The sequence below is a fragment of the Geotrypetes seraphini genome, chromosome 8 (genome assembly GCF_902459505.1).
Source record: "Geotrypetes seraphini chromosome 8, aGeoSer1.1, whole genome shotgun sequence".
Taxonomy (NCBI): Eukaryota; Metazoa; Chordata; class Amphibia; order Gymnophiona; family Dermophiidae; genus Geotrypetes; species Geotrypetes seraphini.
In genome coordinates this window covers 82,023,202-82,088,396 of record NC_047091.1, presented here as the reverse complement: position 1 = coordinate 82,088,396, position 65,195 = coordinate 82,023,202, and the positions used below count along the sequence as shown (strand labels likewise).

Sequence of the window (65,195 nt, the reverse complement as noted above, 5' to 3'; positions counted from 1 at the left end):
TTCCACCACCCCTGGGGCTAGCAATGCAAAAACAAACACGACATGTACTTTAAATGCTGCCGTGATTAGCATAGTGACCGCGGCTACGGCTGCAAGTCTCCCCTCCCCCCAGCGATCACGGCAGGAGGGCACCCAACCCCTCCTGTAGACCCCCCCAACGGCCCTCCCGACAATCGCAGCAGAAGGGTACCCAACCCCTCCTGCCGGTCCTCCCAATGGCCTCCCCTAAGATCGCCGGCAGGAGGGTACCCAACCCCTCCTGCTGGACCCCCCCCCAACGAACCCTCCCACCCCGGAACCCCCTTAGTCTTACTTTCCAAGTTGGACCGGACGGCTCCTCACACGTATGGCCAGCAGGCTTGCCTCCGTCCAAATGAGGCGGGCCCGCCCCTACCCTGCCCAACCCACAGGATCCTAGGGCCTGATTGGTCTAGGCACCTAAAGCCACTCCCGCTATAGGAGGGGCCTTAGGTGCTTGGGCCAATCAGGCCCTAGGATCCTGTGGAGTAGGCAGGGGAGGGGAGGGGCGGGCCCGCCTCATTTGGACGGAGGCAGGCCTGCTGGCCAGACGAGCGAGGATCTGTCCGGTCCAACTTGGAAAGTAAGACTAAGGGGGTTCCGGGGTGGGAGGGTTCGTTGGGGGGGGGGTCCAGCAGGAGGGGTTGGGTACCCTCCTGCCGGCGATCTTAGGGGAGGCCATTGGGAGGCAGGGGAGGGGAGGGGCGGGCCCACCTCATTTGGACGGAGGCAGGCTTGCTGGCCAGACCAGCGAGGAGCTGTCCGGTCCAACTTGGAAAGTAAGACTAAGGGGGTTCCGGGGTGGGAGGGTTCGTTGGGGGGGGTCCAGCAGGAGGGGTTGGGTACCCTCCTGCCGGCGATCTTAGGGGAGGCCATTGGGAGGACCAGCAGGAGGGGTTGGGTACCCTTCTGCTGCGATTGGCAGGAAGGGTTGATCTGACAAATGAGGAGCACGGTGAAACACAGGTAAATAGCGGTTCCTAGAAGGGGGTACATTGGCCCGCGGGGACAAACCTGTTCACCGTTTCCGCGGTCGGTGAATGGCCTTGTCCCCGTCACCGCAGCGACTGCTAGTTTTCTTCCCCGTTTTCGGCGGTGACCCGCGGCTTAAATGCGGTGGCCGCGGGTAAACCGTCACCGTGTCATTCTCTAATGAGCATCTCGGAGCAAATTTTCTAGTTTGTGCAATCTGTCCATTTTTAAAAGTGATAGTATGATTCACTTCTTTGCAGATTTTCTTAAGTTGTTCAATGTAAGTATGAAGTTCAGTAAAATTCAGCAGCTTGTGAAATGTCTCGTTCCCCATACCAAGAGGTAGTGGATGTGCAGCATATGAAATAAAGTTTGGAATATCCATAGAATCATTAGTTACCAGAGGTGTGCAGTAGTTTCTATTGTTCAGTAAATAAGTTTAAATGTACAGCAGAGCGTTCTTAGGAATGTGGATATCATGAATCCGTAGATCCAACGAACAGGAAACAATGAACAGGAAACATTGCATACAGCATGTGTGAGAAGGTAGAGAAGTCTTTGCATTCAGGGTGCAGGAAGATGAATTAGTCCAGCAGGAACCGACAGTCTCTTTAAACTGGAGAGATGCATACTTGGGATGAAATGATGTCTGCACAGGATCTGTGAATCACTGGAAACTGGTGATATTCACCCTTGGGATTAAATGATGTCTGTGTCTACAGGGAGGGATACACCGGCTTGAAAAGAGTCCAGATATCATTCAGCAGCTGTACTCCAGTGTGATTCAAATAAGAGATAGAAAACGAGAGATAAACCATGTTGCCTGTACTGAATGTAGAGAGAGAGAGATCAGGTTGCCTGTACTGAATGTGGCAACATGTGACAATATTACTTGGTATAGTTATAGCAAAAGAGAGACAATATTCAGTTACTTAAGGTTCTTAATCGGACATTCCAAAAGATATGTTTTTGTGTGCTGCATATAACTATTATGACATTTCAGAGAGACCATAATTCTGTACTGAATGTATTCGGAAATGTATACTGAATGGTTCATATCTAGTGAGCACCATAGAATAAACACTGTATAACCTTTTCTTAAACATATAACCCCTAACTAAGCTACATTTAGAATATGAAAGCTATAAGTAAAAAGATCATTGCGCAATTAGGCTAGTAAAAAGTGGAAAAAGAGCTCTAGAAATGGCCAATGTTATGTATCCTGGGGTACCTACTAAACTAAAATAGTAGACAAAACACAGACCACATGGCACAGACAAAACATAAAATACAAAGTTTTTTTAAGCGTGAAGCTATTTTTCCATCTGTCAAGTGTGCAGGGCTGAATTTAACTCTGCAAATAAACACATTGTTATAGAAAACCAAAATAAAGATGAACACATGAGTAATACAAATAATGCATATCATAACCATCTCATAATCGGAAAAGGCATAAGGCTAATATCTTTTTTGGAACGTCTTTATCTCTGCAGTGATAAAGAGGATCCTTGGAAAACACTGGAAATATCTTTGTGCCAAAACTGGTCTGGGATGGCTATGTATATATCCGAACTGCTGCTAAGAAAAAGAAAAAAAAAAAAACATTTTAAATTGGCAACATCCTAATTTCAGCTAAAACAATAGGAAGGAATTTTTTTTTTTTAATTCAGAAACGTGCCAGCTGTGCTTTAAAGTAAATCTGTAAGTGTGTAAAAGGAGAAGTGGGGTAAGTAAGGTGTCGAGCTATATATTTCTGTAGCAGGGAGCAAAGGTCAAGAATGAAAAAATCACTGGCAAGAAGTTGAAATGTCGAGCGAGCACTGCGGTGACCAATGCCATGATATTGGACAATGAATAAGGGAGAGCTAGCAGCTGGTATACAAGGTTTCCCCTCTTTGCACCAAAGTCCTTCCGAAGGGCGGCTTTGGGCACCTGCCAGATGCCAGGCATCAAGTTCAGAGGGGGTAACAAAGGACTGCTGTAGTGAGCTGGATGAGAAGAGGAAAGAAAAGATCACGACCAAGAAGGCTGACAGGACAATGGGGAATAATAATGATTTTCCCAGTTAAGGATGGTTTCTCCTCTTCCGTCCCTATTACAATAAACTCTGTTCCTGTTCAAATAATTATTTCTATTAAACTTCTTGGAGTTATTCTTGATGGAAAATTCTCGTTCCATGATCATATAAGTTCAGTAGTCAAGAAATGTTTTTACCGCCTCCGAATGATTAGATCTCTTTCTACTTTATTAGACCAAACTTCTTTAAATACTCTTATTCATTCGCTAGTCATTTCATGTCTAAACTATAGCAATGCATTATATAAAGGCATCACTAAGAAAGAAATAAAACGCCTCCAAATTATTCAAAATACTACCATTAAAATCATTTCAAAAGCTCAAAAATTTGATCATGTCACACCGCTTTTGATTAACGCCCATTGGCTTCCCATAGATCATCGAATTACTTATAAAATAATGTTACTGATACATAAAACTATAGCTTCCGGTCTAACTGATTTCATCAACAGGTTATTAATCCCCCACACACCCCATTGCACATTACGTTCTTCTTATCAAAACCTGTTATCCATTCCCTCTTTAAGACACATTGGCACCATACATACTAATATCTTTTCTGTTACGGCCCCTACCATCTGGAACTCAGCACCAAATTATATAAGAGAAATTTCATCACTTGATAAATTTAAAAGTAGCTTGAAGGCCTTTCTTTTTAAAGACGCATTTGGAGTATAATAGTCCTTTTAAGGACTATAATGGAACTTCGCTCCTTGCTTTTCTTATTCATTTTAATCTTTTCTACATAGTGCTAGATTATTTATTTTTTGTTCCCTCCCTTTTGTTTTTATCCTTCTCCCTCTCTTTTTCATTACACAAATGTATTTCTACCCTTTTTCATTTTGTTTCGGCAAGTTAATGTTCGTCTATGTGTCTGACTTTCTGTTTTAATAATTATAATTTGTTTTTTAATGTATTTTTAATGTATGTATTGTTTTTATATATTATGTAAAACCGCTCTGAACCTTGACAAGGCGGTATATCAAATTCCCAAACAAACCTGAAACCTAAAACGGAATTTTTTCTTTCCGGAAACACAGCACAAGAAACAGCAGAAGTTTCCTTCTTCGGCAAAAGGATAGCAGCCAAAGAAGGAACTCAAAACATGAGTCAAAGTCAAACTATTGTACGTTCGAGAGGGAGACAAGAAACAGTTCTTGTGTACAAGCTGCGAAGAAAAAAATCTTAAACTGAATACAGCTATCAAAATTCAGGACTGGTGACACAGAGAGATGTTAGCTGGAGGGAGAGTGTCACACACACGAGCAACATAAGCCTTACAAGTCTCATCTGTCTAGGAGGGGGGAATCCTAAGTGTCTTTATGACCCATAACAAGAACAATATAACAATGCAGAAATTTTCGCTTACCTTACCTTATAAGTGAGGTACATTAATAATATACAATAAAATCTTATACTCTATAAAATCTTATCTAAGCAATAGAAAAGAAAAAGCACATGCAAAAGACACAGGCGACAGAATGGGCAGGCGATTATATAAATCCACAATAGAGAGACTTCCCAAAAGTCTTCACTTAATTTCGTTCTTTCCGAAAGAACGGCAGCTGCTTATTTTCACGGCGGGAGCTTCCCAAAAACTCCACGCAATAGAAACAGGTTTCCCAAAAGCCTTACTTAATAAATAAAGGGTTGGAACAGGACGCCAATACCAGTGAGTATTAAAGAACAGAAAAAAATCAGAAATACTCACAAGATATTGGTGATGTCCAGTCCATCCCGGACACAAGCCCCCAACTGAAGCGAACTGGGTCCGTTTCTTGGTCCCGAAACAGCCCTGCACACACCCTGTCATCTGTCCAGATATCTGGAGGCATTCCCCTTAGAAAGATACTCAGACAGTGTCCTAAAGAGATTGCCTGTATTTTATTAGTTTACATCCATTTTTATATCTTTTTACATGGGTCAGTGATAACCAACACAGGAAAAGGGGGTTGGACAAACAAAAGGGGGGTGGGTGAGTGAGCAGGATATGTGCTTCATTGTCTAAATCTAAAGGTGTTAAAGCTTCCCTTATCTCTCTCAACCGGTACATGGCAGTGGGGGGTCGAACCTCCATTGTCTCAAACAGCTAACTTCATTAACAAGATTAAATGGCCTTTTCCCAGAAAATCAAGAGAACAAACACAAACACTGTCTGTGTTTGAGCACCTCCAGCACAGACAGAGACAGAAAACTTATGATATATGTGTCCTTTCAACCATACGTCCTGTTTTGAACGGGACCGTCCTGTTTTTAGATCCCATGTCCCGTTATCCCCATGCACAGCTTCAGGACGCCAAAATGTCCAGTTTTCAGAGACAGCTTCCCGAAGCTGTGCTTGGGGATAACGGGACAGGCAATCACTTCCCCTCTCTTCCTCCCTCCCTGCTGCGCTAAAGCCAGTCCGCCTGTCTGCCTCCCTCTCTCTATCGCCGATGCCTGCCCCCTTTGAACCGGCCCCCGCTGCAGCTTGCTACCCGCCGAAGCCTACCGCCCCTTCAACCCCCCTCCCCCGAGTCCGCTGCCACCCGCCGCAACTAAAAATAAGGAAGGTCCAGGCGCCGGTAGAGAGAAGTTCCAGGCTAGTCAATCGCCGCCTGGCTGGCCCGAAACTTCATCTCCAACGTCCGAATTGACGTCGGGAAGGTTTGTGGGCCGTGCCTGGACCTTCCTTATTTTTTAGTTGCGGTGGGGGGCGGCGGACCAGAGAGAGTGGAGTTGAAGCAGAGGTAGGCTTCTTGGTTGAGTACCTGATTGTAAAAAAAAACGCTTAGATAACCTTGATATGCGGTATATAAAATCCTAATAATAATAAACTTGATAGCAAGCCGCAGCAGGGGCCGGTTCAGGGAGGGGGGCAGGCTTCGGCGCTGGAGGGAGGCAGACAGGTAGGCTGGCTTTAGTGCAGCAGGAAGGGAGGGAGGGAGGCTGGCTGGAAGGCAGTGAGGGTGGCTGGCTGACTGGCAGGTAGTGAGGGTAGCTGGCTGGAAGCCAGTGAGGCTGGCTGGCTGTGAGGGTGGCTGTATGGCTGGCTGGAAGGCAGTGAAGGTGGGTGGGTGGGTTACTGGCTGGCTGGAAGGCAGTGAGGGTGACCAAGGTACAAAGGAGAACTGATACTGGATCTGGGTGCTCTAAGGACATAGGAAGGAGGCATTGGGGGCACTAAGAACACAGGAAGGGACACTATGGACATAGGTAGGAGGCACTGGGGGCACTAAAGACATAGGAAGGAAGGAGGGAGGGAATAGAAAGGGACAATTGTTGGGCCTGAGTGCAGAAAGAAAGAAAGGATCCACAGTCAGAAGGAAACACAACCAGAGACTCATGAAATCACCAGACAGCAAAGGTAGGAAAAATGATTTTCTTTTCAATTTAGTAATCAAAATGTGTCCGTTTTGAGAATTTATTACTGCTGTCTATATTTTGTACTATATTTGTTTATTTTTCTATAGTTACTAAGGTGACATTGCATATTTTAAAGTCATCTGCCTTGACATCTTGACATCCCAAATATAAATGATAATTAACATTTTCTCTGTGTATAGTATGCTTTGTGTTTTTTAACAATTTTATGGATACCATTATGAATTAATAAGATATTATGTGTACATGAAAAATGAATTGAAGAAATTGGGGGCGGGATTGGGGTGGTGCTAGGGCAGGATTGGGGGCAGGACTGAATATTAATAATGCAAGAAGACAGAGCGAACTACAAGAAATGAACGGATGGCTAAGGAGATGGTGCGAGGAGGAGGGATTCCACTTTGTTCGAAACTGGACGACCTTCTTGGGGAAGAACAAGCTCTACAGGAGAGATGGACTGCACCTGAGCACAGCTGGGACGAGGCAGCTGGCAAGAAACATCCAAAACGCCATAGACCTAGCTTTAAACTGAGGAGAAGGGGAAAGCCGGAAGTCGATCTGGCCTCGACACACCGGACATTGGTATCAAAAAATGATACTGAGCAAGGACATTGCAAAAGAGAGCTTGGGACCGAGTGGGATCTGATGGACAAAGGGACTGAGAGAAAATTCTTGGGCAAAGGGACTATGAGGGGCTTCTTGGACAAAGGGACTGAGGGGACACTTTTTGGTAAAAGGACCGATTGGGAACTCTGGGACAAAGGGGCTGAGAGGGACTTTTTGGACAAAGGGACTGGGAGGGAACTTTTGGACAAAAGGGCTAAGTGGAAATCTTCAGAAAAAGGGCCCACAGATGCAACAGGAGAGCCAGGGGACCATCCAAAAAAGGGGATACTGGCTGGGGGTAGAACAGACACGCCACGGGAGGTGGAGGACCGAGTAAAGGCAAGCCAGGTGGGAGCGCCGAGCCAAGGAAAGAAAACAGCAGGGCGGGCGACAAATCAGGACCTATATTGCCTCTACACAAATGCGAGGAGCCTCAGGGCCAAAATGGGAGAGCTGGAAATTATAGCCAGTCAAAAAGCCCTGGATATAATTGGAATCACAGAAACATGGTGGGCTGATGACAATAAATGGGATGTGGTCATACCAGGGTACAAACTTTACAGGAGAGACAGAACACACAAGAAGGGTGGAGGAATAGCGCTATACATAAAGGACTCCATACCCTCAACCAAAATGGAAACAACAGTAAGGTCGGAAGGCTTGGAATCAATATGGGTTAAACTACCAGGAGGATCTGGAGCAGACATCAAATTGGGCCTATACTATTGTCCGCCTGGCCAATCGGAAGAAATCGACCGGGACCTGGAGACGGAACTGCGGCAGGTATGCAAAAATGGAAGTGTGGTGGTGATGGGGGACTTCAACTACCCTGGGATAGACTGGAGTATCGGGCACTCAAGTTGCGAGAGAGAGACCAAATTCCTGGAAGCCACGAGGGACTGCTTCCTGGAACAGCTGGTCACGGAACCTACACGAGGAGTAGCCACCCTTGATCTAATCTTCGGTGGACTGGGGGGACCTGCAAAGGAAGTAGCAGTATTAGACCCACTGGGGAACAGCGATCACAATATGATCCAGTGCAGACTAGAACTGGGATCAACCAGGGTGAAAAGAACCACAACGACAGCGCTCAACTTCAGAAAAGGGAATTATGATGCAATGAGGAAAATGGTGGGGAAGAAACTCAACGGCAGCACAAGGGAGATAGAGTCCGTAGAAAGAGCCTGGTCCCTGCTCAAATGTACGGTGCACGAAGCACAGAACCTGTACGTCCCCAGGTTCAGAAAAGAGTGCAAGAAAAATCGAATTAAGAACCCAGCATGGATAACGGCTGCGGTAAAAAAAGCGATCAGTGACAAGAAAGCATCGTACAAAAAATGGAAACAGGACCAAACGCAGGCCAACCAAAAGGAACACAAGGAAAGCCAAAAGGAGTGCCACCGAGTGGTTAGGAGAGCAAAGAGGGAATATGAAGAGAGACTAGCGGGAGAGGCAAAAAATTTCAAATCATTCTTCAGGTACGTAAAGGGAAAGCAACCAGCGAGGGAAGAAGTGGGGCCCTTGGATGATGGGGATAGAAAGGGAGTATTGAGGGAGGAAAAAGAAATAGCGGACAAGTTAAACGACTTCTTTACGTCGGTCTTCACGAGGGAGGACACATCCAATATTCCGGAACCAGAGGAAATAGAAAATGGAGATCAAGATAGCAAGCTGGTCCAATTAGAGGTGAGCCAGGAGGAGGTCCTCAGGCAGATAGACAAGCTAAAGAGCGACAAGTCGCCAGGCCCGGATGGCATTCACCCAAGGGTGCTCAAGGAATTAAGGAATGAAATAGCAGAGACACTTCAGCAAATATGCAACCTATCCCTAAAAACTGGAGAGATCCCGGAGGACTGGAAAATAGCAAATGTCACGCCCATCTTCAAGAAGGGTTCAAGGGGCGACCCGGGAAACTATAGGCCGGTAAGCCTCACATCGGTCCCGGGAAAGATGATGGAGGCGCTGATCAAGGACAGCATCTGTGACCATATCGAAAAAAATGGACAGCTAAGGTCGAGCCAGCATGGGTTCTGCAAGGGTAGGTCGTGCCTCACAAACTTATTGTACTTCTTTGAGGGGGTAAATAACCAGGTGGACAAAGGTGAACCCATAGACATAATCTACCTAGACTTCCAAAAAGCCTTCGATAAGGTACCACATGAGCGGTTGCTCAAGAAGCTATGGAATCACGGGGTGCCAGGGGAGGTCCACCGATGGATCAAAAACTGGCTGGCAGACAGGAAGCAGAGGGTTGGTGTAAAGGGCCACTACTCGGACTGGCAAGGGGTCACGAGCGGGGTTCCTCAAGGGTCAGTGCTGGGACCGCTCCTGTTTAACATATTCATTGACGACCTGGAGGCGGGAACAAAATGCGAGCTCATCAAATTCGCAGATGACACCAAACTATTCAGCAAGGTTGAAACCACGGTAGACTGCGAGAATCTCCAAAGGGATCTTACGACATTGGAAGAATGGGCGAAAAAGTGGCAAATGAGCTTCAATGTAGGGAAATGCAAGGTCATGCATATAGGGAGAAGGAACCCGATGTTCACTTACAAAATGGGGGGGATCAATGCTAGGGGTCAGTAACCTTGAAAGAGACCTGGGAGTGATGGTAGACACGACACTGAAGGCGTCGGCACAATGCGCCACAGCCTCGAGGAAAGCAAATCAAATGTTAGGTATCATTAAGAAGGGTATCTCGACCAGAACGAAGGAAGTCATCCTGCCACTGTACCGGGCTATGGTGCGCCCGCACCTGGAATACTGTGTACAGTACTGGTCACCGTACCTCAAAAAGGACATGGCAATGCTTGAGGGAGTCCAGAGAAGAGCAACTAAACTGATTAAGGGTATGGAAAACCTTACATACACTGACAAACTGAAGAAGCTGGGGTTGTTCTCCCTGGAAAAGCGGAGACTCAGAGGAGATATGATAGAGACCTTCAAGATCCTGAGGGGCATCGAAAAGGTTGACAAGGATAGATTTTTCAATTTGAAAGAAACCACAAGAACAAGGGGTCACTCGATGAAATTGAAGGGGGACAGGTTTAAAACAAACGCAAGGAAATTCTTCTTCACACAGAGGGTGGTGGACAAATGGAACACCCTTCCGGAGGCCGTAATAAGAAATAGCACAGTACAGGGTTTCAAGGATGACCTGGATAGGTTCCTGGAGGACAAAGGGATTGAGGGGTACAGATAAGAGTAGTGGAAAGTTTAGAGATAAGTGTTGAGGTAGGCATAAAATTAGTCAAGGACCGCAGATCAGGCAATATGCCTGATGGGCCACCGCGTGAGCGGACCGCCGGGCTAGATGGACCTCTGGTCTGCCCCGGCGGAGGCGACTACTTATGTACTTATGTACTTATGTCACCTTATCTGTGACTGAATTTGGCCACAACAAGCTGCATGTGTACAGGTGTATGATGTCATCATAAATGTTAGTTTGGCTGCAGCTGGCTTTGCTGTATTGGCTGCTGTTAACTTTGCTGATTTAAAAAAAAAAAAAAATTCAGAAGTACAAAATGAGGAACTAATGAGTTGTCTCCTTCTGCAACTACAAACTTCATCTGTAGCAGTCATAAAAGTTTCAGTTGATTCCACTCGTTAATTCTCTGCCAAACCGCTTTCTTCTCCCACAACAGCATGGGTGGAAGAGATTATTGAAAGGTTCAAACACATAGTCATATATAGAAAAGGTGGGGGTTTATTGAAATTGGAATATGTTTATTTTATTATGTATATTATCTTATTATATTTGATGCATTATAGTTGTAATCAGTGACTTGATGTTGTATTTGATGATGTTTGCATCAATAAAACTGTTTGAATCCTAAATATACATATTTTACAAACTTTGAAAAGTACGCCTTTTCTCCTGCCATTCTGAGTGAGCGGCGGAAAGGCAATAATAGAAGGCCAGCAATCAGAATAGAAGGGTTGACATGAAAGAGAGGAACAGGGAGGAGGGCATGGATATGATTAAACACTGCAGCCTTTAGGAATATTGGGTTTTTTTTTTTAATCTTTATTGATTTTCAAACTTTGACAGTGCATTACAATTAATTGAACATAAAATACTGCATAAAACGCACTATTATTACACACATAATACATAAAACAAATAATTTTCTCCCACCTTCCTCCCAATTATCTAATATAATAAAACGGTAAGCCGCGCATGCACACTTCCTATGCGTGCGCCGGTTTTCCGTGAGTTGTAGCGACCCATAGGAAATGCGTATGTGCGTGAATCTATCTCTCTCCCTCCCCCGAGGCGGATAACACCGAACCAGTTCTGAGACCGCGCTGGAGGGTGGAGGCTAAATATTTATTCCGCTGGCCCTCTCAGCTCTTACCGCGTCTGCCAGAGAGTTGGGATATAGGACGCTGTCATGTCACCGTCTCCAAACTTCAGCACGGGACCGCAGCCACCTGCTGATCGTCTCCAGAAGCCCGCTCCGCTCCTGCAACAGCGGAAGGCCCCGTGCCCGAGTCAGCTCGCGCCGCCTTCAAAATTAAAAATAAATGGCCCCACACCACCTCTCTGCTCGCCCAGACCTCCATCAAGGAAACACAGCACTACTGGCCAAAGTTTTTTTAAAGTTTAAAGCCACTGCGGCGGCTCCTCTCATGAGGCTTCCGACGCAGGCAGTGATAGTGCAAGGAGCTGCCGCAGCGGCTTTAAACTTTAAAATAAACTTTGGCCGGTAGTGCTGTTTTTCCTTGATGGAGGTCTGCGCGAGCTCTCCCAGAGCCTGGCCCGCACCAAGACGCGCTCCTAAGGCAGTACGGCTAACGTGACGGCGCCTCTGGTCGAGATCTACGTGGCGCACCGGGTGGGCGACGGCGATACGCTGCAGGGCATCGCACTCAAGTACGGAGTTACAGTATGGCGCATTAGACCAAATACCCCACCCGGAAGCACTTCCCCCGTGGTGAGGGAGCCCTGTGGAGGTCCTAGACAGCCCACCTTCTAATTATTGACAGCGGTATTTTGAAGGGCCACAGAGGCTTCCTAGCACTCTACAAACACACCGAAGTGGCCTGTTAACAGAGAGAGATGCTGGCTTTCTCCATGGACAAGCAGTATAAGTCAGCCCCACTTTTGGTGACGTCATCTACGTCCCCAATTCGGATTTGCTCTCCCAGAGCTCAGGTGAGGCTTTGGGAGCCTCATCTGAGCATGTGCAGGTAGCCCTATATATACCTGTGCTGTCCCTCATTTAATCCAGTTTAGTTCATCCGCCCTCCCAACGGCCGGATCACAGCTCTCCACAAAAAAAAAAAAAAAAAAACGAAAAACAGAAAGAAAGAAGAAGAAGAAGACAAAGAAACCAGAAGAAAAGGGCAAATGGAAGCAGAAAAAACCACTGCAAAACCGGGATTCAAGAAGTGCCCGACATGCAAGAGGAAAATGAGCTCCACAGACCCCCACGAGGTGTGTGTCCGATGCCTAGGAGAGGCTCACCTCATGGCCGCCTGCCCTCAGTGCCTCAAGATGTCCCCGAGAGCCCGCAAAAATCGCCTGCACACGCTTCAGAACCCGGGGGAAGACAAGCAGAAGGGGAAAATAATCCCCACCAGCAGCAGGGAAAACACTATCGGCACACCCGACGCTGGAAAAGCCCCCCCGGGGAGCCCAATCGGCAGCTACAGCAAACCCTGCTTACCTGCTAACTAAAGAAACCCAGCAACAGCAGAGCAGGCTGCTTTTAAAACTCTCTGGCCTAATGAGACATTCCCCGTCGGCTGCTCCATGGCCCGGGTCGAATGCAGAGGCACAGACAGTGGCAGAAACGGCCGAGGGTTTTCTATCCCCTCCGCCTGCTTGCCCCAGTGCTCCGACAGTGCCATGCGTCGATACAGCACGGCGCCATGTTGCCTGCAGCCCAGGATCACTCTCTGCTCCGATTCCAGCTTCCGATGACGTCAGCACGTCGGGATCTGCCCCCTTAAAGGCACAGCTACACCTAAAAGCTGCACAGCCTAAAGACAGTGCTTTTTCAAGCATGAGCACTGACTCTGCCCAGCAAACCAGCCAAGATGCAAAAAACAACAATCACCAAAGCTGCAAACAGGGAAAAAGAAGGAAACGATACAGGACATCTTCATCTTCTTCCTCCACCTCCTCCTCCTCTGCCTCTTCGCCGAGACGGCACAGACACCACCACGGAGCCAGAAGCAGGGGCAGGTCCCGCCAACACAGCGCCAGTGCCCCCGACCAACCAGCCGCCACCATGGACCACCAACTATTTAATCTATTCAGCAGAATCATCTCACAACAGCTGACGGGAAGTCCAGCACAAAATGCAGAACAAGTGCGGCAACCATCACCGGCAGGGAGGCATGGAGCACAGACAGCGGCATCTCACTCACCGACCACAGGCGGCTACGCCTCCGACCAGAGTGAGTGCTACCAGCCAAGCTATGCCTCAACAAAAAGCAGCCCACATGCATCAGCAACTGGGGAGACTCCAGACACTGAGCCTGCAAATGGGACAGCACAATCTGACACTCCCGCAGAAGACCTCACCTATCCCAAGTTCCTCCAGAAGGTGGCCACCCGCCTAGCACTTGCTCCAACACCGGAGCGAGAGGGGACAAACGAAGTGCCGAGACTGCTAAAATACCTACAAGTGCAAAAGGCCACAGCGATACTACCAGCCCACAAGTTGCTACTAGATCACCGGGACGAGATCTGGAAGACCCTAATGTCAGGCACCGCTGTGTCCAAGAAACTGGACCAAAAATACCAGATCAGTGAGGCACCAGGCTTTGACAAACCACAGCTCCCTCACCATTCTATCATAGTGGAATCTGCACTCAAAAAAGCGAAGAGCAACCGCCCTCATGCCAACGATCCCCCGGGCAAGGAACACAGGACCCTGGATTCCACTGCAAAAAAGGTCTACCATGGCTCTATGCTCAATGCAAAAATTGATACCCACTTATTCCACCTGACCCTGTATAACGATGCCCTCCGGAGGAAAGTAGAGGAAACCCTGGACACTCTACACCCGGAGGGAAAAGCCTGCATAGCTTCCATACTGCAGGACATGGAAGAATGCAGAAAACATATGATAAGAGCGACCTTCGACGCATTCGAAACCTCGACCCGCACAGCTGGAGTAGCCATAGCAGCCAGACGCCTGGCATGGCTACGAGCCTCGGGACTCCGAGAGGACACCCATGAGCGTATTGCAGATGCGCCATGCTCAGGGGAGAAATTATTCGGAGACAAAGTGACGGAAGCAGTGGACAAAATGAAGGAGCATTGCACTACTCTCCAAACCCTCTCCTCAGATGGCCTGGTAAAAGCCGCAACAATAAGACGGCACATCAACCAGTATCGCCGACAGAACACCAATGGAAGGCGGTATGACAGCCAGACCAGATGGCCGCCACACAGACAGAAAGCACATCAACCCAGCGCCCCTTACCAGTAAAGGCAGCGCAAGAGGGAACGAAAACAACACAAGCCAGCCACTTCCACCGGCACGAAAGCGGGGCCCAGTTTTTGACTCATCAACAACGCCCCCCACCCCAGTAGGGGGCCGCCTCTACCTTTTCCACAAGGCCTGGGAGAGGATAACCACAGACAAATGGGTGCTGCGAATCACAAAAAATGGATACCGCATCAGATTCCGCACCCACCCACCATCCAACCCACCAAAAAGAAACTACAGGGAACCGCAGCCAGAACTCATCTCCAGAGAAATAAAAGCTCTCCTCCAAGCGAGAGCAATAGAGCCAGTACCCAGGTCACAGCACAACCAGGGATTCTACTCTCGTTATTTTCTCATCCCCAAGAAGACGGGAGGGTTCAGACTCATCCTAGACCTACGAGGCCTGAACGAGCACGTAGTCAGGGAAAAATTTTGGATGCACTCCCTAGGGACAATCCTACCATTAATTCAAAAAGACGACTGGCTGGCCTACCTGGACCTTCAAGATGCATATTCCCACATCCCTATGCATCACTCCCAAAGAAAATTTCTACGATTCAGGACCCTAAACCAGCACTTCCAATACCGGGTCCTGCCCTTCGGACTCTCATCCGCACCGAGAGTCTTTACAAAATGTGTCGCCGTAGCAGCGGCCCATCTCCGCAAGAGCGCCATATGCGTGTTCCCCTACCTGGAGACTGGCTACTGGTGGGTCCATCGGCCCAGGCAACAGCAACAGTAGTAAAGACAACGATGTCACTCCTGCAATCCCTGGGTTTCCTCGTAAACATAAAAAAATCCATAATACAACCAACACAATCAATAGAGTTTATAGGGGCAAGAATTTGCACACCCCAGAATGCAGCCTTCCTGCCCCACTCAAGGGGAACAGCAATACGAAAACTAACTCAGAGTATATCAGAGACACGTACAGTCACAGCTAGAACGATACTACGTCTCCTGGGCCATCAAGCTGCCACCATACACGTCGTCCCGCTTGCCAACCTCCTCATGCGACCCCTGCAATGGTTCCTCAGAAAAAATTGGAACCAACACACACAACCTCTGTCACACAGAGTCATAATGGACCAGAAAATCTGCAACAGCCTCGAGTGGTGGACACAGCAGCAGAATTTGTTCAAGGGCAGGCTCTTCCAGCAGCCACAACACCAACTGACACTCACCACAGATGCCTCAAAGCAGGGGTGGGGAGCCCATCTCCTCCACCTGAGAACCAAGGGCCCCTGCTAGAACTCAGGGCAATTGGGAATGCCCTACAAGCCTTTGTCCCCTGGATCTCCAACAAGACCTTACTGATTCAGACAAACAACCAGGTGGCAATGTTCTATATCAACAAGCAGGGAGGCACGGGCTCACTCACCCTCTGCAGAGAGGCCCATAAAATCTGGACATTCGCTTTAGCAATCAACACTCTCATTCAGGCCACCTACCTCCCGGGCCAGAACAACGCCCTGGCGGACAGCCTCAGCAGAAAGCTGGACCCCCACGAATGGTCCCTCTACCCGGAAGTAATCCAGGAACTCTTCCACAAGGCCTCCCAACAAGAGACCTCTTTGCAACGGAGGACAACAAAAAGTGCCCACAATTCTGCTCCAAAAGACCAGCACAATACAGCCAAACCAGAGACGCTTTTGCCATACATTGGGGAAAACACCTACTCTATGCCTTTCCCCCCATACCACTTATCCACAGAGCGCTCCAGAAGATCAGGCAAGAGGAAGCCTCAGTGATCTTCATCGCGCCCTACTGGCCGAGACAAGTGTGGTTCCCCTTCCTACATCAGCTGTCGACACAGCCGCCGATCAGCCTACCACTGCGACCGGACCTGATCACCCAGAACCAGGGACAAACTCTGCATCCCAGTCTGAAAACTCTAGCACTTACAGCATGGATGTTGAAAGGCTAATCCTGGACCCTTTCCACATGTCAACAGAGGTGACTGAGGTACTACTAGCAGCCAGACGCCCGTCCACTAGAAAATCATACAGGCTCAAGTGGAAAAGATTCCACATATGGTGTGTTTCGAAAAGAGAAGACCCATTGAACTGCCAGGTCCCAACTGTACTCCGATATCTACTTAACCTATCCAAGACGGGCCTCAGAACATCCTCCATACGGGTCCACCTGAGCGCTATATCAGCGTTCCACAGCCGCATTGAGGACAGGACCCTAGTGTCCCGCTAGTGTCCAAGTTCATGAAAGGGCTTACAAACCTGCACCCCCCGGTCCGCCGCCCGCTGTTGCTGGCTTCAGGTCTTCCTCTCTGGCCGGTCCTGTGTTCATGAGTGGAATGAGGGGCTAAAATGCAGTCCTGAAAGCATGAAATCTAAGTTGTGAATTAACATATGTAAGAAGGTGCGGTTGAGATCCCCGTGTCAAAGACAATTAGTTACAACAGATAGCTAAAAGGACACAGATTACAGCTCTGTTCTTGAAAGCGTGGGTGGCTCTTAAAAGAGCCTTTTGGTTTTGTGAACTGAAAAGTCAATGACACTCTTTAACCTCCAAAGCCGTACAGAGTGCGGCCCTGGCGTTTCAAGGCATATACCACATCCATAGCGGTTACGGTCTTTCGCTTGGCGTGCTCGGTGTAGGTGACGGCATCTCGGATGACATTCTCTAGGAAAACCTTCAGCACCCCACGAGTCTCTTCATAGATGAGGCCAGAAATACGCTTTACGCCACCTCTGCGCGCCAGGCGTCGGATTGCAGGCTTCGTGATGCCCTGGATGTTATCGCGCAGAACCTTCCTGTGCCGCTTAGCGCCTCCTTTACCCAGACCCTTTCCGCCTTTGCCACGTCCTGACATCTCGATCTAATAAAACTGAAAACACTCCAGTGACAAATCCGTTTATAAACATCCTTTAATATACAAGAGGAACCGACCTGAAGGAGAACTGAGTTTTCTCCAAACGCGGGAAAATCAAGGTACAATAAATGCCTCCATCAATCACCAACGACCATTGTTCTCGCAGAGAGAAAAGGACCAATCCCGGCAAAGGGCGGGCTTTTCATATTTAGCGGAGGACAAGGCACAGCCTATAAAAGGAGGCGAGCAAGAGAGTTGATTTCTATCGTTGTTTTTTTTTTCTATGGTATAAGAAGAAAGGAGTCGTGTGTTCGATATGGCACGTACGAAGCAGACCGCCCGTAAGTCCACCGGAGGAAAAGCTCCTCGCAAGCAGCTAGCGACCAAGGCTGCCCGCAAAAGCGCCCCAGCCACAGGGGGTGTGAAGAAACCTCATCGCTACCGACCGGGCACTGTAGCGCTTAGAGAAATCCGCCGCTATCAGAAGTCCACCGAGCTGCTTATTCGCAAGCTGCCCTTCCAACGCCTGGTGCGAGAGATCGCGCAAGATTTCAAGACCGACTTGCGCTTCCAGAGCTCGGCTGTCATGGCCCTGCAGGAGGCTAGCGAGGCTTATCTGGTGGGGCTCTTCGAGGACACCAATCTCTGCGCTATCCACGCCAAGAGAGTCACCATCATGCCCAAAGATATCCAACTGGCCCGCCGCATTCGTGGGGAGAGGGCTTAGAAAGCGTCCTTGGTCAACAGGCATTTAACCCAAAGGCTCTTTTAAGAGCCACCAACTTCCCACCTGAAAAGGGCTTAAATGAGTCTTTGTTTGTGGTGTAGTGAAGACAGCAGTTAGTGCTTGACACCTACTGCAAAAGGTTTATTCTAAACGGCTTCTAATAAAACACAATAAAATACTGCTCTCATGACTTCAGCTGTTCTCACGCATGGCTACTGGCCTGGAGCAAAGGGATGCCTTGCCCCAACGTAGTGGCCACTGGGTTAATCATATATCAAACGGGCTGAATAATGTGTGTGGGGGTAGTTTTTCTGCAGAACAAATAGGCTGAATTACTGACCCATCTTTTCTATGTACTGTACCAGAGAATATTTTCTTTGAAACCATTTGCTCTTTCATTGATGTGTGAGGTGGCTCTGAAAAGAGCCTTTGGGTTTAATAAGCGTCGCCGGTTCTCGAGCAGAGCTTCACTTTTTCTTTGCGGCTTTTGCTGCCTTGGGCTTGGCAGCCTTGGCCGGGCTTTTCTTCCCCTTCGCTTTCACCGCTTTGGCTTTAGCCGGGCTCTTCGCCGCTTTCTTGGCTTTAACCGCTTTGGCCTTTTTGGGGCTCTTGGCTGCTTTCTTGGTGGCGGTTGCCGACGGCTTCTTGGCCCTCTTCGGACTCTTTTTCACTCCGGCCCCTGCCGCCTTTTTCGCTTTCTTCACTGCCGCTTTCTTGCTTTTCGGAGGGCTCTTCTTCTTCGCCTCCGGCTGCTTCTTGTTCAGCTTGAAAGAGCCCGAAGCTCCGCTGCCCTTAGTCTGCAGCAGGCTGCCTTTACTCACCAGACTCTTGACGGCTAGCTTCACGCGACTGTTGTTCCTCTCTACATCGTAGCCGGCTGCCGCCAGAGCCTTCTTCAGGCCAGCCAAGGACACGCCGTTGCGCTCCTTTGAAGCCGAGACCGCCTGCACGATCAGCTCGGAGACGCTGGGGCCCGATGCCTTGCGCGCTTTCGCCGCTCCCGCCGGCTTCTTCGCCTTCTTCTTGGCCGCGCCTGGAGCAGGAGGCGGCGCAGCTGCTGCTGCTGGAGCGGTTTCGGCCATGCTCTGCTGTGTCGCACTCGCACCAAAGCCAAAAATTAAACCGATGAAGTTGCTTATCGGCCTAAGCCGCTCCCACTATTTATAGCAGATGCTGCCCACTGATTGGCTGCGGGCTCAGCGCCTGCCTGCTTCAGACAAAGGCTCCTCTCCCCTTGTGTTTCTGAAGCCCTCTCAATTAACTTTTTATACTCAAATAACATTCGTTTGCACAATTATTCTCGTTCGGATCAGTAAAGAAGAGTTCATAGTTTGCCCTAAACTCGGTGTTTGCTTCTCATGCATATTAATAAAGTCTAAAAGAACCCTTCCATTGCTTCTTTCGGTCTTTCCCATCTTCCAAAGAGGCGCAACTGTTTTTTATTTGTGAAAATAATATCGCTGTCAGGATCTACATGGGCAGAAATTCCCTGTAACAGTTTTGAAGGAGGTGTAAAACTGCTTTGCTCACAAATCAGCCTTTCCTCTCGGAAGATACTGATTGAGAACCCAGTTCTAAGGGGAAAGAAATAACACATTCCATTCTGCACTATTCTAAGAACCTACCACAGTTAGTCTAGTCTCTTGCGCAAAAAAACAAAAAATCTTTGGATTATAATTGATAGTCTCATTAATATATTAAAGCTGAGGTATGAAAGAGGTTTAACAAAGAACAGTTTGACAATCAGTAATTAGGAGTGCCATACTAGAATACCTGTCTATTTTGTATTGGAGAGTCCCTGACAAGTAGTGTAGTAAGGGGAGGTTTGCCCTGGGCGATGTCTTGTTGAGGGCACAAATACTCATCCCTACTGGACTCACGCTTAGAAAGTGACATCAAAGGAAGAGCTGATGTTGGCACCACTGGAGCTTGGAGGTTGCTGCTCATGCCAGGAATGTTATAGAGGTATAGGGGAAGGAAAGTGGCAGTAGGGAGTGGGGGTGCATGGTAGGCGGAGGAGGGGGGTGCCGCTGCTCTGAGCGCCTCTCACCTTTGCTCAGGGCTGGATTAAAGGGTAGGCCCAGGCCTAGGGCCCAAAATGGTCAGGGGGGCCCAGTGGCGTACCAAGGGGGGGGCGGGAGGGGCGGTCCGCCCCGGGTACCAAGCCCTGAGGGGGTGCTCCCGGTCCGGTCCAGTTCTCCCCCCTGCGCCGGGTGTTGCGTTTGGAAACAGCCTGCAGCAAGATCGCGATGCCAGAGATCTTTGCCTGCTTCGACTGTTTCCTCCGCCACGGTCCTGCCCCTCCTCTGATGTCAGAGGAGGGGCGGGACCGCGGCGGAGGAAACAGCCGAAGCAGGCAAAGATCTCTGGCATCGCGCGATCTTGTTGCAGGCTGTTTCCCCAGGGCAGTAGCGTACCAAGGGGGGCGAGGGGGCGGTCCATCCCGGGTGCCGCCTTAGGGGGGGGGTGCACAGCTGGCCCGGTCCCTATCGCGCTCCTACCCTCCCAGCGAAAGCAGCATCGGCGCCATTATCGAAAAAGGTAATGGCGCCAGACCTTGGAGCACCAAGGCAGACCGCTTCTCCCCCCTCCCAGCCGAAACCTCGCTGACCATCCTATCTCTCCTCCCCCAAGTGAACCTTTCCGACCCTCCCAGCGAAAGCAGCAAACCTCCCTCCAGTAGCGTCGGCTTTATCCTCCCTCTGCCGCATCACTGATGACGTCATCAGTAACGCGGCAGAGGGAGGAGAAAGCCGCGAAGGAGGTTTGCTGCTCTCGCTGGGAAGGTCGGAAAGGTTCACGGGGGGGGGAGATAGGAGGGTCAGCGGGGGTTCGGCTGGGAGGGGGGAGAAGCGGACTGCCTCGGTGCTCCATTACCTTCTTCGGGCAGCAGCAGCGTTTACAATTCGCTGCTGTTGCCGGCTTCAGGCCTTGTTCTCTGCCTGGTCCTGCCTACTTCCAGTTTTCATGAAGACAGGACCCGACAGAGAGGAAGGCCTGAAGCGAGCAACAGCAGTGAATTGTGAATGCTGCTGCTGCCCGATGAAGTTCAGGACATCAGGACTTCGGGGAAGGAGCAGGGAGAAATCGGCTGCTGGCTTGGGGGTGAGGGTAGGGAAAGAATCGTGGAAGTGGAGAAATCGGCACGATGGCTTTGTGCGGGCTAGGGGGAGAGAGAAAGAAAGGAAAAAATAAAGAGGGGGGGCAGGGGGAGAGAGAAAGAAAGGCAGAAATAAAGAGGGGTCAGGGGGAGAGAGAAAGAAAGGCAGAAAGAAAGAGGGGGACCAAGGGGAGAGAAAGAAAGGCAGAAATAAAGAGGGGGTCAAGGGGGAGAGAAAGAAAGGCAGAAAGAAAGAGGAGGGCCAGGGGGAGAGAGAAAGAAAGGCAGAAAGAAAGAGGGGGACCAAGGGGAGAGAAAGAAAGGCAGAAATAAAGAGGGGGGGCCAGGAGGAGAGAGAAAGAAAGGCAGAAATAAAGAGGGGAGCCAGGGGGAGAGAGAAAGAAGAAGGACCAGAAGAAGGACCAGAGACTCATGAAATCACCAGACAAAAAAGTAGGAAAAATTATTTTATTTTCAACTTAGTGATCAAAATGTGTCCGTTTTGAAAATTTATATCTGCTGTCTATATTTTGCACTATGGCCCCCTTTTACTAAACCGCAATAGAGTTTTTTAGTGCAGGGAGCCTATGAGCGTCGAGAGCAGCGTGGGGCATTCAGCGCAGCTCCCTACGCTAAAAACCGCTATCGCAGTTTAGTAAAAAGGGAGGGGGAATATTTGTCTATTTTTGTATAGTTGTTACTGAGGTGACATTGCATAAAGTCATCTGCCTTGACCTCTTTGAAAACCCGCGGAATATAAATGATAATTAACATTTTCTCTGCGTACAGCGTGCTTTGTGTTTTTAAAATTTTATTGTTGGTAGATCATTTTGACTTGGCCACAAAGGTAAGGGGGAGGGAGGGAGGGGAACTGCTGAAAGACATCTAGTAATCCTTGCAGGCTTGACTGCAGGGAATTATTTTTGTAAAATCATGTTTTGTTATGTGACTGGCATTATCTAGACTTTAATTTCTATGAATGAATAGAATGAAAATGATATAAAATTACTTGCTTGTTTTTATGTGCGTGCGCTGAAGGAAAGTGGAGAGAGAGTGGGCTGAGGATGCTGAAGGGAAATGGGGAAGAGAGTGGGGAGAAGACGCTGATTTATAAATTGACAATTGTACAGAATATTGTTTCTTTTTATACTTTAATATAAACAATTCAAGGCTTGTGTGGATGGAATCAGGTGGTTTGCGGGGATGGGGACCGAGCTTACGGGGATTAGTCCAATAAAATGGTATTTTTTAATTTCTCATTATTTGTTTTATTTTTATTTGTTAATTTATAAAGTGGTGATTGTTATGTATCAGTTTTTTCAAATTTACATCTACTGTCTTTATATTTTGCACTGTATTAGAGGACATGTGTTACTGTTTTTTGTGGTGTTGCATTGTATCCAGGGTCTGGTTTCTTGGCGGATCAGTTTAACTTTTGTCTACATATTTCTATTTTTAGTTTGTGATTATTCCATTTTGGGCGAGGGTGTATCTCTGTTCTGTGTGTTCTGAAAAAGACATAGTTTTCAGTTGGCATTGACTACAGGACCAATTGACTGTGCGGGATCTGGCTTGTTTAGTTTTACAATGTATGTGTTGGTGTTCTAGTGCTCACTGCAATGTTTAAGATGCAGCCTTTTCCTAGGTACACTCTTGTGGTGCGATATGTAGATTGGTACTAAAAATCATTTTTCATATAGATGGGGGGGGGTGTCAAAAAATGATGGGCCCCGGGTGCCACATACCCTAGGTACGCCACTGGGGGGGCCCACCAGTGCCACACTTTAGGGCCTCACCCTTGTTGGATTCGCCAGCAGCAGCTGCAGCATCGTCATCATCCCGAGCCCCCCCTCCAAACTGACTCGAACCCATCCTATCTCTCCCTCCCTCCCATTGCGAGACTCTAACCAGCACCGCAGTACCCTAAGCAGGCTGCTTGGTGGCTTTCTCCTGCCAGTGATTCCCTCTGGTGCGTCATTGTATACTTGTGTGCCTAGAGCCCCTCGAAAAAGTCATCCTGCCCTGCTTTCGCTATGTCACTGTCCCTGAGTTTATTCTTCTAAATGTTGGTTGTGCCTACTACTACTGTACTTTTATTTTTCCTTAAAAGTATCAAAGGTCAAGAAAGGGTGAAAAAAAAGAGGCTGTATCTTGACAGGAAATGATGCCTGAGTTCAAGTTCTTCTTTTTTTAATTTTTTGACAAATAACTTAGGGGTATATTTTTACTAAGCTGTATTAAGCACTAAAAAGCATGCTTACAGATAAAAACCAATAAAATAGGGCAAGCTCAGAAAACACATGGTAGTTTTTTATTTGACATGGCCTATCCACATGCTAAAGAATAGAAAATTGCTTTTGTCCTTAGGGGTGGATATTAGGTTACACAGTTCTTGTTTTGTTTTTTAATTGGCAATGTTTATTGAAAAAATAAAACCAAAATACAGTACAACAAAACACAGCCAGTCAATGTGACGACAAAATACACAGGAGTACAGTAGTTCTTCAGTGCCCCTTGCATAGATCAAACAATGAGTGGTCCCCTCCCCTCCCCTCCCCTCCCCTCACCCAAACCTCAAACTGCATGAAGTTCCCTCCAGTGGTCAAAACTGCCCCCTATTCCAGTAAATACCCCCATTTTATGATTCTTTCAAGCAGTTCGAAACTATAGTGCATACCAAGTATTCAGTTTTTAAGCAAAATAGAACAGACTGGGGAGTGTGTTTGCTTCTTTACCTCAGCAGCAGTCAATAGTAATTTACTAAATGTCTCTTCCTCCACTTCAAAGTCCGCAGGAAATAGTTGTAAAAACACCAAAGTGGGCAAATATTCAACCCGTCTGTTCAATATGGACGAGAGAAGATCTAAAATATGTATCCAAAATACACCCTCAATAGCCATTCACACATCAAAATAATACACACACAGGTATTCCTTAAGCTCAACAATCAAACACTCTTACTACTAAAGCATTCAAGCAAATCTACCCAATTTCCAGAGTCACTCAAAGTAATACACACCATTTCTCTCCTCAAAACATACCCCAACACCAAGAAGAGAAAAAAAAAAAAACTTGCAGCCACCCCTCACCGCTCTCCCTCATTGCTATCAAAAATGGAACAATGCAATGTTCAATGTCAAGAAGCAGGAATCACAATGCAGTATTAATAGCACACCCAGGGAAGGTCAGCTCATTCTCAGCCATTGCTGGGGCTAATCCCTTCTCCAGCTCCAGGTGATCTCCCACTTTGCTGTCAATGGAATCCAGCCAATTATTGCTGTACTGTAGAAGCACCCTTCGAAATGCACGGCTCATCCACGATCAATACCCTTTTTCAGCAGCAACAACTTGGCCTCAGATAGAGGGGATAATTTCCTATTGGACTCCGTTGATAGTGATCAGTATCCTGAGATTAAAGGTCCATCTATAGGTGGATGTTAGCTTTGGAGAGAGCTCAGGTCACCGCTCTGAAAGAGCGATGCTTCTGCAAAGTGCTGAACGCCAAGTCCTGGTAAAGCTCCACTCGACACTCCTGTCAGGTGACAGTCCCCAGCTCTCTAGCACGGCACACTATGTGTCTAGGGCAGTGAGGGTTGCGGGAACCCAACAAGCGATGGGCCCGCTCAATGCTCGAGGTCTTCCATATCCAAGAGGAAACGACACAGGCCAGTGACCACCTCTCTGGCATCTCCAAAAGCGCTAGTATCAGGCACCTCTCACATCTGGAAGTTATTCCTTCTAGCTCTGTTTTCCAAATCCTCCATTTTAGTGACCAATTCAAACAGTTCAGCCAGCACATTAAGAACATAAGAATTGCCGCTGCTGGGTCAGACCAGTGGTCCATCCTGCCCAGCAGTCTGCTCACGTGGCAGCCCTCAGGTCAAAGACCAGTGCTCTAAATGAGTCCAGCCTCACCTGCATACGTTCCAGTTTAGCAGGAACTTGTCCAACTTTGTCTTGAAACCCTGAAGTGTGTTTTCCCCTATAACAGACTCCAGAAAAGCGTTCCAGTTTTCCACCACTCTCTGGGTGAAGAAGAATGTCCTTATGTTTGTACAGAATCTATCCCCTTTCAACTTTAGATAGTGCCCTCTCGTTCTACCTTGGAAAAGGTGAACAGTTTGTCTTCACCTACTAAGTCTATTCCCTTCAGCATTTTGAACGTTTTGATCAAGTCCCTTTCGATCAAGTCTCAGTTTCCTCTTTTCAAGGGAGAAGAGGCCCAGTTTCTCCAATCTCTCACTTTACAGAAACTCCTCCAGCCCCTTAACCATTTTAGTCGCTCTTCTCTGGACCATTTTGAGCAGTACCATGTCCTTCTTCGTGTATGGCGAACACTGCTGAACGCAATACTCTAGGTGAGGGCACACCATGGCCCAATACAGCGACATGATAACCCTCTCTGATCTGTTCGTGATCCCCTTCTTAATCATTCCTAGCATTATGTTCTTCCTTTTTGTCTCTGCCGTGCATTGTGCAGACGGCTTCATCAACTTGTCGATCAGAACTCCCAAGTCTCTTTCCTGGGAGGTCTCTCCAAGTACTGCCCCGGACATCCTGTATTTGTGCATGAGATTTTTGTTACCGACATGTATCACTTTACACTTATCCACGTTGAACCTCATTTGCCATTGTAAGGTTTGTTAGTGGCCCCCACAATATATGGTTGGTGGGGTCACTTGAGAGGCGCCCTTATAAACGCCAGGTCCCAGGTTCAGTTCCCTCACTGAAGATTCACCAGGAAGTAGAATCAAATAGAAACACAGCCAGAGGTGTTTGCATAAAGAATATATTATAGAAATAGGCTTACAGAAAAGCAATATTTATAAGCATTACAATTAAGCATTACAATTAATGAGAGAGCAACGCAGTTTCCCTGCCTTACAGAGTTCAGAGTAAAAGAGAGACATAGAAGCCTGAAGTTCCAGGGAAAGGCAGAGAGAGAGAAAAGGGGGATGGGGTGATGGTCCAAGCTTCGTGTTCCATAGATAAAGAGAAGGATAGACAGAGAAAGAGAGAGCTCAAGAGAAACAAGAGAGGACCAGAGTGCCAAGAGCCAAGAGAGCGGGGTGATGCTGCGAGGGGGCTTTTATAGTTTGGAAACTCTTTCTAAAAACCAGAATCTATTGAGCTTCAATAGAACTTAAATCTCCCCCCTCCTTCGTAGATAGGAGAAAAATAGGCTGTAGTCATATATGTATTTCCAGTCTGTCTCTGACAATAGTTTCTGATTAACTTTAGTTATCTGTGCACCTGGACCCATTGTCCTAAGCACCCTCTTAATCAGACATTAACACATTAACACCTTTTAGCTAATCATGATTCAATCAGGGCTACTTAAAACAGTCTCCCTGCCCTCAGGGTCTATCTGCATTCACATGCAAGAGTCAGATTGATATAATTTCCCATAGGCCTTCACTGACATTAGTAATGCCAACTGAAAATGCTGAATGCTAGCTATGCTGACAGCCATGTCGATGCCCATTTCTCAAGTTTGATTATGTCACGTTGCAGATCTTCACAATCCCCCTGTGTCTTCACTACTCTGAATAACTTCGTATCGTCCGCAAATTTAATTACCTCACTCGTCGTACCAATGTCCAGATCATTTATAAAGACCCAGTGAGTATTATCCAGGGTTAGCCGTGTGTAACCCGGCAAAAAAACTGGTCACCATGGGTACAGGGACAAGGCCAATCACAGCCTCATGTAGCAGTGAATGGCCTTGTCCACGCAGTAAAGTATCTGCCATATTGCTTCCCTTCCCAGCCATCCTCGTAATAGCGACACTCGCTCTTTTGCACCGGTGGCAAAAAAAAAAACAAAATCAAACAAGCAACCCATCCAGGCATCCCTTCCTTTCACCTAGCCATCTCCCTCCGTTCTCCTCACCTTTTCAGGCGCTCTTCATAGTTTTCTCTTTCTGAGGTGTTCGGATGCGGCAACATTCTCACCAAGTCCCGTGTGAGTACCCTAAAGCTTCTGCTCTGATGCAAGCCACCCAGGCTGATAAAGAAAGTTGAGTTAGAGGAGAAGCTTTGGGGCAGTCACGCGGGTCTTGGAGAGAATTTATTTATTTATTCAATTTTCTATACCGTTCTCCCAGGGGAGCTCAGAACGGTTTACATGCATTTATTCAGGTACTCAAGCATTTTTCCCTCTCTGTCCCGGTGGGCTCACAATCTATCTCTCATACCTGGGGCAATGGGAGATTAAGTGACTTGCCCAGGGTCACAAGGAGCAGAGTGGGTTTGAACCCACAAGCTCAGGGTGCTGAGGCTGTAGCTTTAAACACTGCGCCACACTCTAGACATGTCAGAAAGAGAAAGCTATGAAGAATGCCCACGAAGGTGAGGGGAAGGGAGGAAGGTGGCCCGATCAAGAGAAGAGGTTGAGTGATGCTGAAGGGAAGTGGAGGAAGAGTGAAGATGGGTAACTGGTATCTGGCACCTCTCCCCTCAAAACATACCCCAACACTAAGAAAAGAGAAAACATACTTGCAATCCTTCACCGCTCTCCCTCATTAACAACAAAAATGTAACAATGCAACGTTCTGTGTCCAGATGCAGGAACCACAATGCCGGGGTAACAGTACTCCCATGGATGGTCAGCTCAGCCACAACTTCAGCTCCAGATGATCTCCCAATTGTTGCTGTATTGTAGGAGCACCCTTCGAAGTGCCTGACTACTAATGATCTCGATACCCTCTTTCTCAGTTACAGCTTGCCCTTAGATAGGGAAGATAATCTTATGGACTCCGTTGATAGTGATCAGTTTCCTGAAAGAAAAGGTCCATCTATAGCAGATATTAGCTTTGGAGAGAGCTCAGGTCACTGCTCTGAAAGAGTGACGCTTCTGCAAAGTGCTGAATGCCATGTCCTGGTAAAGCTCCACCCGACTCCCCCACCAGGTAACAGTCCCCAGCTCACAAGCGCAGCACAAAATGCACTTTTAAGGTGAAACTCTGGAGGCACATTACTATGTTTTGCATATCAGACAGATCAGTCCGCACTTCTTCAATACCTTGCTGTTCCCCTGTGGCAGTGTCTTTGCAGGAATTGACACAGCTTTCCACAACATCCAGGCAGCCAGTCATATCCATTAAATCTTGCTTAAGATCATGAATCAAAGCTGTTACTTGAGAGGCTACTGCTAAAATCTCGCTTTTAATCTCAGCAATCCAGGTTTGCATATCCGCTCTGGTAAGTACAGCGCTCCACTCACCTGGCTCCTCTAACATATTGCTCACGCTGTCGTCCATCCGCTGGGCCACTACCGAAAACACAGGCCCCAAATGCATGCCTAGGCCATGTGGTTGGCGAGCCAATGATTTATCCATATCAATCTTCTTTCTGGACATCATGCGTCCCAGTAAATTAATCCCTCTCTGGCACTAAGTGAAGAGACTAATAGCTGCCGCAAGTACATTTAAAGCGAGATATATAGCAGCTGAAGACAGAGCCTCTGGTTTAGGTGGCCATCTTCTCAGTCACGTCACTTCTTCCTTCAAGTGTACCCAGTTCTAACACAGGCCAACAACAGAAAAAAAAAAAAATAATAATAATAATAAATAAATAATAATATATATATATATATGAATTTATCTTTGAGATTTGTGTTTTTTTTTACCTGTTCTTGGGGTTATTTGGGTCGCTGATTCAGAAAATTGTATTGGATAGACCACATCAGCTCTAGTTTCTTTTTTTTTTTAATCAATTTTCAAATTAATTTACAAGAATTAACTCTTGTTACAGCAATACAGCTTAAACTTGAATAAAAAAAGAAGAAGCAAAATCTTTATACATTTAAAGAAACAATCAATAGCTCCTTAGACCTCAAATTAAAAGGGAGGAATTTTGATATGAGAAGAGAAACTTATTATTTATGTAGTTAATCAATCAGGAAAGGCTTAACAAACTGCTGTTCACCATATCTAGACTAAACATTTGCTGTGGCCAACTTCTTCAAATCCAAGAAAGCTCGGAGCTGTTCAGGAGAATAAAACACATATTTAACCCCTAGATATTTAACTAGACATTTACAGGGGTAGGCTAAAAGAAATGTACCTCCCAAAGAGACTATTTCAGGTATCATTACTAGAAACAATTTCCTATGTTCCTTTGTCTGTCTAGCTACATCAGGGTATATAGAAACGTTTTTCCCCATAAAACATCTGTAAAGAGCGAAAGTATAAACGGAAAATTGCATTTACATCTTATTCAAAAACTAATGAAACCAGTAATGTCCAAAAGATCAGATACATTTAGGACTCCTTCATTGTTCAAATTGACCAGTTCAAAATCCGAGTCCACCCCTAGTCGTTTTTTCCTTAAAGGTAGATAATAAATCTTGTTAACAGGTGGTATACAGTCGGGAAAATTTCAAAATTTCAACAAGATATTTTTTAAACATCTCAATACTCCAAGGGCCTTAGGAAAATTCAAAAGACGAATATTCAAATGACAATTAAAGTTTTCTAACTGTTCAACCTTACAGTTCAATTGAGTTTCATCCTTAATTAATCCAGATGATAAGTCTTGGAGTTTTTCGACTTTATCATTAGCTTGTTTTAGTTCCTTAGTAAAATCTTCTTTAGTCCCCTCTAATTTAAGTCCCAAAGAGTCAACAATACTTACTAAAGCTGCTATTTCTTGTGAGGAGTTGGCCATTGCTACATTTAGGCTAGCGAGAGCATCCCAAATGCTCTCTAATGTAACCACCGATGGTTTTCCTACAGCTCCCAGGGTCCCCTACTTCTTCGATCTGGGATTTCCCCTGCAGTATCCATTCGGCAGGGCTCCTCAGTAAGTGTCGCGATAGGAGCAGGTCGCGGTGGAGGAACAGCTACTGGGGGAAATAAAGATGTCTTCAGAGCAGTCCTCCACTTCTCCTTGTGTGGGGGATAACGCCGCCAACACCCTAGGTAACTCCACAGGATTCTGCATAGTTGTGAACTCCCGAAGTCGATCGCTGCATCGGGGAGGAAGTTTGAGTTGTCGAGGAATCCAGCCAAACTATACCCTTGCGCTTGATATGCTGCATCTGATTATCGATAGGAAAAATTAGAACGAAACGCTCTCAGATCGGTTCAGGAGCATGAGTAAGCTGCTGCCGCCATTTTGAATTCCTCCCCCAAGCTCTAGTTTCTTAGATATGGTTGAATTTAATTTTACTATGTTTCCTTCATGCTTAAAAGATATTAATTTAAACACTACATTATAATATCCTGATTTTTTTAATGAGCGGGCAGAGTGAAGAGTGGTATATGGAATATGTTCTGTATCTCAAATACTAGAGCTGCTACGAAAAAACTGGTGCCATCTCTGGGGTCAGCAGGTCAAATATATCCAGAAAATGGTCTAACATTTAAGGTACCAAAATGAGTGTTGGCCAGTAATAAGTTAGCATAGCTACATAGCTTAGGAGCTCTTACTAGCTAGAAATTAGGGGCTTCTTTAACAAAGCTGCGGTAAACGTACCAAAGCCATTCAATTCCTACAAGCTTCGGTGCATTTACCACAGCAGCATCGCCACGATGGCTTTGTAAAAGAGGCACTAGGTGTTGGCAAGGACTCATACATTAATTTCCGCATGCTAAAAGTGGAAATAAATGCATGGAGAAGAGAAAATGGGAAATGTGGCCATTTTACAGCTGTACTGAAAGTGTTCTCAGCATGCTGAAAAGTCCCACAGCAATGATAACGCAGGCCACTTTTTAACACGGCTTAGTAATAGGGCCCTTAATAAATGCTTTGCCATCAGCAGCCAGAAATATGCTGTCTCTTCCTCCCCCCCCCTCCCAATCATGTTGGATACAGTGAGAAATGCACCCTAAAGCTGGTCCTCTACTACTCCCGCAGCCAAACCCAGGGTCAGAATTGTTTTCCAAACACTCTCACAGCAATGTCTCTTAACTCTTCTCTGAGTTTAGAGCAGGAGTGTCAAAGTCCCTCCTCGAAGGCCGCAATCCAGTCGGGCTTTCAGGATTTCCCCAATGAATATGCATGAGCTTTATTAGCATAAATGAAAGCAGTACATGCATCTCATGCATATTCATTGGGGAAATACTGAAAACCCAACTCGATTGCGGCCCTTGAGGAGGGAGTTTGCCACCCCTGGTTTAGAGGGTTGCTAGAGAGAGAGAGAACAGAAATGTATTACCAAAGAATTTCTGCCTTTGACTCAAAACCCTATTCCCCACAGCCCTCTTCTTATCACCCTGGCAACAGCTTAACCATCCCCTGCTAACTGTAATCCCTACCCTAGCATCCTATAATTAATCCTAAAAAAAGAAATCTCTCTCAAAATAACAATCTGCCTAAAGGTGACTTTGTTGTGCTTCTTTCAAATACCAGCATCTTTATAAAACAATATTTCGAATAATCAGTTCAGTCATACAAACATGACGGAAGATAAAGGCCCAAATGGCCTATTCAGTGTGTCCATCGGCAACATCCATTACCCTCTGTCGCCTTCCACTTAACCAGTTCCTGATCCAGTCCATTGTTTTTGGGGCCATAGCAAGGGTACTCAGTTTATTAAATGCCTGTGTGGAGCACTGTCAAAGGCTTTACTAAAATCCAAATACACCACAATCGAAGCGGTTTTATGTACAAGTTCTGATAGAATTATGCGCAACTGTGCAGAATTTGCACAATTCTTCCAAATTGCCCCATCTCTTCCTTTTCCCCATGTGGGCCTGGTCTCATTCCCTCCTTTCGACCTCCCCCCCTCCTTCACGAGATCAAATATACCTGGAGGCCTCCCAAGGAAACAACAGTGGTGGGACCCGGCCGACAGAGGCACAAAATTATCAAAATGTTTACGCAGAATTCCGCCAGGAGAAACTTAGATAGTATAATTGCACAAATCTGCATAGCTTGGACTTCCCTCATACATTTCCACACACATTTGCCCCATATTCCTTGCCGTTACCTCACCCATACACTGAGATCATTAAATCCTTCTGCTAAACTGCTTTCTTCTCCCCCCACAGCAGCAGATGAATGAATAAATAAACAAACATTGTACAAACTTTGAAAAGTAGCCTTTTCTCTTGCCATCCTGAGTGAGCGGCAGAAAGGCAATAATAAAAGGCCAACGATCAGAGTAGAAGGGTTGACGTGAAAGAGAGCAACAGGGAGGAGAAGGAAGAGGGCACGGATATGATTAACCACTGCAGCCTTTAGGAATATTGTGGTGCTAATTGTTTACTTCTTGTCTGTATTTTTCATACTCTGGTATTTCCTTGAAAATGTTTAATGAAGGTCAGTTTGCTTTCTATTCTAAATCTCAATCTGGGATCAAATGACCTAACTTTTAGAAAGGCTATCGGTCTCACTGTTCAACAGAAAGTATTTCATATATTTAATCCCCCACCTGCCAACCCTGTAATGCTGCACCTGTTTTCAAAATCATTGCTTGCACACACTCTCTCTTTTAATATATATACTCCGATTCATGTGCGCTCTAGGAAACGATAAACCATCAATACTTTTTAAAAAAGGTAACAGAAGTCTTTAAAAGAGTGTTCAGGCCCCAGCTCTGGTTGGCAAAGTTTGAAAAGCCCGCCCTGTTAAGTGATTGGTCAGACAAGAATCTCCTGCTTAATCGCTCTTGGTATGGTGTTGTTCGTGGGAGGGAGTTTTTATTCCTAACAGTTTTCCCTGGACGGCTCAAAGCTGTCACTTATCTAATATTACCTTCTGTTCTAAAACCCCACTGATATTCCTATCCTTTTGGCTATGTAATGTTATTTTTGTCGCCTTTCTTTGACATCTTTCTACTGCTAACAGGTAAGCCACCTTGCCAAAATACTGCAGCGGTGATCATTGCCAGCCTCGATCCCAGGAGCAAGGCTAGCTTACACACCCACTTCCATATAGTACATTTAAATATTGCAGAGTTTACAATTACAAAAGAAAAATGGGTTCATTCAGCAAACTGGCTCTTTACATGATAAGAGTGGGTGGCTCTGAAAAGAGCCTTTGGGTTTCTGGTTAACGTCCTCTCAACGGGACAGCTTTATTTGCCTTTGGCCGCTTTGTGGCTCTCGGTTTTCTTGGGCAGTAGCACAGCCTGGATGTTAGGCAGGACGCCGCCCTGCGCGATGGTGACTTTCCCCAGCAGCTTATTCAGTTCTTCATCGTTGCGGATGGCCAGCTGCAAGTGCCTGGGGATGATCCGAGTCTTCTTGTTATCGCGCGCGGCATTGCCGGCCAGCTCTAAGATCTCAGCGGTCAGATACTCCAGCACCGCTGCCAGATAGACCGGGGCGCCGGCACCCACCCGCTCAGCATAGTTGCCCTTCCTCAGCAGCCTGTGCACACGCCCTACGGGAAACTGCAGCCCTGCTCGGGACGAGCGAGTCTTAGACTTGGCCCGAGCCTTTCCACCCTGTTTGCCACGACCTGACATTTTATAATTAAATTGACTTTGTGAGAATAAAAGAATCACAATCGCTTCAATCCTGGAACTTTTATACTTTCCTAAAGCTTCACTACCTCGTTTTTGATTGGATAAACCAGTTCAGCCCCGCCTATGAGGCTGATTATCGCGGTCCAATCCCGCTCTAGAAAGTAACCCGAGGATATCGCCAACACTTAGCTAGATCCAATAGCAAGGAAAGGCGCAGCAACACGAATTTGCATAAGAGTACTATAAATAAAGCCTTCGGCCGTTCTTCAGCATACTCTGTTTGCTTACTTTTGGAAAGCATTTAGGAGCTATACTGAGATGCCCGAGCCAGCCAAATCAGCTCCCGCAGCCAAGAAGGGCTCCAAGAAAGCGGTGAGCAAGACTCCGAAAAAAGATGGAGAAAACAGCGTAAGCGCCGAAGGAAGGAGAAGCTACGCTATCTATATGCTATAAAGTGCTGAAGCAGGTTCATCCCGACACCGGCATTTCCTCCAAGGCTATGGGCATCATGAACTCCTTCGTGAGTGACATCTTCGAGCGCATCGCCGGAGAAGCTTCCCGCCTCGCTCATTACAACAAGCGCTCCACCATCACTTCCAGGGAGATCCAGACCGCAGTGCGCCTCCTGCTGCCCGGTGAACTGGCCAAACACGCCGTGTCCGAGGGCACCAAGGCAGTCACCAAGTACACCAGCTCCAAGTAATTGCGGGCTTAGCTACAACTCTACAAACCAAACCCAAAGGCTCTTTTCAGAGCCACCCACGTGCTACACATAAAGAGATGGATTTCTAGTTTATACAACACTTCTCTTCAAAGTTCTGAGCGAGGTGTTTTCCTTTTCTCCTAGATGCCATGTTTCTTTTTCCCTCCCCTGTTTTTAAAATCTCTTTGTTGCTAACCCGCATATCCTAACTAAGATAGCATAAAACACCAAGGAGGGCATCCCCTCGGGAAGGGGTAAAATGCAGACCTTGCGGATCTCAACTACATATCCTTAAAAATGTTCATTTCTTCTAGGACAAGCAGGATGAGTCAGCCATATGGATGTTGTCCCAACAGCTCCCAATTTGTGGATAACCTCTCCAATAGCTCAGAGAGATTTTTTTTTTTCTCTCTCTGAGCACATGCAGTGCCCAGGCCCCACTGGGTGTGCCTGGGCACTACCCATTTCGCCCTGCTTTCCCCTTATCCCCAGTCTTTAGTTTCCGCCCGTTCCCATCAGTCGGATTTTCTACAGCTCTCCATTATCACTTTTCTACCATCGGAACTTTTCCACTTACCATCTTGAAGATGCCAGAAACATCTAAGAAATGTCTGGGATGCAGAAAAAGGATGAGTTCATTGGATCCTCATGAACTGTGTGTCCGCTGCTTGGGTCCGATGCACGAGGACCAGTGTTGCTTATATTGTGTCCGCCTGTCCCCGCACACATGCAAGCTAAGGAAAAGGGTACTGAGAGACTTCTTGAAGAGATGTGAGGCCTGATAATCTTCCTCCAGCAGCCATCCTCATCGGAATGTAGCAGCGGGGGATCCATAGCGGTAAGGAGCCTCCAGGACACACTGGTTCAGCGAATCCCCCTCTCCCCCCCCCCTGCCTGCAGGCAACCAAGCGGGGTTTGCCCTTCAGCCCGCCCGCCCCTGAAGTCTACCGGAGCACCCTCGGCTTTTTCCCAGCGGGCCCATTCCCCAGCAACGAGGGAGAAGCGAATCGGCAGAGAGCCTGGGGAGAAACAAGCCTGCACTCAGCCACGCCTCCTAGCAACGGAGGATCTCCTCCCTGAAGAGAGAACTCATCGGGGACTCCCTCCTCCCGTCATCGCTGATGTCAGCGGGTAGGGAGATCGCCGGGGCACGCCTCCCCGATTCAAGGAGGCTGCCGGCTCAACTACAGGCAGCCAGAAAATGCTGCAGAATGGGGCGCAACGCAGGGCAGCAAATTGTCACTCCCTCCACCAGCACAAATGGCATGGAGATGCCTCAAGATCCCCTGGGGGGAATCCTCTCACCACAGCCACAGCAGGGATGACAGGAGGCGCAACCATCATTTCTCTGAAGGACACAGACACAAATCCATATGAAGAAACAGCAGGTGATCATGCAGCACACTATCTCCCTCCAGCCCTTCTTCATCCTCACCACCTGCCAAGCAACGTAAAGACCGCTTGAACGGACGTCCCACCTGGAGCGTCAGACAACCATCCAGGGGGTTGACCATCAACAACTGGTCCAGCTCCTCGCTCAGCAGGGGACCCTCCAGACACCAGAGCAGCCCTGCACCCAGGTGAGCAGTGCCCAAGCTCAACAAGGGAAAGTCCAGCTGCCAGAGCCACTGACGTTGACACGGGGGACGAATCCGAAGCCATCTTCCTGAGCACCTAGAACTCGGACTGATCCCCTGCGTCATCACCAACAAAAACAACGACGAATCCTCCACCACCTGCACAAAAACCGGAGGACCTGGCCTACCCCAAGTTCATCCAGTAACTCGCTGCCCTCCTCGTGATCCACGTGGGGGGACTATTGGAACCCACGCCAGAGGATGACGGACTCCTGCAATCCCTGGACAACCCCAAGCAACCAATAGCGATCCTGGTCCACAAGAACCTCCTCGACTGCAGAGACAAGATTTGGCAGACCCCCTCCTAAGGGCGTCCCACATCTAGGAGACTGGAAGTGAAGTACCAGGTCCTTCCGGTCCCGGGGTTTGACAGACCTCAGCTGCCACACAAGTCCATTGTGGTAGCCTCAGTGCTCAAGAGACACAAGACAGCGTGACCGTCCTCCAACGCTCCGCCTGGGAAGGACCTGAAAACTCTGGATTCCATTGGGAAAAAGACCTTCGAGAGTGCGATGCTTAACGCACGGATCGCTGTGCACCAGTTCCAGATGTTGCTGTATCAAGAGACTATACAGAAAAAGATAACAGGCTCTGCAGCTCGCCTCCAAGCCGGTGTAGGACTCTCTCACCCCCTCCTCCATGATCAAGGGGAATGCAACAAGCACCTCAAGGCAGCTTTTGACATCTTAGAAACATCCAGCCACATTGGGGGAACAGCCCGGCGCTTGGCCTGGATTCGTGCCATGGCGCTTCATGAGGACCTCCACGAGCCCCTAGCAGATGCACCTTGCACAGGAGAACACCTGTTTGGTGATAAGGTCAAAGAGACAGTCGACGGCATTAAAGATGACTGCACCACCCTTCAAACCCTCGCTTCTGACAGCTTCGAATACTGTGCCCCTCCACAAAGACAGCAGAGGAATCAAGTCCTCGCAAGCCCTTCTCTGCCAACAAGCGATACTCCGCAACACCACACTGGCAGCAGTCCAGGCCCCCACGCTTACAACAATATAGCAACTCCTACGCGCACAAGCGTCGCCCAAGGGGCAATCAAAGGCAGACCGCCCCCCCCAAAAAAAAACAAAAGCAGAACCTTTGACTACTCTCCGAACCAGCATGGCCCGGTGGGAGGCAGGATCAGATTGTTTGTGAGTGCCTGGTCCAGAATCACCACCGACCAGTGGGTCCTCAACACCAAACGGGGATACCGCATCCGTTTTGACTCCCGCCCTCCAGAGAAACCGCCACAGTGGGTGGGGCACCCAACAACAGAAGACCCAGTTATCCTGCAACAAGCAGAGGACCTGCTCTCAGCAGAAGCAATAGAGGCAGTGCCACCAGAGGAGATCAACAAGAGATTTTACTCCAGGTACTTCCTCGTGCCAAAGAAGGACAAGGGCAAATGCCCAATCCTGGACCTCCAAAGCTCAAGTGCATACACAAAGAACGCTTCCGGATGCACTCCCTGGGTACAGTCTTGCCCCTGATACAACCCAATTACTGGCTAGCCTCGCTGGACCTACAGGACACCTACACCCATGTGACTATCCATCCAGCCCACAGGAAGTATCTTCACTTCATGATCTGAGAGACACTTCCAGTACAAGGCCCTACCCTTTGGACTCTCAATAGTCCCAAGAGTGTTCACAAAGTGCGTGGCTATGGCAGCAGCACATGTTCGCCTGCAGGGAGTATGCGTCCTTCCCTATCTCGACGACTGGCTGATAGTGGCCCGCTCACCAGGGGAGGCCCAGGCATCCTTGACAACCACCATAACCCTCCTCCAAAAACTGGGGTTCCTCATCAACTACAAAAAATCCCACCTGATACCCACCCAGAGGATATTGTTCATCAGGGCAGTCATCGACACCACACAGACCAAGGCCTTTCTACCGGTTTGCCGGATCAATGCCATGACATCCCTGGGCCAGCGCATCTCTGCCAGCAGCTCATTGTCAGCACGCTCCCTCCTACATCTCCTGGGCCACATGGCAGCTGTGGTCTTTGTTATCCAACACACCAAACTACACATGAGACCCCTGCAATGGCACCTCAGACGTCACAGGAACCAGCATCCCCAACCACCTAGATACACATTCACCGACCCATACATTAGACGCTTCACTGGTGAATGGCCCGAGACAATTTAGCGAAGGAGAAACCATTCAGACCACCACCTCACCAGCTGGTGGTCACCATGGATGCCTCCAAACATGGATGGGGGGGCGCCTTCTCCATCTTCGCACAGGAGACACATAGTTTGCCCAGGTGTCCTCACTCCATATCAACCTACTGGAGTTCAGGGCCATAGGGAATGCCCTTGAAACCTTCAAACAATGGGTGACAGGCAGGACAATCCTCATCCAAACAGACAACCAGGTGGCCATTTACTACATCAACCAACAGGGAGAGACAGGGTCGGCCTCGCTCTGCAAGGAAGCTTGCCACACATGGGAGTTCAATGCTCCATCCAGGCAACTTACCTCCCGGGAGAGAACGACCTGGTCGACAGCCTCAGCTGCCAGCTGGATCCCTACGAGTGGTTTCTCAACTCTTCAGTGACGAAGAAGATCTTCAGCACCTGGGACACTCCAAGCATCGACCTGTTTGCAACAGAACTAAACTCAAAATGTACGACCTTCTGCTCAAAGAGACTGACCCATTGCTGTCTCAGCCCCGACGGTCTGTCTCTGAGTTGGAACCACGGACTCTTATATGCCTACCCGCCAACACCTCTCATACCCAAACTCCTGCAGAAGATCCTTCAGGACAGAACAACAGTGATCATGATTGCCCCGTTCTGGCCCCGGCAACCATGGTTCCTGTTCCTGCAACGGATAGCGGTTCACCCACCTCTCCACCTCCCGATCAGCGCAGATCTCATAACACAACACGGGAGCTCTACCTTCCACCATGACCTACGCTCCCTAGCCCTGACTACATGGAGAGGATGAACCAACCACAAGACGTGGAGCACATTCTTATGGCAGCCAGAAAATGCTAAGGGTTGAAATGGAGAAGGTTCCGCTACTGGTGCACAGGCATGCAGCAAGACCCTTACAACTGCCCCATACCGGATATCCTGCAGTACCTACTGAGCTTATCTCAGGGGGGCCTAAAACCTACTTCCATCAAGGTCCACCTAAGTGCGATCACGACGTACCACACTGACTTAGACAACACACTGGTGTCAGGACACCCAGTAATCGCAAAATTCATGAAGGGACTGTGCAAACTGCACCCACCGGTCAGACCACCGCTGCCCGGATGGGACCTCAACTTGGTGCTGCATCAGCTCACCCTCGACCCATTCGAACCTTTGGGGGAGGCAGATCCCAGATTCCTTGCCTGGAAAACCCTCTTCCTGACCTCCATCGCGTCGGCCAGACATACCCTGGTCTATCACCCCCCCCCCCCTACACACTCCTCCATGAGGATAGGGTGGTGCTCAGAACCCACCCCCGATTCTTGCCGAAGGTGGCTTCAGCGTTCCACATCAACCAGTCTATCATCCTCCCTGCACTCTACATTCCCTCACAGGGAGGCTCACAGCCACCTCAGCGACACCTCCTAAACTGTGTGCGGGCCCTGACTACCTATATCAACAGGACGCAACAGACCAGACAAGCCTCACAAATGATCGTCTCCTACAATCAAAACAGACCAGGACTCCCGGTCACCAAATGCACGCTCTCGCGCTGGATATCTTAGTGCATCTCCTTCACCTATAGAAGAGCGCAGCCTGAACCACCGGTGGGAGCCCACGCCCAGCAGCTCAGAGCCATAGACACCACTCTGACTCATCTACACCACACACCAATAGAGGTCATCTGCAATGCTGCCACTTGGTCCTCCATGCACACCTTCACCAAGCACTACTACCTCGACATAACATTCCACACCCCGAATGCATTCGGCCGAACAGATTTGAGAGAGATTTGCATATGATGGAAGTGATAGGCATGCAAATTTGCTTCATGCATTTTCATTAGGGCTAGCCTGAAAACCCAATTGGCCTGGTGTTCCTCCAGGACAGGGTTGGGAACCACTGGTCTAGACTGAATGTTGAATATGCAAGTACAAATTTTTACATGCAAGTACGAATTGTCACTGTTGATAAGTTGGTTCCTCACCGTTCATTGATTGTTATTGACCAGTTACACTGATCTGTGAGTATTATTGTCCAGTTAACACAGCACTTTATTAAAAACCTTGCTTTGCTTGATTACCCTTTCCGGCTCGGCCTCCACAGCCAGGCAAGGGATGCACAGAGCGCTAAGGCGCAGGTCTAATTGGTACATCCCTCGGCGAGGGAGTCCCCCATATGTGGCTGACTCATCCTGCTTGTCCTAGGAGAAAGTGTAGTTACTTACCTGTAACATAGGCTCTCCTTGGACAGCAGGATAGTCAGCCACACAACTCACCCCCTTCCCATACGGCCGACCCAGGCACAGCTAGGAACATCCTGGGGATTAGGGGGAAGCAGGGGGAAATGGGTAGTGCCCAGGCATGCCCAGTGGGGCCCAGGCACTGCACGTGCTCAGAGAGAGGAAAAAAAAAGTCTCTCTGAGCTATTGGAGATCTTATCCGCAAATTGGGAGCTGTTGGGACAACACCCATATGTGACTGACTATCCTACTGTCCACGGAGAACCTACGTTACAGGTACATAACTACATTTTATTAACTGTTTCAGGATTCATGTCTGCATGCCCCTCATTCCAGCGCTGTAACTGTTCCCGTTTCTAACACTACGGATGTGTGCTGACAGTCTTATTAAGAATAATAAATTTGAGGAAACACTTCAGCTAAGGGAGGTCTGGGCATGAAAAAGTATTTTTGCCCGGTTAAACCTGGTCTTGAACCCAGATCAGCAGGGCTCAAGACAGCTACCCTAACCTCTAGGCGACTTTTGTCATGAGGTCCGTGCCACTTTTAGTCTCAGCATAGGGAGGGAGAAGCACTAGGGTCCATCACAGCCATGACATATGCTGAGACTAAAAGTGACAAAACTTGATTATTTTACAAGCTAAGAAAGTAGCCTTGAAGGGGAAGCGGACCTGACAGACCTCGCGGATCTAAAACCGCACGTCCTTAAAAATCTGAAGTCCATGTCACTTGTAGTTTCTGGCTCTGGCCTCGATGACAATTTAGCTCTGACGGAACTGTCTCAGCATAGGGAGGGAAAAGTATTAGGATCCGTCAGCACTAAAATGTCATAGAGGTCTGTCAGAGCCAGAGACTAGTGCTGGAGCGGCTCTAAAACGAATCCTTTAAGCCGGTTTCCTGGTAAAAGAAAGTGAGAGGTGGTTGTGCTTGCTATATCCCTATCCCACCCTGCCTATGGGGGTCTGCTTAAACTGTTTGTTTTTAATAAATTTAAAAATCTGAGGTTCAAGCCACTTTTAGTCTCTGGCTCTGACAGACCTCTGACATTTTAGCGCTGACGGATCCTACTACTTTTCCCTCCCTATGCTGAGACAGATCCGCCAGAGCTAAATTGTCATCTAAGTCTGTCAGAGACTAAAAGTGTCATGGACCTCAAATTTTTAAGGACATTTGGTTTTAGATCCGTGAGGTCTGTCAGGTCCGCGTTTTACCCCTTCCCTTTAATTTTTGCATTAAAGCGGTTCTCATTCAACAACAAACTAGAAATCCATCTCTTTATGTGTAGCACGTGGGTGGCTCTGAAAAGAGCCTTTGGGTTCGGTTTGTAGAGCTATAGGCTAAGCCCGCAATTACTTGGAGCTGGTGTACTTGGTGACTGCCTTGGTGCCCTCGGACACGGCGTGTTTGGCCAGTTCACCGGGCAGCAGGAGGCGCACTGCGGTCTGGATCTCCCAGGAGATGATGGTGGAGCGCTGTTGTAATGAGCGAGGCGGGAGGCTTCTCCGGCGATGCGCTCAAAGATGTCACTCACAAAGGAGTTCATGATGCCCATAGCCTTGGAGGAAATGCCAGTGTCAGGATGAACCTGCTTCAGCACTTTATAGATATAGATACCATAGCTCTCCTTCCTGCCTAGCTTGCGTTTTTTTCCCATCTTTTTTCTGAGTCTTGCTCACCGCTTTCTTGGAGCCCTTCTTGGCTGCGGGAGCTGATTTGGCCGGCTCAGGCATCTCTGTATATTTCCAAACCATTTTCAAACTGAACAACTAGAGTATGCTGAAGAACGGCTGCCGGCTTTATTTATAGTATGCTTATGCAAATTCGTGTTCCTGCGCGTCTTTCCTTGCTATTGGACCTAGCTAAGTGTTGGCGAGATCCTCGGGTTACATTTCTAGAGCGGGATTGGTCCGCGAGCCTCATAGGCGGGGCTGAACTTGTTTATCTAATCAAAAACAATGTAGTGAAGCTTTAGGAAAATATAAAAGTTCCGGAATTGAAGCGCTTGACATTGTTTTATTTTCACATATCCAGTTTGAAACAGTTTACTAACTGTAAATCTTTTTTCGTAATTTATTTAATTATTTGTCCATGCAATAAATTCTACGTAGGAATGACATCAAGGGACTTAAGGACTAGAATGCGAGAACATAAATCAAACTTGAAACATGAACGTTGCTCTGAAGTTATTGTAGAGCAGTGTTTTTCAACCTTTTTTGGGCAAAGGCACACTTGTTTCATGAAAAAAATCACGAGGCACACCACCATTAGAAAATGTTAAAAAATTTAACTCTGTGCCTATATTGACTATATATAAAGTAATTCATTTGAGTGCCACCGCCGCCATCGGGAACAGGCCTGGCGCCAAGTTCTCCCTGCTTCTCTTCCCTGCGGGGCCGACCAACTCTCGCCACCCGTCGTCAATTCTAACGTCGGAGAGGACGTTCTAGGCCAGCCAGGCAGCGATTGGCTGGCCCAGAACGTCCTCTCCGACGTCAGAATTGACGCGAGTGGCGAGAGTTGGCCGGCCCCACAGGGAAAAGCAGGGAGAACTTGGCGCCGGCCTGTTCCCGATGGCAGGCGGTGGCACTCAAGTGGCTAAAGAGCCGCAGTTTGCCGGCCTAGGGACAACACTGGAGGGTGGCCAGCTGTGCACCCCCTTGGGACGTAAACCCGGGGTGGGGCAGACCGGCCCCCCCCCACCCTGGTATGCCACTATCTGTACCTCACTCCCTCCCTATGACTAAAAATTCTCCTTTCTTCTATTCCCCGTGTACACAACCATCTCTTTCCCTCCCGTCCTCTCTCCAAAGTCCATGCCTTCTGTGTCCAAACACTCATTCCCTCCCCCACCTCAGCATCTCTTTCCCTCCCTTCCTCTCTCCCAAGTCCATTTCTTCTGTGTCCAAAAACGCATTCCCTCCCCCACCTCAGCATCTCTTTCCCTCCCTTCCTCTCTCCCAAGTCCATTTCTTCTGTGTCCAAAAACGCATTCCCTCCCCCACCTCAGCATCTCTTTCCCTCCCTTCCTCTCTCCCAAGTACATGCCTTCTGTGTCCAAAAACCCATTCCCTCCCCCACCTCAGCATCTTTTTCCCTCCCTTCCTCTCTCCCAAGTCTATGCCTTCTGTGTCCAAAAACCCATTTCCTCCCCCACCTCAGCATCTCTTTCCCTCCCTTCCTCTCTCCCAAGTTCATACCTTGTGTCCAAAACGCACTCCCTCCCCCCTTTTGTCTTCCGTGTTTGCCTCCCAGCCCATCTTTGCAACTTTCTCAGCAAAACGAAGCTCAAGCCGCGAGGCTTGTCTTCTGCTTCCTGCCTGCCCTGCCGCGCACAAATAGCCGACCGGAAGTATTTTCCGACGTCAGCGCTGACGTCGGAGGGCAGGCTTTGCTTAAGCCCTCCCTCCGACGTCAGCGCTGACATCGGGGAACGCTTGCGATCGGCTATATGTTAGCTGCAGGGCAGGCAGAAACAGAAGACGAGCCTCGCGGCTCGAGATGTATTGAACTCCGCGGGTCCCCCGTCCAGCTCTCTCCTGTCCACGTGGGGCGGACCGCCTCTCTCCCTAGACTGTGGCCTAGGACCCTGGGGGAGCCCGGGCCCCCTGTCAGCTCCGGGCCCCTGAATGCAGGACTGGTGGTACTGCCCTGATGGCGGCCCTGACCGTACGGCACACCAGGCAACATCTCGCGGCACACTAGTGTGCCGCAGAACAGCGGTTGAAAAACACTGTTGTAGAGCATTGCAAGGCATTTAAACATGTTTTCAATGATCTGCAATGACTCGTGATTGACGTAGAGCCAGTGTCATCTAGAGGAGGAGTGAATCGCCTCAGGCAACGTGAAGCAAGATGGATCTTTAGATTAAACAGTATGCACCCTTTTGGTTTAAATACCATGCAGGTTGAAACTTGTTTTTCAATGATTTTCTTATATTTCACTCAATATTAAGTCGCACATTCTCATTTTTTCAGATAAGTGTTCACTTTATATATATATATAGCTGAACAATTTAGTCCAGATCATTGCTGGCTTTAGTTTATATTGTCTTGATGACATAAGAGTACAAATTTAAAATATAAGAAAACAATAAATTAAAAAAGAACAAAGGAAATTATAGATCAAACAAACTTAAATAATAGTTTGTAGGATAGGATGGAGATTTTTTGATCGATGATTGAGATCTATCACCAGAATTTTCTTGGGGTGAATATCACGATCCCCAAAAGGTGTCACTGAGATCTTTTCCTCCATTTTGGCTTAAATTTAGTAGTAACGACATAGGGAGCCACCATTGTTGAAGCGTAGGGGCCCGATGTTCCAGCCAGAGCATCAAAAGTCTTTTTTCCTTTAAATATCGCCCATTGAAGAAAATTAAGGTAGCCCCATGGCGTGGGGGATTATAAGGAGAAAACATAAAAAAGAATCTGCACCTCCAGCTTGACACCACACTTCCAGAGAGAGGAGAGGGCCCGCAACAACAGACCCCAAAGCGCTGAACTTGAGGACATTGCCAAAACATATGTCCCAAAGTGGCCTCCCTGCATCCACACTTAGGGCAACTAGAGGACTGAGCAATCACAGCCAAATAGGCCCAGCGGGGAGATATATGTAGTCGAAGAGCAAATTTATATTGAAGCTCCCAGCAGGCGACATTGATTGTACCCTTGCGAATAGCTAGCACAAAGGACTGGAAAGTAGCCTCCAGCAGAGTAATAGAAAGATCCGATTCCCACACTGCAGCATAACTGCGATATTGAAGGGCGGGAGAAAAGTCCAAAAGTGCTCTATGATGAAATATCAAAGGGACTTTATTTTGAGTCCACAAAGTAAAAAGAAAGCCCAATTCCTCCTGAACATCTTCAGTTAGATTAGTCCAGCTTAGACTCCGGATATAGTTACGAAGTTGTAGATAAGGGAATATATTACATGGAGAAAGTGAAAACTCTCTTTGCAAGTTCAAGAAGGACAGCATCTTTCCCTCTTTGGTGAGCACATGAAAAAGATAGTGAATGGGAAACACGGTATTGTATACAGGTACTTTTCTCTGTGCAAAGTGAGCTCAGTCTAGGTTGCAACATTCCAACATGCTTTCAAGATACAGTGGTACCTTGGTTTGCGAGCATAATTTGTTCCAGAAGCATGCTCGTAATCCAAAGTGCTTGTATATCAAAGCGAGTTTCCCCATAGGAAGTAGTGGAAACTCGGATGATTTGTTCCACATCCCAAAAATAGGCCTATGTTGCATTCTATATCCCTTCTTGTGGTCCAACATTTCTCCCACTCCCTGTTTCAGCATTTCTCCCTCTTCTCCTCTCCCCAACTAGATCCAGCATTTGTACTCCCCTTTCTTTCCATCTCCACAGACCATCTTTCCCTTTTCTTATTCCATATCCATCCCTTCCTTTTTCTTTCTCACCTCCATGGTTTGCCTTTGAGCCTGCCTTAGCGGCCGTAGTCAGACAAATTGGCTCCTGCCGGCATCGCAGCATTCCCTCAGCCAAGCTCTACCCCCTTTTGCTTCCACTTCCTGTTTCCGGTGGAGCTGGATGCGGCTTGGGCAAGGCGGTGGTGGGTAGGTGCATGCTGTTCACCAGTTCCCAGGGTGGACAAGCTCATTGTTCGAGTCAACGCTCGTTTTGCGAGTTAAAGTTTGCTCGAGTGTTTTGCTCGTCTTGCAAAACACTCGCAAACTGCATTACTCGCAAACCGAGGTTTGCCTGTAAATCTATTCAAATTATAAGTGCGTGATGAAGTGTTGAGTGATGAGGAAATAACAGCGATGAAGTGTCAGGTGATGAAATGACTATATAGCGGTCACCGCAAAGGTACCATAACAGTACTCTTTATACAGCTACAACCTCACAGCTCAGTAATGAGATGCAGTGGCGTAGCAAGGGTCAGAGGAACCCCTCCTCCACCTTCATCTCTGTCCCCGCTCCTTCCTCAATCCCTCCTACTGCGTGTGCTCCCCTTACCTTCCCCATACCTCTAGTTGTTCACTGCTGCGAGTAACAACTTCAATGTGATCCTCGTGACCCTGGCGGCTCTTCTGATGTCACTTCTTATACATGCTGTAGCAACAACGTGAATAGCTATTCAATGACTGGAATCCAATGTAATAACTTCAACAATCATAAACTTCCAGCGTTGTTTATAACGAAAATTTTTTTTACCAAACCTTAAGTCAATTAGGGATGGTAAAGATCCTCAGAGGGTTAAACTACCCCTATGGTTCTTGTGAATCACTGAACCCGATCTTCATTGGATCAAATCTTCATTAATACTTTTTTCATTAATTCATTAATTCTTTTTTGATTTTTCTAATAAGGCCATGTATATATTTTTTTAGCATTTCATTTAAATAAAGTACTTAGCTTAAATAGCTTCAAGGGAGCGCCTCCACCAACATGCCCATGTTTCAGATTACTTTCGTCAGGGTTGAGGCTCCCGATTTTAAATTATCAAGCATTCAAGAAACTGCTTCTCTCCGTAGATAATCATGCTCCGTAGATAAACATGCATTTAAATGAAATGCTAAAAAAATATATACATGACTTTTAGAAGAATCAAAAAAGTACTAATGAAGATTTGATCTAATGAAGATCGGGTTCAGTGATTTGTTTCACGAGAACCATAGGGGTAATTTAACCCTATGAGGATCTTTACCATCCCTAATTGACTTAAGGTTTGGTAAAAAAATTTTCGTTATAAACAACGCTGGAAGTTTGATTGTTGAAGTTACTTCCTATACATAGCACCCAGAAGTGATGTCAGCGGGAGAGCTGATGTGGTCGTGAAGAACATGTTGAAGTTGTTGCTCACAATGGTGAACTAGAAGCACGGGGAAGGGAAGGCGCGTGTGGAGGTGTGGGAAAAGGCGGAGGGGGCAGAGAGAAAGGGTGTCGGTGCCGCCTCCAACATGGCGTACCTCATGTCTCTTGCTACCCTACTGCCAAGATGGGTGACAAGCATGATTGGGGGAGGGGCAATGGCTCTCAGCTAAGTAGAAAGACAACAGAGGGGAGATATGTATGGTAGCTAACTGCTTGCGAGGAGCTTTTCCTCCGGTGGACTTACAGGCTCTGTTTGGTACGAGTCATACTAGACACACGCTTCTCTTCTTTGCTGCGTTTCCCCCCAAAAAAAGACTAGATTAAGGGACACAGGTTTGTCAAATGGTAAAAAAATTTCCAGGCAAACTCAGGACATACGATATAGAAATTATTTTAGTTTTGGTCTGATTTGAAACAATCTCAGGACGTCTCTTCCCTTAATTGAAATGGAGTAGAATTCCAAGTGTGCGGAGCAGTGACGGAAAAGATTGAACGTCTTGTGTTTATGTATTCTAAAGAGGGTTTTGAGAATAAATGCTGAGAGTTAGATCTGAGTGATCTGGCTGGTGAATATGGAGTGAAAACTACCTATGAATTCAGGGTGGTTAGAAATACAAGTTTTAAAAGTTAAAAGTATTTTATATGTAATTCAATATGTTTTCGGGAACCAATGTGCCTTAATCAGTAACGGGGCCACGTGGTCGAATTTTCTTGCTTTTGCTATTATTTTGATTGCTGTATTCTGTATAATGTAAAATCGCCTAATTTCCTTTTGTGTAATACCTTTATATAACCCGTTGCAATAATCAAGTTTTGAACTGACGAGAATATATGAGAATGTTTATTGAGTTTGTATCTTAGATTAGAAGCTTAGCCCCCCAACCCTGCCCTGTTCCGCCTCCAGTCACAGTCCCACAAAGCCTTTTTCTTTTGATCTCTGGGCTGCGTCTGGAGGCCTACAAGCATGTGTGGATGTGTCTGACATCATCCGCACATGCTCAGAGGCCCTCCAGACGTGACTAGGAGGTTGGGGCTTTCCAAAATCCAGACAAACTACCGGGTTTTGGAAAGTCTAGAAAGAGAACATGTCCATGTTTTCCCAGCTGTCTGGTAACCCTACACATACCTCTCCCCCCACAGACTTCACCCAATCTTGCACATACCTGCCCCCAGCCTCCACACAGTCTCTCTCACAATCCCCCTCCCCTCTGCTTTCACCCAGCTACCCACTATCTACCATTGCTACTTATTCCTATCACCTCACTACACAGGCTGCCTTTGTAGAGGATACAGCATGCTTCATAGCACCTGTAATTCAGCTCTCATGTAAACTTGAGCTGTGTGGTACAAGCTGGTTTTGCAGTTTCAAGTCTGGGAAGACTCAAAGCCATAAGACTCCAGAGCTTCCTCCAACGCATTACTCAAGTGCAGAAGCAAAAAACATATCATGTGGTGCCTCAAAAAAAAAAAAAAAAGCCCCCAAACACTAAAATTGAGAGGGGAGTAGTATAATGGGTACACCTCATGTCAAAATGATTCACAGCTGTCAAAGATAAGGATTGACCAAGCAGTGGTCACTTCTGGGTTAAGCCATGCCCACTCTCTGTCCAAACCCTGCCCACACCACACCACACCACACCACACCCACTCCTGCCCTGTCCACATCACCAGAAATGCACTTTCTGATGACATCACCGGAAATGGGTGCAACTGACATACCGGAGGTGCACATTCTGATGACATAGGCAGAAATAGGGTAAATGAAGTGTCGGAAATGCACTTTTGACATTGTCAGCAGAAACAGGGTAAATGAAGCACCAGAAATGCATTTTCTGATGATGGTAGCGGAAACAGATTTAGTCGAACCCCTGGAAATGATGTGGCCAAGAAAAAAAAATGTGTCTTTATTTTAACAGCCTTTTAGTTAAGACAGGTTTTAAGAGCTAATTGTTAGAACAGTGCACAAACAGCTAAGAAAAAACAAAACAAAAAACACATAAGACATCTACAGCTGCCTTTTTTCCTGGGTTGTTTTTTGTTTTTTTTTAAAAGAGAGATCCTTCAGTAGGAAACCTTAGTTAATTTTTGTAGGAAGGGTAACACCCCGATTCTCAGGGTGACAACTGATAAGCTGGTTAATCATAAAGGTTCTTGTAGCCCCTGATAAATCCAAGGGGGGGGAGTTGTGTTTAAACCTATCTGAACATGTCACTGCCTACTGATATTGTCATGACGTATGCCTTAGCATAAAAAGTTTTCATGCTGAAAAAAACAACCCTACTATCCCTAATTAGCTCTGTTAAAAGGCAGAGTTTATAAGACATTTTTTTTTTTTTTTTTATTTAGAGCGATGTGAAGTTCAGAAGGAGCCATGGCTAAGACTTGGTTAATGTTTGTGGGGTTGTAACAGCCCTATTGTCATGGTGACAACTGATAAAGCCAGGGATCTTTAAACATGAAAAATCTATTCTAAGGCTTGGCTTTATATACCGAGTCATTATTCTAAGAAAGCTCGACACGGTTTACAATAGTTAACTTAACAGATAAAAAAACATAAGAAATAGAGGCTAAATTCAGAAAAATTAATTTTCAAAATGTTTAACAAATAAAGTGGTTTTTAAAGATTTACGAAAAAATTAAAGCGAACCAGAACTCCTTAAAAGAAGCGGAAGATCATTCCTAAGTTGAGAAAACTTAAAAATCAAAGACTGACTAAAAATCTTGGCTCCTTTAATCCCTTTTCTCGAAGGATGAGAGAGTTTAAATTGTTGGTTGCCTCTTGCAAAAGAGAATCTATATACATTTCAAGATAAAGGAATAAGAGGGGTAAAGATACCATATAGGATTTTAAAAACAACACAAGCACATTTAAATTGAACTCTAAAATAACGGGAGCCAAAAACCGTTCTGAACATGTCCTGCCCCCTGGTGTTGTCATAGTGACGTATGCCTTAGCTCTTTAACAAACAGCTGTTAGCATCTAATATAATAAAGCCCTAAGTGTGCATGCGCACTCCCACCTGCGTGCGCCCATTTTCTGTGCGCTGTAGGGACCCGCAAGTAGGAGTGCGCATGCGGAGCCTGTCAGCTGCCAAGAAGCGTCGAAGGACTGGCCAGGTAACACACCGTGACTCCCCCTCCTCCACAACCCCCCGCGGCAGAGGAAATTGGGCCAGTAGAAGAGCCGAAGCAGCGTGTTTAGTGTGCCTGGGATGCTGCTGGAGCTGCAAGGTTTGTCGGCCATGTAGCGGTGGGAAGGTCGACTGGGAGGGTCAATGGGGGTTTCTGGTGTTCCGGGTAGGGGGGAGGTTAAAAACATGCTGCTCAGGGGGATGGGAGGCAGGCAGGCAGACTGGCATGGGGGGGTCAATGAAAGGAGGATGGGAGGGAGGCAGGCAGGCTGGCATCGGAGGGGGGTGGGGGGTTTCAATGGAAGGCAGGCAGGCTGGCATGGGGGGTAGTGGTTTCCATGGAAACATGCTGCTCAGGGGGATGGGAGGCAGGCTGGCATGGGGGGGTTCAATGGAAGGAGGATGGGAGGCAGGCAGGCTGGCATCGGAGAGGGGTGGGGGGGTTTCAATAGAAGGCAGGCAGGCAGGCTGGTATCAGGAGGGTGGGGTGGTTTCCATAGAAACATGCTGCTCAGGGGGATGGGAGGCTGGCATGGGGGTGGGGGGGTTCAATGGAAGGGGGATGGGACAGACAGGCTGGCATCGGAGGTGGGGGTGGGACAAAGTCTGGAAGATAATGATGACATAAAGAGACACTGGGGGCACTAAGGACATAGAAATGGGCACTGAGGGCACTAAGGACATAGGATGCACTGAGGGCACTAAGCAGGACAGAGGCACTGGGGGCACTAAGGACACAGGAAGGAGGCACTGGGGGCACTAAGGACATAGGAAGGAGGCACTGGGGGCATTAAGGACACAGTACGCAGGCACTGGGGCACTAAGGACACAGTACAGAGGCACTGGGGGCATTAAGGACATGGGAAGAAGGCACTGGGGGCATTATGGACACAGGGAGGTAATGGGGGCACTAAGGACATAGGAAGAGGTACTAAGGACATGGGAAGGAGGCACTAAGGACACTATGGACATAGGAAGGGCCACTAAGGACATAGGAAGGAGGCACTGAGGGCACTAAAGACATAGGGAGAGACACAGACAGAAAAATGACAGACAGGCAGCGTGCAAGGAGAGAGAGAGACAAAGAAAAAAAAACCCAGACAGACATCTACTCTAGCACCCGTGTAGAGTGCTGCAGACGCTGCTGGAATCGGAAGGTTTGTCGGGACCGCGGGAAGGGAAGGGGGTAGGGGGCGGTAAGGGACTAAGGGAGCCAGCCAGACCACGGGAAGGGAAAGGGGGGGTAGGGGAAACGCTGCTGCTGCACAGGGAAATGATGTGGGAGGAGGAGGAGGGATTGCTGCTGTGGCTGCTGCACAGGGAAGTGGTAGGAGAGAAATGCTGCTGCATTGGAGGCAGGGAGACAGATAGAAAGAAAAGAAGAAAGACACAGGGGCAGGGAGAGACACAGAAGACAGACAGACAAAGGGGGCCAGGGAGAGAGACAGACAGCGGGAGGTTGAGAGAAACAAAAATAAAGACACACTGACATATATTCTAGCACCCGTTAATGTAATGGGCTAAAATACTAGTCAGAAATAGAGAATGACATGGGAAAAAAATCTGTCCCCGTCACCACCCCGTCCCCGGTTCACCGTCTCCTTCACCGCCCCGTCACCGTCACTGCCATCCCATTCACCGCCCCATCACCATCCCCGCAGCATCCATATAAGCCTCAGTACTGCGAAACACCATGAAGACAGAAGAGAGTCCTGCCACTACTACTACTACTGCACTGAGAATCTGTTTCAGTGCCTCTGCCCTGTAGTAAAAACAGAACATAAAATAAATCAATTGACTTGTCCTTCCTTGCAATGACGTGTCCCCCATGTTCACCTATAGCTCGAATCAGGTCAATTGTGCACACTAAAAATGCCCACCTGAGCACATAATCATGCAGATGCTGCATTACAATGAGGAACAGGAGGATCTGGAATGTGAGCGCAGGCAGTGATACAAAAACAGCAGACACCTGACCGATTGCAGCATTCCGCCATCTCCCTCCCTCCACCTCACCTAAGATGTAGAGTATGCCGGCTTTCTTTTTCGCCCAGTCACACGCGCGGCTGCTCATTTGTTCAATATTCTCCTTTGACGCAACTGGAAACAGGAAGTTATAGGAGAGGAGAAGATTGATCAACTCGAGCAGTCACGCGTGCGGCTGGGCGAAAAAGAAAGCCGGCATACTCGTGTTTTTCAACCTTTTTACACCCGTGGACCGGCAGAAATAAAATAATTATTTTGTGGACCGGCAAACTACTAGGACTAAAATTTAAAAACCCCGTTTCCGCCCTATCTCCGCGAGCTCGGTCATCTCAGTAACTATAGAAAAATAGACAAATATAGTGCAAAATATAGATAGCAGATATAAATTCTCAAAACTGTCTGGTGATTGATTTCATGAGTCTTTAGTTGCGTTTCCTTCTGTCTGTGTATCCTTGCTTTCATTTCTTTCTTTCTGCACTCAGGCCCAAAAATTGTCCCTTTCTATTCCCTCCCTCTTTCCTTCCTATGTCTTTAGTGCCACCAGTGCTTCCTTCCCTTGTCCTTAGTGCCCCTTCCTGTCTATAGTGCCCCCAGTGCCTCCTTCCCATGTCTTTAGTGCCCCCTGTGTCTTTCTTTCTTTCTGCCCTCAGGCCCAAGAATTGTCCCTTTCTATTCCCTCCCTTTTTCCTTCCTATGTCCTTAGTGCCCCCGGTGCCTCCTTCCCATGTCTTTAGTGCCCTCAGTGCCTCCTTCCCATGTCCTTAGTGCCCCTAATGCCTCCTTCTCATTTCTTTAGTGCCCCCCTGTCTGTCTACCTCTGTTCCCTCCCTCCCTAGCCAAAGCCAGCCTGCTGCCTCCCTGCCGCTCAAAAAAAAAAGCCTCCTTCCTTTTCCCCTGCTCTTACCACCATGCTGCAGCTGCTAAAGCCGACAGGAAATCTTTCCGACGTCAATTCTGAAGTCGGAGAGGACGTTCTGGGCCAGCCAGGCAGTGATTGGCTGGTCCAGAACGTCCTCTCCGACATCAGAATTGATGTCGGAAAGACTTCCTGTCGGCTTTAGTAGCTGCAGCATGGCGGTAAGAGCATGGGAAAAGGAAGGAGGCTTTTTTTTAATTTTTTTTTTGCGCCTGTCCGTCTTGCCGGCCCTGCTCTACATCAAAGGTGAGGTGGAGGGAGGGAGATGGCGGAACGCTGCAATCGGGCAGGTGGGGACCGCGTGATCCTTGAATGCCTCACTGCGGAGACAAGTCCATTCACCACTCCACGGGGCGATGAATGGCCTTGTCCCCGTCCCCGCAGAGACCACTATTTTTTCTTCCCTGTTTCGGTGGGTTACCCGCAGCTACTCACGGCTATCCAGCGGGTAACAACCACCGTGTCATTCTCTAGTCAGAAATAAAAGTTTGCAAGCCATCAAACAAAATGACTGTTATGCCTATGGCCAGGGGGTAACTGAAACTCAACATACTACGTAATATGTCTCCTCAAGTCTGCTTATCTGACCTCCTGTGACCTGGGTGTTGCCAAGACAACATCAAAAGGACAGTAAAACCAGATGGGAAGCTGGTTTCTGCAACAAGTATCTGCTATCCTGACCTCCTTGACCTGGGGGTTGCCCAAACAACATCAAAAGGACAGTAAAACCAGATGAGAAGCTGGTTTCTGCAACAAGTATCTGCTATCCTGACCTCCTTGACCTGGGGGTTGCCCAAACAACATCAAAAGGACAGTAAAACCAGATGGGAAGCTGGTTTCTACAACAAGTATCTGCTATCTTGACCTCCTTGACCTGGGTGTTGCCAAAACAAAGAACAAAAGACCAGGACCGGGTGTGCCTGAATCGTAATAAAGGACGCTGGTTACTGCAGGACCAGCTGTTTTTACTATGAACTCAGCAGCTTTTATAAAAGACGGGACTCTGCCCCTAACAGTAGAATCCAAGACGTCTAAAGGGACAGTCTCCCATGTCCACCCACCTATCAATTGCAGGGATTCCCAATTGTGAGGGCTGGTCGTTGCCTGGGATTACGGTGAAGCTATTTTATTCTTATATTCATATAAATATATATATATTAAAGGGTTATTGTTTATGCTTTTATATTGTCTGTGTGCTTTTCTGAGTGTTACTGATCATCCCATCTGACAGAAATAAGTGGCGGAACAATGACTTCCATGAAGATTCGTAGATTGAGTTACTTTCTTATAGACCGTGATGTAGAAAAAGAGGGTTACCCAATGACAGAAAAACTATACGAATCAAAGAAAACATGGATCCCTTTAACACACAGGTAACTGAAAAAAGGCCTACCAGGAGGCCTTGTGACTTTCTTAAAGACTGTGATGCAGAGAGAGAGGGTTACCCACCGGCTAAAAAACTGACTAATGCGACGGCATACACGAGAATTAACAGATTCTGAAATACAAGAGTTTCTAGACGCCCAAAAGCTATATGATTAAGACACAGAAAATGAAGATGCATGCTATGAACTACCAGAGGATAATGCTTCCGATATCCAACTTTATGAAGCAATGGCAGCCACCAAAGCGGCATACATGTTGGAAAAGCCAAGACCTTCCACGGTAAGAGAAAGAGACACACTTTTGTCAGGGGTCGGTGTTGATGAGGTTTATGAAGCTGGATGTGTTCAAGTGTTTTGTAGGGAAGTGGCGGATCTTCACGATCACAGGAACCTGGGGACAAGGTGTACATACTGGTGATAAATCTATCCTGTTTGTATTTTTTTTCTGCTCGTTTCAAAGAGAACCAGCGGTGATTGAACGTAAACTAAAGAACTACAGAAAATCAAGACCCAAAGATGTTTCTGATTATGGTTGGTGGACTGACAGAGGACTTTCCAAAAACACCACCAGAACTTAAATCAGTTATAAGGGTATCTGTATTATAAAGAAATGTCTGCAAGATGTAAAGGATGAAGACTGTAAAGCCTGTTTAATATGAGCTGGGGGGGGCAAAAACATCACGATTGCTTGATATGGGGGCATGAGGATATACAACAGAAACTCAGGAAGGCTTGTGACATGCTGTGCCTGGAAAGTGTGGTAAATGTAGTCACACTTGTAGGCTATAAAATGAAAATACTAATGATTTGTAATGAAAGCATTAATATAATCATTGATTTAATGTAATAATGTAACTGTAGTAACAGATGCCACACACATTCCCCAGCTCCTTCATAGTTACACTTTTTCCACTCGCCTGCTCCAAGAATGGAAGGCGAGCATCAGGGTCTTCATCAGAGAACTGAAGTAGGCTGCCCCCAGGTTTCAGCACCCTTAAGCATTCTGCCAACATCCTGCTAGCATTCCTCAACCCGACAGGGCTGTGTAGCATTGAGTCTGAAGTGCCTTTGTCCAACACTAGGTGGAAACTCTCGGTACTGAACATATGCAAGTCAGTGGCATCAGCTTCTCTGTAGTGCAATTTGGAGAGGGGATTCCTAGGTAGGGGGCCATCCAAGAACTGTTGCTGCATACACTCAATGACCACAGGTGAGAAGTCTACACAGGACACATAGACAGGGTCTGGAAAATTTATATACAAGCTTGGCCCAAGGTCTGAGATCCCACAGCCCACATCTAGAACCTGCCAGGGCTCTAGAGCTCCAGATCTGGAAGAGAAAGATTGCAGGAAGCCAGATATAAACTTGTAGCTGAAGAAGCAGTCAAAATGGTGGAAGCCATCCAATGTTTTCTCCTTGAAGAACCGATCCCAAGTACTCCTGTGGTGCAGCCGTTGACGGAGATCATCTACAATAAAGAGTTCAGGTCTGATCAAGAATTAAGACTCTTATTCCTTTCCCAATCACTTTTCAATGTCACAAGGCCCCAGAGAAACTGTCTGATGCGTCTTCCAAAATCAGGAGCCTCCAACAAAGCCCATGAGTGTGACCCTCCCAAGCATATGAGAAGGGACTTTCTAACTAGGGTTACCAGATTTCTTAATAAAAAAAGAGAATACGTGGCTCCGTCTCCTCATCTCTTCTTCCTTGAATCTGGGTCACGGCTGAAGGGCCTCTGAGCATGCATGGATGCAATTCGATGACATCACATGCTGCATGCATGTGACATCATCACATTGCACCCATGCATACTCAAAAGGCCCTACAACCGCAACCCTGAGCTCGGGGCCTTCCAAAACCCTGAAACTGCTGGGTTTTGCAAATATATCAGGACAGCTGGACGGTCCTCTAAAAAGAGGACATGTCTGGGTTTTCCCAAATATCTGATAACCCTACTTCTGATTAAGATATATTGATAGTAATAGGTAAATGCTGGAATCATCATGCCTCTACAGCAGTGCCTCTCAAACTGTGTGCCACGGCACAGTGCTATGTCCCGAAGAGATTCCAGGTGTGCCATGAGAGATTCCAGAATTTTACTTTATTTTTAAAAATCACCTTTTTAAAAATCACCTTCACAAGTTTACACTAGAATAGGTGGCATGTACATTGCGTACAGAAGAGTCTGTCAATGTTAGGAGTGTATGAGTGTGTAAGGATACAATCTCATCATTCTTTGATGTGATTGCTCCTTGAAAACTAACAGCAAGTAATTTTAGATTTATTTTTTATGCAGTAGTTATCCTAACTTGAGCAACAAAGCAATCAAGGCTTTGTTACTATTTGGATCTTTATCTTTGCAAATTTGGATTTTCAGCTGACAGAAATTAAATCGAAAAAAAGAGAATGTCTGCAGATGGTGGGTGATGAAATGTATGTTTACTTGTCAACTATCGAGCCACGTTTTGAGTTAATTTGTATTCAAAAACAAGGACATCATCGCATTGATTAGCAATCTATCCAAAATCGCAAAAGCGGTTTTTAGCACAGACCGGTACGCTGAAGGCTCTGCACTGCTTCAAAGTTCCTACGAGTGTCAGGAACAGAGCATTCAGCGCACCAGCCTGTGGTAAAAAACGCTTCCAAAGTTTTGTAAAGGGGGGGGGGGGTGTTGTTTCACTGTTACAATTATCCACACATAGCTTAAAGAACTTTAAATAAGTAATCTCCAATTTAATTTTTTGTTTGCTTTGCAGTTTTATAATTTCATTTATAGTGTGCCACAAAAAAAAAAACATTTGCTCCATTTAATGTGCCACAGCTAAAAAAAAAAAAGTTTGAGACACTACTCTTCAGGGACCTCTCCACTTTTATATAGCAACAAAAGAAAATCTTCAGTAAAGGGCTTGGGTAAACGCACATGTATTACCCACCCCCTCTTTAACAAAAGCGGTTTCTAGTGCAGGCTGGCGCGCTGCTCCCGACGCTCATAGGCACTCATCTCCACCTTATACAAAACCCTTCCCCTTCCTTTACAAAAGCACTCCCTGTTACCACCGTGGCCGGTACTAAAAACCCTAGCGCACTTTTGTTAAAAGGGGAGGGGTTTAAGTGACTTGCTCTTGGTCACAACGAGCAGTACTTGGATTGATCTCACGAACAGCTCTAGTACTAGGCCACTCCTCACCTCGGAATCACCTCTTTCTGGTAAGGAGTGGGGTGCTGCGTTACTGGCATTCTGGATTCACTCACCCGCTAAAGTGCAGTAGCCACGCAACCGCGTGGTTATGGCTCGCAATAACCACTTCGAGGGCAAAATCATGCTCTCCCGATAAGGCCACAGATGTGCACCGGGAAGGAGCAGCTGTTACGCAACAACCGCGTAGGCCTCTTCCTGAAGGATTCAAATAACTTTATTGGCATGATCATTTTACATGTGATTCCGGGCATTAAGTTCAAGCTACGAAGTAAGATTTTACGGGATGGATGTCCACAACCCCGGTTAGAAACTCCCACCTTTACAACTAAACAAGAGCGCATCGAGGGTAACTCTGAAGGCCGACGTATGCATGAGAACCGGAAGCGCCACCAGTGTCTGTGCAGCACTGTTCATATACAAAGAAAGGACAGTACTAGAACTAGAGAGGGTTAGCAGAAGTCATTAGCGAGACATCACCTAGTAAATTCTAGCCAACTCTTAATCTAGACTACAGACTAGATTACAAAATGGTATAGGTATCTGAAAAAAGTCTTGCAAATGGACTATCTAAGGCCCTAATGTGAATGCGCTACAAAAAGATACGACACCGCAAGAGCTTCGCACAGCTTTGTAAATACAGAAGTCTTCACAACCATCAACTGGAGAGAACGTTTTCGAAAAAGATCCGTCTTTAACTCTAAGGAATAAAACTAAAGTTCTTCGGCGGTTAAAGACAATACCTACAGCCATCACATCTACTAGTTTACACAACTCAAGGGCTCTCTTTTAAATGCAACCAACCCACGCTATCAAAAACAAAGTTGTAATTTCAGAGTGGGGTTTTTTTTAGCCAGAGCCCATAGATATTTTCTTTTTTTGTGTGTGTTGGGAAGAACTAAGACGAAAAATTTCAACAACAAAAAAAAAAAGCTAGGGAAGAGGAGAGGTGCTCCAAGGAGTATTTTTTTTTTTTTTTTTGTTCCTTGAAAATTGTATTAATTATAAAAAAACAAATACAAGGATATACAAAGGCATAATCATGCAATCAAAACAAATCCTAAACAGTTATTACCATTGTTTGACATATTTAAATAAACTAGATCAGACTTAATACATTGCAGGACATTCCCATCTTATCAGCTCCTAGGAGTTTTATGCTTTCCTGTTTAGGGGATGGTGGCAGCAAAGATGTTTAACCTACCCCACCTTATACGAAGGCACGTTACACTTTTTTTAGCACCAGCCCCAGCAATATTAGCTCAGACACTCAAGAATTCTATGAGTGTCGGAGCTAATACTGCCAAAGCTGGAGATTAAAAAGCCTAACACAACTTTGTAAAAGGGGGCCTAAAAGGAGATGGAAAAACTCTCAAAGTGAGCTTCGTGGTCAGTGCCTAAGAAATGTATTTGTTAAGCTACAGCGAGCAACATGGGAGAGATGGTGTCTTGAGGGAGAAATAATACTGATAATCACCTCGCTTACCCCCTCCCCCCTTTTACAAAAGTGTAGCTCAGCTTTTAGAATCGGCCATGGCTGTAAAAGCTCCGACCCTCATAGAATTCCTATGAGTGTAGGAGCTGTTACCTTTTTACCCGGCGCTAAAAAATGCACTACACTTTTGTAAAAGGCAGGGTTAGAGCTGCTAAGATAGGAGTGCTAAATTCATTCTATTTTGCATAAAAGCGGTTTTCATTCGACTTTAAACTACTAGAATTCTAACTTTTAAAAAAATTACTTGTATTATGTATTATCCCAGGACAAGCAGGCAGCCTATTCTCACATATGGGTGACCTCATCGACTTCTACAAGCAGACTACAAGAAACTAGACGTTTCGAGTCGACCGCACCGCACATGCGCGAGTGCTTTCCCGCCCAGCGTTGGGCGCCTCTCCTCAGTTCTCCGCGGAGCCGAGGACTCCATTTTTGACTCTCTGCGTTTAACTTCGTTACTTCGTGCCTTCTCTGAACCATGGTTTGTATTTTTTTTTTCTTCACGAATCGCTGTTCTTACTTTCTTATATTTCTAGTTTAAAAAAAAAAAAAAATTTTCAATCTTCCATCCATCTCCCGGGGCAGGCCGTTCGGTCGCAGCCCAAGGGCTTCAATTTTGCGGCGGCTATTTTTCCTTCTATGTCCCGGCCTGTCACGGGCTTCAAGAAGTGTAGCCAGTGCCAGCGTGCGATTTCCCTTACAGACCCACACCATCTGTGCCTCATGTGCCTTGGGCCAGAACATCAACCGAAGTCGTGCGAGCGCTGTGCTACTCTTCAACCTCGAGCCCTTAAACGTCGTCATCTTTTGGTGGAGAAGCTTTTTGGTATGGATTCTTCCTCCGCTCCCTCGACCCTTGGCCTCACCTTCGACCGAGACTCCTCCTGCTTCTACTGCTTCCACCTCGAGCCTCATCAGACCTTCGTCGTTTGCAGCGGCTCTCTCTTCGAAGACATCTGTTGTATCTTCCCCTGTTTCCTCAGGTCAGATAGCTCAGCAGAAAGATCCAGCGGTGGTGCTTAAAGTGCCTAAGACTTCCAAGTCGAAGCACATTTACACTGCCTCAGTGGAACCTTCAGCCAAAGCAGGTGGTCCAGTTTCAGACGCGGATCCATCCTTGCCGGCTTCCTTCCAGACCATGTTGGAGAAGCAATTCATTCAATTCCTTACTAATATGGGACCGAAGCTTCTTCCTCTCATCCAGCCTGGGCATTCAGCAGACTCCCGCGAGGTCGAGCCGCTTCCTTTGCCTCAGTCAGAGCTTACACACTCTTTGCAGGGAGCAGAGTCTCTGCGAGTGTCTGGTCTGGCATCTAAGCACGTGAAGCAAGGAGCAGAATCTTTGCAAGTGCCTTGGCAGGAATCCTCACACTCTATACAAGGAGCAGAGTCTTTGGGAGTGCATCGAGGTTCCTCCATCAAGCCTCTGGAGCTTTGATCTACAGCCTCCAGTCCTAGCCATTCTTTGGTGGTAGCAGCTACTTCTGTCTCCGAGGCGAAGTCTCCTCGATCTTTGAGATCTGCTTCCAAGCATCATTGTCACCGAAGATTGAGGCCTTCATCGAGACATACTTCCCGGCATAGTTCTTCTTCTAAAAAACGTCCCTCTTCAACTAAGCCTCGATCTACTCCTTCGACGAGACCGCAGACTCCTCGCTCCACTTCCGCACCTCGAGGATGCAGTGATTTTGATTGCTTCATCTAAGTCTCCATATTCTTTTGATGCCTTTTTTCCAGGCCGAAGCTTCATCTTCGACCTAGGCTGCCTCAATGTCTTCGAGTCCTTCGAGGCAAAGCATTGGCGGATCAGCTATCTTTCTCATCTTTTCTTCGTCAGATGGCTGTTGACTTGGATCTTCAATTAGATGCTGGTTCCAAATACTCTAAGGAGTACCTCGAAGTCATGCATCTCCCTCAACCTCCGACAGAGTCACTTAAGCTTCCTCTTCACAAGCTTTTGTCTCAGACTTTTGGTCGATGCCTGGAGACCCCTGGAGTTCCAGGCAAATAGGTATGTTTAAATGATTTTTATTATTCCAGCAGTAAGAAGCAAATACAAACAGTAGTACCATTCAGGAAATAACATTTTCAACAATATAATCAGTTCCCCCTTCCCCTCCCCTCCCCAAGAATCCATGGCCAGTCCAACAGCTGAGAGTGCGAATAAAATCTTAAAGATTCAAAAGTCTACTGCGAGCACGCGGTGTGAGGTCCTGCCAGAAGTGCTCCCACACCTGACAAAATTTGCGACCCAGGCCAAGAGTCAAGTCTCCCACCATGCGTCTCTCCAGTGTTGCGTGCACTATCATTAGGGATCTCCATTGTGCATATGACGGGGGATCATGGGAGAGCTAGTTGGTGAGGATGGCGTTTTTTCCCCATCAAAAAGGCTCTGGAGATAAATGCTGACATTCCCCTGGGTTTGGGCGAGGCTATATTATAAAATCCAAATAACGCCCTCAGTTGCGGAAGCCATCGCCTTCCCCAAAGCGATGTGGTATATAGGCCAAGATATCTCCAAAACTGTTGGATTGCGGGGCAGGCCCAAAACATGTGACTCAAAGATGCGTGAGCCTGATTGCATTTCGGGCAAGAATGTGACGCAGTAATCCCCATCCGGGCTGCACGTTCCGGTGGAATGTAAAGTCTAAGAACAATTTTCAATTGCATTTCCCAGTGAGTAATATTGGGTGACACCTTCTGAATGTTCTTCAGGACCCGTTGTAACTGTTGAGCAGTCAACTGGCAATGCAAGTCCTCAGCCCACGCTGTCGCTAATATATCCAGATTCGTAGTTGGTTGGCAATCCCGGATCCCCACAATATGAAATCGTAGAGGAATCCTCTGTTGGGCTGAAAGGCTGAAGAGTTCCGAAAGTGCCTCCCTGCAGACTTCAGTAAGGGCAGCCACTGGGAGGGACTGAACATAGTGACGGATCTGGTAATAGGCGAAGAGATCATTAGCCTGTAGGTCAAAAGTCCGTTGCAGCTCGGCAAATGTGACCAGGCTCCCCTCCTCCGAAAACAGGTGAAAAAGATATTGTAGACCTTGTGCTTACCACCTAAGAAAGGTGGCATTTTGCATGCCCGGCTGGAAAGCTCCATTGCCCTGTATAGGCAAATATAAAGACACCCTAGAAGACAATTTGGCTGTTTTACAGACCCATCTCCATGTCCTTCTGGCCAGCGTAAAAATGGGGTAGTGAGACACCAAAGGACGCATCCTCGGATCCGCCACATGTAGAAAATAGCTCACATGGAACGGAACCAGTAAAGATAACTCCAGTGGTGTAGCAGAAAAATCAGATGTTCCTCTAAACCAATCATTAATATGTCTCATCTGACAAGCCATAGCATACCAACGTACATTTAATAAACCATAGCCCCCCCTATCCCTGGGCAGACACATCCGTAGCAAGGGCATACGTGGTCGCTTAGAAAACGCTGTAGCTCTTTCGTTAAACGAATGTTATGGGCATGGGACAGCAGCAGAGGTAAAACCTGAAAGCGATATAACCATTTGGGAAAGAGCACCATATTAAAAAGGGCTACCCGGCCCGCCACCGATAAGGGAAAAGTGGACCAATTCTGTAGATGTTGTGAGGTGTCTTAAAGCAATGGGGTGATATTGCAGGCAAATAGGTATAAAACTGTACATCGCAAAGGGTACTCACCAATGGGGATAGCGTCTCGAAGGTCTCAGTAGGAGATACGCTAGCCTCCAGCGACCACAACATGGTGTGGTTCTACCTCAGGAAAGGTTTCCCTAGATCAAACATGAAAACAAAAGTACTCAACTTCCGAGGCACTGACTTCGAACACATGGGAGATTTCGTCCACTGGACACTGCAGAACCAAGCTACGACTGATGATGTGGAAGCTATGTGGTCATCCCTGAAATCTACCATACATGAAGCGACAAGCCTCTACATTAAATCAGTACATAAACGGCAGAGAAACAATAAACCCCAATGGTACGCCGCAGAAATCTTGCACCTCGTCAAGGAGAAGAAAAAAGCATTTATTTCCTACAAACAAACGGAGAATAGGGAAGCTAAACTAGAACATAGGGCGAGGTCTGCAGCGGTCAAAATGGCAGTCAGGGAGGCCAAACTTCGAGTGGAAGAGACTCTGGCAAAGAACATGAAGAAGAGGGACAAATCCTTCTTCAGGTATATTAGTGATAGGAAAAAGAACACAGACGGGATAGTATGCCTTAGAAAACCAGATGGGAACTACGCAGAATCGGACCCCGATAAAGCAGAACTACTGAATGAATACTTCTGCTCGGTCTTCACCTGCGAGGCACGGTCCGCAGTTGCAGGCAAGGGCCAGCATGGATGACCTGTTTCAGAATTTCGAGTTCACACCTGGCGATGTCTACCACAAACTGGCGAAACTCAAAGTGAACAAAGCCATGGGACCAAACAATCTACACCCCAGGGTACTCAGTGAGCTGCATGATGTCCTGGCAGAACCGCTATCAGGACTCTTCAATCTGTCCCTAGGTTCGGGGAGAGTCCCCATAGACTGGAAAACAGCTAACATCATTCCACTGCACAAAAAGGGTTGCAAGGCAGAGGCTGCAAACTACAGACCGGTGAGTCTCACATCAATAGTATGCAAGCTCATGGAAACACTAATCAAACCTAAATTAGACGCAGTATTGGATGAGGAGAGTCTACGGGATCCCAGTCAACACGGATTCACCAAGGGTAGGTCCTGCCAATCCAATCTCATCAGCTTCTTTGACTGGGTAACAAAACAGCTGGACTTGGGAGAATCCCTGGACTTCAGCAAAGCTTTTGATAGTGTCCCGCATGGCAGGCTGTTGAGCAAGATGAAATCAATGGGGTTGGGAGAAACACTAACTACATGGGTCAATGACTGGCTGAGTGGCAGACTTCAGAGGGTGGTGGTTAACAGAACCCTCTCTAAAACATCGGAGGTGACCAGTGGAGTACCGCAGGGCTCAGTCTTGGGCCCGCTCCTTTTCAACATATTCATAAGGGACCTAACTCAAGGGCTTCAAGGTAAGATAACGGTATTCGCGGACGACGCCAAACTATGCAATATAGTGAGCGACGGCTATTCACCCAATAGTATGACGCAGGATCTACATTTGTTGGAGCTTTGGTCCTCGACATGGCAGCTGGGCTTCAACGCTAAGAAATGCAATTATGCACCTCGGCAGCAGAAATCCATGCAGAACCTACATCTTAAATAGTGAGATCATAGCTAGAACTTCAACAGAACGAGACTTGGGAGTGATCATCAGTGCAGACATGAAAACTGCTGATCATGTGGAGAAGGCTTCATCTAAGGCAAGACAGTTGTTAGGCTGCATCCGCAGGAGTTTCGTCAGCAGGAAGCCTGAAATCATAATGCCATTGTACAGAACCATGGTGAGACCTCATTTGGAATACTGTGTGCAATTCTGGAGGCCACACTACCGAAAAGATGTGCTGAGAATAGAGTCGGTGCAACGGATGGCCACCAGGATGGTCTCGGGGCTCAAGGATCTCACGTACGAGGAAAGGCTGAAAACTTTGCGGCTCTACTCACTCAAACGTAGGGAGAGAGGAGACATGATCAAGACGTTTTAAGTATATCACCGGCTGTATCGAGATGGAAGAAGAGATTCTCTTTCTCAAGGGACCCTCGGCCACAAAGGGCATCCGCTCAAACTCAGGGGTGGGAAATTTCATGGCGACACCAGGAAATATTTCTTCACCAAGAGAGTGGTCGATCCTTGGAACGAGCTCCCGGTGACGGTTGTCGAGGCAAACAGCATGCAAGAATTTAAAAGCAAATGGGATGCCCATGTGGGATCCCTTAGAGGGTTAAGCTAAGGAAACCTGCCATCAGGTGTGGGATCCCTAAGATAGTAGACTTGGGGGTGGGTCAGTAGAGTGGGCAGACCTGATGGGCTATGGCCCTTATCTGCCATCATCTTCTATGTT

General features: G+C 47.2%; 5 protein-coding genes and 2 pseudogenes across 5 annotated transcripts; 2 read left to right on the top strand and 5 right to left on the bottom strand.

Moving 5' to 3' along the window:
* Positions 1-16,949: 16,949 nt before the first annotated feature.
* LOC117365032 (histone H4) lies at positions 16,950-17,329 on the bottom strand. The gene has a single exon (XM_033954884.1). The coding sequence runs from the start codon at positions 17,314-17,316 to the stop codon at positions 17,005-17,007; it is 312 nt and encodes a 103-aa protein (XP_033810775.1). The 5' UTR covers positions 17,317-17,329; the 3' UTR covers positions 16,950-17,004.
* A 278-nt stretch (positions 17,330-17,607) lies between these two features.
* On the top strand, positions 17,608-18,093 carry LOC117365031 (histone H3). Its single transcript, XM_033954883.1, has one exon. The coding sequence runs from the start codon at positions 17,633-17,635 to the stop codon at positions 18,041-18,043; it is 411 nt and encodes a 136-aa protein (XP_033810774.1). The 5' UTR covers positions 17,608-17,632; the 3' UTR covers positions 18,044-18,093.
* Positions 18,094-18,480: 387 nt separating this feature from the next.
* Positions 18,481-19,164, bottom strand: LOC117365380 (histone H1.01-like). Its single transcript, XM_033955769.1, has one exon. The coding sequence runs from the start codon at positions 19,123-19,125 to the stop codon at positions 18,511-18,513; it is 615 nt and encodes a 204-aa protein (XP_033811660.1). The 5' UTR covers positions 19,126-19,164; the 3' UTR covers positions 18,481-18,510.
* A 13,946-nt stretch (positions 19,165-33,110) lies between these two features.
* On the bottom strand, positions 33,111-33,577 carry LOC117366220 (histone H2A type 1-like). The gene has a single exon (XM_033957464.1). The coding sequence runs from the start codon at positions 33,558-33,560 to the stop codon at positions 33,168-33,170; it is 393 nt and encodes a 130-aa protein (XP_033813355.1). The 5' UTR covers positions 33,561-33,577; the 3' UTR covers positions 33,111-33,167.
* A 274-nt stretch (positions 33,578-33,851) lies between these two features.
* LOC117364631 lies at positions 33,852-34,290 on the top strand (annotated as a pseudogene).
* Positions 34,291-41,579: 7,289 nt separating this feature from the next.
* LOC117365467 lies at positions 41,580-42,018 on the bottom strand (annotated as a pseudogene).
* Positions 42,019-55,166: 13,148 nt separating this feature from the next.
* CSKMT (citrate synthase lysine methyltransferase) lies at positions 55,167-58,254 on the bottom strand. The gene is made up of 2 exons (XM_033956835.1): positions 57,795-58,254; positions 55,167-56,010 (listed from the first exon to the last, which is right to left on the bottom strand). Exons 1-2 carry the CDS (start codon positions 57,862-57,864, stop codon positions 55,373-55,375), a joined length of 708 nt encoding a protein of 235 aa, XP_033812726.1. The 5' UTR covers positions 57,865-58,254; the 3' UTR covers positions 55,167-55,372.
* Positions 58,255-65,195: the final 6,941 nt, after the last annotated feature.

Coding starts and splice junctions, on each gene's coding strand:
- LOC117365032 (XM_033954884.1), bottom strand. CDS start 17,316: ATGTCAGGACGTGGCAAAGGCGGAAAGGGTCTGGGTAAAGGAGGCGCT.
- LOC117366220 (XM_033957464.1), bottom strand. CDS start 33,560: ATGTCAGGTCGTGGCAAACAGGGTGGAAAGGCTCGGGCCAAGTCTAAG.
- CSKMT (XM_033956835.1), bottom strand. CDS start 57,864: ATGATTTTGCCCTCGAAGTGGTTATTGCGAGCCATAACCACGCGGTTG. Junction 56,011..57,794: donor TGGCTACTGCACTTTAGCGG/GTGAGTGAATCC, acceptor TCTTTATTGTAG/ATGATCTCCGTCAACGGCTG.
- LOC117365380 (XM_033955769.1), bottom strand. CDS start 19,125: ATGGCCGAAACCGCTCCAGCAGCAGCAGCTGCGCCGCCTCCTGCTCCA.
- LOC117365031 (XM_033954883.1), top strand. CDS start 17,633: ATGGCACGTACGAAGCAGACCGCCCGTAAGTCCACCGGAGGAAAAGCT.